At 49.7% G+C, this 70,667-nt stretch overlaps 1 protein-coding gene across 2 annotated transcripts; it reads left to right on the top strand.

Annotated features, from left to right (window-relative positions):
• Positions 1–12,711: 12,711 nt before the first annotated feature.
• On the top strand, positions 12,712–63,711 carry SMOX (spermine oxidase). Of its 2 annotated transcripts, XM_010591546.3 has the most exons (8): positions 12,712–12,833; positions 43,267–43,500; positions 47,665–47,891; positions 52,463–52,636; positions 52,802–53,561; positions 54,666–54,826; positions 57,067–57,156; positions 57,594–63,711. In XM_010591546.3, exons 2-8 carry the CDS (start codon positions 43,293–43,295, stop codon positions 57,729–57,731), a joined length of 1,758 nt encoding a protein of 585 aa, XP_010589848.1. In that variant the 5' UTR covers positions 12,712–12,833; positions 43,267–43,292; the 3' UTR covers positions 57,732–63,711. The 2 variants fall into 2 exon arrangements, with proteins under 2 accessions (XP_010589848.1, XP_003411653.1); XM_003411605.3 differs by lacking the exon at positions 57,067–57,156.
• Positions 63,712–70,667: the final 6,956 nt, after the last annotated feature.

Genomic DNA, 70,667 nt, shown 5'->3' with positions numbered 1-70,667 from the left:
GGGCCGGTGCAGAAAGTGCACGGAGGTAGGTCTAACTATATAGTGGTTCTCAAAGTGTGGTTCACAGACCAGCAGTATCAGCATCACTTGAGAACACGTTAGAAATGCAAATAATTGAGCACCTCCCCAAACCAGTTATTGTTAGTTGCCTTAGATGCCATCGAATTGATTCCGACTCATGGTAATCCCATGTGTGTGGAGTAGAACTGCTCCATAGGGTTTTCAAAGCTGTGACCTTTTGGAAGGAGATTGCCAGGCCTGTCTTCTGAGGCACCTTTTGGTGGGTTCAAACTGTCAACCTTCCGTCTAGTAGTAGAGTGCTTAATTGTATGTGCTACCCAGGGACTTCTTCCTCAAGCCTAAGGAATCTGGGGGTAGGGCCCAGCCATCTGTGTTTTTCACAAGCTCTTAGGTGATTTGGAAAGCTTAAGAACCCCTGAACTAGAGTAAAGGCACCTAGAGTGTGGGGGTGATCTGCAATTTCTAGGTGAGAATAGCTTTGATTCCTGGAGGCAGAAGTTTCTAGTGCATGAGCTCTGGGCGTGTCTTCTCCCTTAACTACTGACCAGATCTATAAGTAAACCTTGGAAATTGCTAAGAAGGAAATGTCATTTAAAGGAACACTGAATCTTTCCAATGAAAGGTTATATCCCAAGGCCAATGTCGTTAGCTGCCGTCGAGTGGGCTCCCAACTCATGGAGACCCCATTCACGACAGAACAAAATGCTGCCTGGCCCCGTGCCATTCCCAGGATTGGTTGTGAATTGGACCATTGGTGATCCATAGGGTTTTCATTGGCTGATTTTTGGAAGTGGATCACTAGGCCTTTCTTCATAGTCTGCCTTAGTCTGGAAGCTCTGCTGAAACCTGTTCAGCATCGTAGCAACATGCAAGCTTCCACCTACAGAAGGGCGGTGGCTGTACTCTGGGAACTGAACCTGAGTCTCCCACATTGAAGGTGACAATTCTACCACGGAACCATCGTTGTCTCCTACTCCCCCCACCCCCCCATGGCAAATACCCTCCTTTAAATGTACTTCTTTTTCTGAGGCTGCATTTGAATATTGAGTTTCAAGTATTTTGATCTTTACTCATGCCATCTGTGTTTTGAAAGGACTCTGGCCTCTCTTTTTCCCTCCCAGGTCATCTCTTCCAGGTTGTCACAGCCTGGGGCCTGCTTCATCTTTCCACATGATATGATCCCCATTTTCAATTCTGTGGGGAAAGGGGGATGAACTGGCCATTCTCCCCTGGATGAGGCCCTTTCCTTCCCCACTGGAATAAAGACACAGATGAGTCAGCCTCTCCAAACCTCCAGAACCTCCATCCTACCGGTGACTCAGAGGATGGTCTGTTTCTTGGGTAAGTGCTCCTTCCAGGAAGTTGGGCCCCCAAGCCTCCCCTACCTGAGTCACCAGCCCTGGGGGTGCTCTTCCCAAGACACAGTTACCATCAAGACCCAGGGAGGCAGGCCAAGGAAGACCAGCTCTAAGTGAATCAGGAAAGAGGAGGGGGTGAGCAGCTAAGATTCAGGAAGCTGAATTTGCTCCTCACTTGCTGGTGGCCTTGGGTGGACCACCCAAGGGCTGCCTAGCTGAAAATGGGAGAAATTGCATATCCTCTGATGTTAGTAGACTTAGGAAGAGCCCAAAAGAAGAGACAAGCCCAGCCCTCTGGGAGTAAATCTGTCTGGAGACACACTTTGGAGATGTTCTGTGCAAAAGGAAAGGGACCTGGGGGTGGGTTATTCTTGAGGCTTTCTAGGACAAGCTGAGGCCTGAGCAGGGCCTGGTAGGAGGGTGGAGGTGGGAGGGGAGGTGTCCATGGGAGGAGGGACAGGGTACGAAGAGAGGCAGGGGTTGGATGTGAGGGCTGTTAGCTGGGTGGCAGGGGCCGGGAGTGCTGAGGGGGAGGCAGGAGATTTTGGCAAGTACAGAGCACCTGGTGGGAGCACCTTTGCAGGCACAGAGCACCTGGTGGGAGCAGAGCAGCTCCCGGAGGTCCTGGGTTTGGTCCAAGTAGAGTTGCCGGCTCTGGTTTTCTTCTGTCTGTTTGGCTGCCTCCCTGTCTCTGTCCATCTCTATTTTTCTCTATTTGTCTCCTCCCCCTTCTCTCTTTCCTCCTCCTCTGTCTCTTCTCTTTCACATCACAGGAAGTTTTGTGTTTTCTTTCCTGTTTAGATGGTGACTGGCATCTGGTTATGGAGACAGCAATTAACCCATCCTGTTTACTCTCTGCTGACACATTGGGCTGTGGTCTGCAAGGCTGTCCACCATCGCCCCCCGCGTGGCATGGGGACTGGGTTGCTGATACACACAGGGAGATGCACACAGCCACAGCCAGGTCAGCCTGACCCACCAGAGCCACAGAGCTCCCAGGCTGTCTGCGCTCCGACATCTGGGATGTTGTGGAACAGTCAGCTGGGCTGAGGTCACCCTCTGCTGCTGACATTGACAGCCCAGTGTACCTGGCATGACTGAACCCAGAGTACACAATGCCCAGCTCCTCGGGGGCCTTGGAAGTGGGAAGGGCGGCACCGAGAGGGGTGATGACAGAGGGCATCTTGCTCACGTTCCCGTTCCTGCATGAGGGAGTTAAGGGCAGCTTCTTCCAAGACACCATTACCACCAAGACCCGGGCAGGCGGCCAAGAAAAACCAAAAACCAAATCAAACCAGTTGTCATGGAGTTGATTCCAACTCACGGTGAGCCCATGTGTGTCAGAGGAGAACTGTGCTCCATTGGATTTTCAATGGCTGATTTTTCAAAAGTAGATCACCAGGCTTTTTTTCCTAGGTACCACTGGGTAGATTCAAACCTCCAACCTTTTGGTTAGCAGCTGAGCGCATGCTTTACTGTTTACAGCACCTGGGGATGGGTCAAGGAAGAACAGCTCTAAATGGACTAGAAAAGAGGATGGATGGGGTTTGAGAGGCTAAGACCAGAGAAGGCGAAGAACTTGCTTGGGTCACCCAGGAATGGGACCTGAAACTCTTCACCATATTCCCCAGCCTCCCTGGCTCCCCTGATTGTATCTCTCTTTCCTTAATTAATGTAATTTGAGACGTGCTCTTTGTTTTTCTTGGTTTCCCAAAACCCAGGGCAGTAGTTACTGTTCAGGGTTGAGCTGGAGATTGACAAAGGTGTCCGGGGGTTGTTGGTGGTGGTACGGGTGGGGGTAGTGCCTGCCTGGCTGGCCATGGCCTGTGGAGGACAGATGCTGGTGGCGATGACATTTAGAGGCATGAAGGGACCTAAGGCAAAGAAGAGGGCTCTCTCTCTGTTTTCAAGGTTGCTTGCCTATGAGCTGACTCTGACTGTTGTTAGTTATCATTGAGCTAATCCCTACTCAAAGTAGAACTCTTCCTTAGGGTTTTCAAGGCTGTGACCTTTCAGAAGCAGATAGCCAGGGCTGTCCTCTGGGTGGGTTCAAACTGCCGACCTTTCAGTTAGTAGTTGAGGCCTTAACCATTCACGCCACCCAGGGATCCAAACTCTGAGCACAGGGGCCGAAACAAAGATTGTCAAACAAAAAAATGAGGAACAAAGAAAGAAAACCCACATAAGCCGAGCCTCTGGGTATATGGCCTTTGATGCTTGAGGAGGTTTGCAGAATTCCTGAGGTCATCTGGAGCTCACCAGGACCTGGCCTCGTGGCCTGATGGTTCACCGAAGTGTTGATCAAGAGCCAGGGAGACCTGGGCTCCGCCCAACCTTGCCTCTCCTGTGTGCTGATCCAGGCACACACATTCGCTACAAAATTATTCCTTGTTTATCTAAGTTCACATTTAACTGGGTGTCCTGTATTTTTGTTTGGTAGCTAAATCTGGTAACTCCACGAATCCCAGCCCCAGCCTGAAGCCATCGGCAGCAAACTTTGAAGTCTGGGATTTCACCTGAAAAATGCACGTGAATTTTAAGAATATGTCTATCCTTGTGTTGATATAAAACAGGTATTAAAGTGTCTTGGTTAAAAAGCAAACTTTTCTCCCAGGTGCTATCCAGCAAGCCCTTCCGGCCTATTTACACCTGGCTGTGGGTTGGTTGGAAACCCTGGTTTTTCTGGGTGGGTTGGTTGGAAACCCTGGTGGTGTAGTGGTTAAGTGCTACAGCTACTAACTAAAGGGTTGGCAGTTCAAATTCTCCAGTGCTATAGCTGTTAACTAAAGGGTTGGCAGTTCAAATCTGCCAGGTGCTCCTTGGAAACTCTACAGGGCAGTTCTACTCTGTCCTATAGGGTCGCTATGAGTTGGAATCCGAGTTTGGAATCCACGGCACTGACTTGCTTGGGGGAGGGGAGGAGGAATCGGGCCACAGACAGGTTCAGTCTTGGGGGTGTTTGCACCAGGTGGGGCGAAGGAGGAAAAGAAGGGCAGGAGAGTAAGCTTTTCAAAAGGCTTCATTTGTTCCACTTAAAGGAGTCCTTTCTATTTTGCCTTTTTGGTGTTTATCTCTTTTTTTCACAAAATGAAAAAAATTGTACTTAAATTAAAAAAAAAAACCTTTTACTTGACAAACTAAAGAGTGGACAGGCAGGCAGAGAGCCAGAATCTCCAAAAAAGTGGGCGAGGGGCAGGAGGGCAGCAAAGAAACCCAAACCCATTGCCATGGAGTCGATTGTGACTCGTGGTGACTCCAGGTGTTTCAGAGCAGAACTGTGCTCCTTAGTGGTGCAGACGATTTGCTTTCGGGTACTAACCTAAAGGTTGGCAGTTCAAACCCACCTAGTAGTGCCGTGGAAGAAAGGCCTGGTGATCTGCTTCTGTAAAGATTACAGCAAGGAAACCCTATGGGACAGTCCTGCTGTGTAACATGTGGGGTTGTCAGGAGTCGGAATCAATTCAATGGCAACAAATTTGGTTTTGGTTTTTTGGGTAATCTTTCAGAAGTAGATTGCCAGGCCCTTCTTCCAAAGTGCCTCTGGGTGGATTTGAAGCACCAAACTTTCAGTTAGTAGTCTAGCGCTTAACCATTTGCATCATTCAGGGACTCCTACGGGAGGGTACAAACCCCATAAAAACAGCACAGGACAGCTTTAGAGTAGTGGCTATACATTAGAATCACCTGGGAAATTTGAACACTAAGGCCACCCAGGCGGCGCCCCAGACCCCTTGCATCGGAGCCTTTGTGGGTGGGACCCAGGTGATTCCAATGTACAGCCAAGGTTGACAGCACCATTGCTTTAGATCTTTGCTATTCAAAGTATGTCCTGCTGGCCAGCACCGTTAGCATCACCTGAGAGCATGTTAGGAATGCAGGATCTCAGGCCCCACTCCAGGGCTGCTTCATCAGAACTCCCGTTTCAGCAAGGTCCTAGCTGATTCACGTGCAGTCTGAGAAGACCTGCATTAGTGGACCGTCAGGAGCCCCAAGGGATGGGACGGGACCAGCAGCAGCTGGCCTCCTTTAATGGGAGCCTGAAGGCCAGGGGTGCTTTCCTCTCCATCCAGAGCCTGTTGCACTTTCACCCCTGGGGCTGTTAAGTTGGAGCCTTCACCCACAGTAATGCAACTTGTATGAGGCACTAGTGGTTCAGTGGTAGAATTCTCACTTTTCATGCCGGAGACCCAGGTTTGATTCCTGGCCAATGCACCTCATGTACAGCCACCACCTGTCTGCCAGTGGAAGCTTGCACATTGTTATGATGCCGAACAGGTTTCAGTGGAGCTTCTAGACTAAGACTAGGAAGAAAGGCCTGGCAATCTATTTCTGAAAATCAGCTGATGAAAACTCTGGATCAAAATGGCCCAATCTGTAACTGATCGTGGGATAGCAGGACTGGGCAGTGCATTGTTCCATCGTGCATATTGTCGCCATGGATCAGGGGCTGACTTGACAGCAGCTAATGACAAAAAGTTATCAAAAGGTCTTCTGTATCAGTCAGCTATTGCCACAACAATGTTGTGTAACAGCCATGAAACCTCAGTGGCATACAGCAACTAGTATTTATTCTCTTGTGTATGTACGTTGGCTGGGATGGCTGTGCTGATCTCATGCATCTGTAGGTTGACTGGGTGTTGGCTGATCTCGGCTTGGATCAGACAGGTGTCTCAGCTTCAAGGTTCTTGCCTGGTCTGCTCCTCATGTATGCATTGTGTAGCTCAGGCTGAGGGGAAGTAGCTATCTAGGGAAGAACTTTTTTTTTTATTGTACTTTAGATGAAGGTTTATAGAACCAGAAAGTTTCTCCTTAAACAGGTAGTAAACATATTGTTTTATGACATTGGTTGACAACCCCACAACACGTCAATACTCTCCCTTCTCAACCTTGGGTTCCCCATTACCAGCTTTCCTGTCCCCTCCTGCCTTCCAGTCCTTGCCCCAGGGCTGGTGTGCCCCTTTAGTGTCGTTTTGTTTTATGGACCAGTCCAAGCTTTGGCTGAAGAGTGAACCTCAGGAGTGACCTCATTACTGAGCTGAAAGAGTGTCCGGGGGCCATACTCTCAGGGTTTCTCCGGTCTCTGTCAGGCCAGCAAGTCTGGTCTTTCTTTTTGAGTTAGAATTTTGTTCTATATTTTTCTCCAGCTCTGTCTGGTACCCTCTGTTGTGATCCCTGTAAGAGCAGTCACTGGTGGTAGCCGGGCACCATCTAGTTGTACTGGACTCAGTCTGGTGGAGGCTGTGGTAGATGTGGTCTATTACTCTTTCGGAGAAATCTTCCAGGGAAGAACTTTTGATAGAGATGGTGAAGGCACAAGAAGGAAGTGGAAACATGTGGCAACTCTGAAAGCTGAGGCTCAGAATGGACAGACTGCCACTTTCACACCATTTCATTGCCAGAGAAGGTCACATGGTCAAGCCCAATATCAGTGGGTGGGAAAATATACTCCACCTCTCTGAGTGCATGTCAAGAATGTTGGTGTAAAATACTACACAGGAGAATGAAGAATTGTGACCAGTCAGTCGACCCACCACATTCTCCAAACCAGGGACTACTCTTCCTTGAATACACATGACACATCCCTTCTAGAACTTTATAAACTGCCTCATGGCAGAGACTACTGACTGCTCACCAAGTATCACTTTTTTACTCTTCCTGGGCTCACAGAGCACATTTCCCAGCCTCCCTGGTAGTTAGGTGTGATCACGTGACCAGCTCTGGACAATCATATGTGAGTAGAAGTAACAAATGTAATTTTTCAGTCTAAAGTTTTCCTCTGCTGCTGGCTTTGGGCAACTGACTGTAAGACCATAAGGTTTGGTGGGGGTACAAGATGGAATGAGCCCAGATCCCTGAATCACTGTGTGGAGGAAAGCCATCTACGAAAAGGGATTACTCCTTTATTATGTGAGTGAGATATAAATTGTTACGTTGAAACCATTACATTCTTGGGTCTCTTTGTTACAGCAGCCAGCATTATTTTAACTAACATACTTCTTAAAACCCATCTTTGTTACTCTACCCTCATAGCATTATTCCCTGTGATGGTGGGTGTGGAAGTGGTTTGTAAATTGTGAAGTATTCCACAGACTTGAAATCTGACTGTGATCAATGCTTTACTTACGTTTCAACACAAAACAGGGTCTATGTCAGCTGCACTGATGTGGCAGAGACAGTTGCTAATAATAACTGACATTTTGGAGCGAACCTGATGGCTTTCACTTCATATCTTTTGTCCTAGTTATCTCGTGCTGCTGTAATAGAAATACCACAAGTGGATAGTTTAACAAACAGAAATTTATTCTCTCACTGTTTAGGAGGCTAGAAGTCTGAATTCAGGGTGCCAGCTCTAGAGGGAAGCTTCTCTCTCTGTTGGCTCTGGCGGAAGGTCCTTGTCTCCTTTCAATACCTGTGGGCCAGGCATTCCTTAGAGATCTCCATGTGTCTTGGCATCAATCTTCCTCTGGGTCTAGGAGGTTCTCAGTGCAGGGACCCTGGGTCCAAAGGACGTGCTCTGCTCCAGGCTCTTCTTTCCTGGTGGTAGTAGGTCCCTTGCTTTCTGCTAGCTTCTCTCTCCTTTTATCTCTTGTAGGATAAAAGGTGATGCAAGCCACACCCCAGGGAAACTCCCCTTACATTGGCTCAAGGCAGTGACCTGAGTGAATATGTTGCATCCTACCCTAATCCTCATTAACGACTTCATCCTGTCTCATTGACATAATGAACAGCTCACTCCCAAATGGGACCACAACCACAGGCATAGAGGCTAGGATTTATAACACATTATAAAATGGAGGGAACCATGATACTGGGAATCATGGCCTAGCCAAGTTGACACATATTTTGGAGGGACACAATTCAGTCCATGATGCCTCTATTCTTTTAAACTCTCACCACAAACTCGAGAGATTTTTTTTTTTCCATTACCCCCATTTTATAGATGAAAAATTGAATCCCCTGGCTATGGATTGAATTGTGTCCCCCTAAAATATGTGTTGAATTCTTGGCCCTTGTATTTGTAGATGTAATCATGTTTGGGTTTCTTTCCTATGTTAATTAGATCATATTCGAGTGGGGTGATTCTAAATCACTTATGAGTTATAAAAAGAACAGATCAGATACAGACACACACACACAGAGGGGAAGACAGATGCCTTGTGAGGATTGTCCATAAGCCAAGGAAATGGGAATGCCTGGGACTACCCACAAGGAAGGAATCAACACAGCTAACACCGTGATTTGAACTTCTAGCCTCTAGAAATGTAAGAAAATAAAATTTCTGTTGTTTAAAGCCTCCCACTTGAAGTGTTTCTGTTACAGCAGCACTAGGTAACTAAGACACTCTTGAACTTGCTTGAGGTCTCACAGTTGTTGGTCAAATGCCCGAGTTCCTTCTCCTTAATATTCTGGAAACTTCTTAGCCCCCATCTGCTTTGCACCAATCAAGCTCCAAAGGCCCCCTTGGTGGAATAGAAAAAGAGGTTATACACACGGCTGCTGCTGGTATTGGTAGTGTGACTTGTAAAGAACATTTCAAGTTCCCAGGCCCTAGCTGAACCTGCTTGCTGCATGAGTCTGTTCTTGAAGAAAAGGGGGAAGCAATCTTGGGTGTTTCTGCTTTGTGGCAGATTTTCCATAAAGATGGTTGCCAATGATTCCTTCCATTCTTATATGCTCATGTGACTCCCATCAAGAGGTGGGGTCAGTTGAATCTGGGCTGTCCTTATGACTTGCTTTAGCCAAAAGAATGGGGCAGAAGCAATAAATTGGCAGTTCTGGGCCTAGATCTTAAGCTGTCTGGCATTTTCCGTTCTCACCCTCTGGGAAGACAAGCAACCAAGTTGTAAGGAATTTGACACTCTTGCTAGAGAGGTCAACATGAAGAAAGAAGCCATTTTAGATGTTCCACCCTCAGCCAAGCCTCCAGCTGGTGTCCATAGTCAATATCACATTCAGCAGAAGAATTGCCAGCTGAGCCCAGCCAACTCCAAGAAATCATTGTTGTAAGCCAATAAGTTTTGGGAGTGGCTTGTTGTGCAGCAATGGACTTCATTTTTTTCCAACAAGTATTTCAGCACCTCTACTACTGTTGCCCCTAAAGCCAGATGGCTCTAGTGCCATCCTTGCCAATCCTTCCTCTCTCCCCATGGATTTTGGGTGTTGCCTGCTTCCTCATGTTGCTCATTTTCACATAAAAATCTTCAAGGTACGTCTGGTTGGCAGGACCTGGGTAATGTCAGCACCTCGGCTACAAAGGAGACTGAGAAAGAGTGTTTCTGGCTTTCGGGTAGGGGTTGCAGGATTCCCCAAACATAGAAGAATGTTTAAAATGTACTAGGCACCTCTGAAACAGAATGGAGGGCCAATTTTTTTTTTTTTTTTGGAGGATGGGGTAGGGATTATTGTATGCCTGGCACATAGCTCTGGGTCCACTCATCTTCTGATAGTAAACAGTATTCTGATTTCCTTCTGGAAATCACCTTTCTCACTCTTCACCCACGTGGCTTGGGTGGGATTAACTCCAGGGATGAGCATGTGACTCAGGCCCAACCGATCAGAACATCATAACCTCAGCTATCGGTTTGGGGATGATATGTGATCCACTGAGAGCCAACACATATCATCCCCTAACCAATCACTGAGGTTATGATGTTCTGATTGGTTGGGCCTGAGTCACATGCCCATCCCTGGAGTCAATCCCACCCAAGCCACGTGGGTGAAGAGTGAGGAAGGTGGTTTCCAGAAGGAAATCAGGATACTGTTTACTATCAGGAGATGAGTGGACCCAGAGCTATGTGCCAGGCACACAATAAGTTCTAAAAAAACCCAAAACAAACAAACAAACAAAAAAACTGGCCCTCCATCTTGTTCCAGAGGTGCCTAGTACATTTTGAACTTCTTCTATGTTTGGGGAATCCTGCAACCCCCCACCCCAAAGCCAGAAATACTCTTTCTCAGTCTCCTCTGCAGCCGAGGTGCTGACATTATCCAGATCCTGCCAACCAGATGCACCTTGAAGATTTTTAAGTAGAAATGAGCAACACAAGGAGGCAGGCAACAACCAAAATTCCTCGGGAGAGAGGAAGGATTGGCAAGGTTGGCGCTAGAGGCATCTGGCTTTAGGGGCAACAGTAGTGGAGGTGCTGGAATACTTGTCAAAAAAAAAAAAAAGAAACTGTCTAGTGCTGCATAATAAACCACTCCCAAAACTTAGCAGCTTAAAACAACGATTTCTTTTTTCTCACAGTTCTTTGAGTTGGCTGGGCTCAGCCTGCAATTCTTCTGTTGAATGTGATGTTGACTAGGGACATCAGCTGGAAGCTTGGCTGAGGCTGGAACACCCAGTATGAGACAACAGAGCCCTGGTGGTGCAGCGACTAAGAGCTATGGCTGCTAACCAAAGGTTGGTAGTTCAAATTCCATTAGCTGCTCCTTGAAAATCCTATGGTGCAGTTCTACTCTGTCCTATAGGGTTGCTATGAGTTGGAATCAACTTGATGGCAACCAGTTTTTTTTTTTTTTTTTTAAGAGCCAGTTAGGTGTGACCTTGGGTTTTTGCTGGGATAGCTGAAAGAAAAGAGGGCTTGGGCTATGAGGATAGAGCTGCTGGCAGCCATCTTGCCACTGCAAATAACAGAGATGAGAGAGATGGGGAGAGGATGACCCAGCCTTGGTATTTTCTGAGCCTCTCCATACTTAAATCAGTCATACCAATGGAGCTTTCTGTTATGTGAGCATGTACATTTCGTGTTTGCTTTCGTGAATAGAGTTTCCCATTATTTGTAACCTGTCAAGTCCATATTAATTTTCTTAATATTCACAAGAACTCTTTGGAGTAGGTACTGCCTATTAAGCCCATTTTACAGATGAAGAAAATGAAGCACTGAAGCACAGAGATTAAGTAACTTCCCCAAGGCTACATGGAGGCAGAATTCAAACCTAGGAAGTCTGCCCCTGAGAGCCAACTCAAAAACATTCTTTTCTCCTTGGTGGCAGGGAGGAATTCACAGAGGAGGGTGTAACATTTAACCTGACACTTAACTCCAGGGGGTCACAGGCATAAGGGGAGAGAGGAGGCTTCCAGAGAGAAAAGCTTGGGCAATGAGAAGAAACCTCGCCTGAAATTCACCGTGTCCCTGCCCTACAGCCCATACCCAAGTGCTGTACTCCTGCGAGGGAGCATCAGACTCCATTTCTGCAGGGACACCGCTGTCCTCCTGACCTCCGAACCCACGTAGACCTATGCTCTGCATTGGGGGCCTGTCCCAAGGTAGACCCTGTGGGGTCTAGGTTGAATCAGGCACCTTCTCCAGCCTGAGAGACAGTTCAGACGGGGCCGGCTCCCACTGAGATCCACACTCTTCGAACTGGGTCCCAGGAGAACCCGAAAATGCTCACAGAGTTACAGAGAATGAAGCTGTCAGAGACACCCCCCCTCCCCGTCCCATTAAAAAAAAACTAGAACAAATCTACACAGGGGAGCAGTGCTTGGAGAATCCCAAATGAAAAGATGAACAAACAAATAATTTCCAAATAATTCTGATTAATAAAAAGAAGTAACGCCTACGCTTGCATTTGCTTGGGTTTTCATTAAATCGAGGATGTAGCCCTGGTTACCAATAAACGACACTTTATTGAAAAAGCGCCGCGTTGAGGCGCAGAAGTGGGCCGTGAAAGGACAGGCTGGGTGCCCCTTGAGTGCCCCTCCAGGCTGTTCAGGGTTGGAGATGGATGCACTGAGGTCTCCCAGGCTTGGAGGTGGTGGTGGCGGGGTGCAGGATGGGTGTTGGGGAGAAAATGAGATTGGAGGAGGCCCCTAGGGACGAGCCCCTTGCCCCGAACTGAGATACGGGGAAGGGCTTGGGGAAGTGAAGACGGCTCAGGGAGAGAGGGGGTGTCCCCTTCCCTTCTAAAAGACACTTCCGAGCCCCTTGGGTAAACCGAGGCCCCGGTCCTGCTTCTTACCGCCGCCTTGCAGACAGCCTCGGCTGTACCTTACGCCCAGCACAGGGCGCGCAGGACTGGGCTAGCTACTATTCTTTTGGGGAATAGGTGGGGAAGTTTGGGGCCCAGCGGGAGTGGCTAGCTTAAGGATGGTGAGCGGGGCCCAGGTGGGGAGTACATGGCCGGGTGTCAGCAGAGGGGACACCGCAGTGCCGGGCTTCTGCGGCTTCCAGCTTCCCCGCCCACAGCGGGGTGGGCCGGGGCGGAGCTTGGCGCGGCTCCGCCCAGAGGCGGAACAGGGGCGGGGCCCGAGCCGACCAGGCGGGGGTGGGCCGGGGACGCGAGGCGGAGCGGGGCCCCACACAGGCCGCGGCGGCTGGCTCGGGCCCCTACGGTCCCAGCGGCGGCTGGAGGAGGAAGCCAGGCGGCTGGAGGAGGAGGGGAGGCGGAGGAGACCGAGGCTGGAGCACCGCTCGCCGTAGACTCACTTCCCCGGCTCAGCAGGGAAAGGTACCGCGCGCCCCTCTCCTGTTCGCGGCCCACCAGCCGTCGCCCCGGCGCTGGCAGGGGCTGCGGCCCCCGCCGGAGTGGTGAGGGGCCCGGAGCGGCCCCTGAGGGCTCTGCTGGCCCCGGGCTCTGGCCGCCAGCGCGGCGCTCGGGCCGGACACTGGGGTGCGCGGCTTTCCCGGAGACTCGCCGAGAGCGGTGGCGCCAAGCCCCCCTCGCTCCCTTGGGGGAAAGCGATGGTCTGGCCCGGGGCAGCGGTGGTCCCGGGCTGGCCGGCGTGAGCGCCCCAGGGTGGAAGGCAGACCGGTCCCCGAGGGGTGCGTGCCGGAGGGGAGCGCCTGGTGCGCCCGGCGTGCGCGCTCCGTGGGCGCAGACAAAGCCGGGCGCGGGTGCCCAGCGACGACTCGGGCAGCCCGGAGGGTGCGCGCTGGGGGAAGAAGAGGAGACTCCGGGGCGAAATCCGGGACGCAAGCAGAAGCTGCGTCGCCTGCGCTCGGGGCTCCAGGCGTCCGAGTGGTCTCCTTGGAGGCCCCGGCAGGGTGGGGAGCAGCTATCTTGGAAAGACCAGCCAGGGGCTCACGGGCTGCCCCGGGCTTGGCGGGAGTCAGACTGGGAAAAGGGTAGGGTGTGTTTGAGTACTGTTTTTGGGGGAGGGGCTGAGGAAAGCCACAGTTCTGGGGTGGGGGATGGGTCTCGCTTAGAGTGGGTGAGGGGCCCACGGACCCCCTTGGTGTTTGCAGCAGGAGGGGCACTGCCTGATGGGATGAGCGCGTGGCTGGCGTGTATGGTGAGACGTGGTTGTTTGCAGAACTTGCCATTGGTGTCACATCCCATGACAGTCCTTGGGGAGGGCAACTTGTCAGTGGTTGGAGCAAGCAGCAAGGCAGCAGGTGCCCCGGGGGTCATTGGGAGTGAGCATGAATGGAGGGGGCAAGTGGGTGTGCATCTGAAAGGTATGCAGTGAAGGCCTCCACCTCTGCCCCCTTCTTATTTTGGGGGAAAGAAGCGCCCAGTTCCTGCCACAGGCGCGTACCTGCACTTGGACTCCAATGTGGGATTCACCGTTCCCCATTCCTCAGTTACCTCTCATCTCTCCAGTGTTACCAGTGGCTTCTTTTCCCCTGGATCATTCCAAACAGTGTAAGAACATCTGCTACCCCACACGTCTATTTTATAGCTCTACTTTTTGACCACTCAGCCCCCTCCAGCCATGGCCTCACTTCTCCACTTCTTTTCATAGCCAGACCGCTCCAGATCCCTCCAGCTCTTCAGCCCACTTGTCCTGGCTTTGGTCCCACACTTCCCTGAAACCAGAACCAATAGCCTCTTTTGGCTTCTCCTGGTTTCCTTCCTCCCTCCCTGGCTGCCCCTTCTTAATCTTCTTTGCCAACAAAGGCTTCACCCAACTAAATGTTGGAGGGCCCCAGGGCTCTGCCCTTGGTCCCCCCAACCCCCCACTTCCTTTCCCTCTACTTAGATAGCCCCCTCCAGCTCTCATTCATTTTTGTGATTTTCAAAATCAAGGATTAATTTACAAACACATTGATTTTAAATGTACATCATTTTCATTCTCATGATTTTTAAACAGGAAATTTTATCTCCAGCTCCAGCCTTTTTATTCCAACCACCCATCTGATGATTTGTGGTGTCCTTGGATGTCTCATAGGTATGAAAAATGTAATATGGAGGAAATAACTGTCTTAGTTTTATCTAGTGCTGCTATAATAGAAATATCACAGGTGGATGGCTTTAACAAATAGAAACTTATGTTCTTAGAGTTTAGGAGGTGAGAAGTCTGAATTCAGGGTGCTGACTCTAGAGGAAGGTTTCTCTCTCTGTCCCTCTGGAGGAAGGTCCTTGTCTCTTTGAGCTTCTGCCCCTGGGTGATTTTCTGTGGCTTGGCATCTCTCTTCCCTCGTCTCTGCTTCTGCCTTGCTTGTTTAATCTTTTTTTTTTTTTTATATCTCAAAAGAGATTAACTCAAGATATATCCTACACTAATCCTGACAGGGAAGCTGGGGTGGCGTAGTTGTTAAGTGCTACAGCTAACCAAAAGGTTGGCAGTTCAAATCCGCCAGGTGCTCCTTGGAAACTCTATGGGGCAGTTCTCCTCTGCCCTATAGGGTTGCTATGAGTCGGAATCCACTGGATGGCAACAAGGTTTTAGTCCTGTCACATTAACATAACAAAGACAACCCATTCCCAAATGGGATTATAACCACAGATATAGAGGTTAGGATTTGCAACACCTATTTTGGGGGATACAGTTCAACCCTTGATGGCATTCTCCAACAAGATCCTTCCCAGGTGTTCTCCTCTCAGTAAATGACCCATAAACCCTCTACCTTTAATAATAGGACATCAGGTGACATCAGTTCCCTCCTTTCCTTCTCTCCCCATGTTCAGTCCAACAGCAAATCCTTTTGGTTCTTTCTGCAAAGTTCTTTATCTCAGGCCTGTTCTCTTATGCCTCTGACTCCAGGGCTGTCACCCCAGGCTAAACCACTTTTGTGTCTCGTCTGAACTGCTGCAGTAGCTGCTAACTCCTCTCCCCATGTCTGCACTTGCCCTCCTCTGATCCAAGTTAAAAGAGCAGCAAGAATGATTTAGAAAAATATACGTTAGATCATCTCACTCCTCTAAAAGCTGATGCCTTGGAATAAAATGAACTTGGAATAAAATCTCATCCCCTGGGTCATGAGACCGTCCATGATCTGTCTGCCGTAGACTTCCCCAGCCTCAGCCTGACCACTGTCCGCTTTGTGTTCTCCCTGACAGCCACACCAAATCACTTCTGCCTCTTAAACATGCTAAGGGTTTTCCTGTCCCAGGGCATATGCTACTGCTGTTCCCTCTGCCTGGGATACTCTTCCGGGCTCCTCATCTGGGTTGAGGCAGTGTCTTATCTTTATAGTTCTCAGCTTAAATATGTTGTTGTTAGATGCCCTGGAATTAGTTCCGACTCATAGCCACGCTATGAACAGAAACACTGCCCCATCTGCCACTGTGTCAATCTAACGCCTTGAGGGTCTTCCTCTTTTTCGATGACTCTTTACAAGCGTGTTGCCCTTCTCCAGGGACTGGTCCCTACTGATAACATGTCCAAAGTATGTGAGACAAAGTCTTGCCATCCTCACTTGTAAGAGAATTTCTGGCTATACTTCTTCCAGGACAGATTTGTTGTTCTTCTGGCAGTTCATGGTATATTCAGTATTCTTCACCAACAGCATAATTCAAAGGCATCAATACTTCTTTGGTCTTCCTTATTCATTGTCTAGCTTTTGCATGCATATGAAAGAAAAAAAAATTTTTTTTTTATGCATATGAGGCGACTGAAAATACCATGGCTTGGGTCAGGCACACCTTAGTCCTCAAAGTGATATCTTTGCTTTTTAACAGTTGAAAGAAGTATTTTGCAGCAGATTTGCCCAGTGCAATATGTTGTTTGATTTCTTGACTGCTGCTTCCGTGGGCATCGATTGTGGATCCAAATAAAATGATATCCTTGACAACTTCAATCTTTCCTCTGTTTATGATGTTACTGCTTATTGGTCCAGTTGTGAGGATTTTCATTTTCTCTATGCTGATGTATAATCCATACTGAAGGCTGTAGTCTTTGATCGTTATCAGTAAATGGTTCAAGGTTGTTTCAGCAAGCAAGCTTGTGTTATGAGCATATCACAGGTTGTTAATGAATCTTCCTCCAATCCTGACACTGTTTTTAATATAGTCCAGCTTCTTGGATTATTTGCTCAGCATACAGATTGAGTAAGTCTGGTGAAAGGATACAACTCTGATGCACACTTTTCCTGACTTTAAACCACACGGTATCCCCTTGCACTGTTCAAATGACTGCCTCTTGGTCTATGTACAGGTTCAGCATGAGCACAATGAAATGTTCTGGAATTCCCATTCTTCGCAATGTTATTCATAATTTGTTATGATCCATACAGTCAAATGCCTTTGCATAGTCAATGAAACACAGGTAAACATCTTTCTGGTATTCTCTGCTTTCAGCCAAGGTCCATCTGACATCAGCAATTATATCCCTCATTCCACTTCCTCTTTTGAATCTGGCCTGAGTTTCTGGCAGTTCCCTGTGGATGTACTGCTGCAACCGTTCCTGAATTACCTTCAGCATAAGTTTACTTGCATGTGATGGTAATGATATTATTTGATAATATCTGCATTCCACTGGACAACGTTTCTTTGGAATAAGCACGAATATGGATCTCTTCCGGTCAATGGCCAGGTAGCTATCTTCCAAATCTCTTGGCATGGACAAGTGAGTGCCTCCAGCGTTGCGTCCGTTTGGTGAAACATCTTAATTGGTATTCTGTCAGTTCCTGGGGGCTTGTTTTTCACCAATGCCTTCAGTGCAGCTTGGACTTCTTCCTTCAGTACCAATGGTTATCGATCATGTGCTACCTCCTGAAATGATTGAATGTTGACCAATTCTATTTGGTACAGTGACTCTATCTATTTATTCCTTCCATCTTCTTTTGATGCTTCCAGCATCTTTCAATTTTTTGCTTATAGAATCCTTTGATATTGCAGCTTGAGGCTTGAATTTTTTCTTCAATTCTTTTAGCTTGAGAAATGCTGAGTGTGTTCTACCCTTTTGTTTTCTAACTCCAAGTCTTTGCACATTTCATTGTATGTAATGCTTTATTTTGTCTTCTCGAAATGCCCTTTGAAATCTTCTGCTCACCTCTTTTACTTCATCATTTCTTCCTTTTGCTTTAGCTACTCTGTGTTCAAGAGGAAGTTTCAGAGCCTTTTCTGATGTCTGCTTTGGTTTTTGTTTTTCTTTTCTGTCTCTTTAATGACCTTTTTGCTTTCTTCATGTGTGGTGTCCTTGATGTCATCCCACAACTTGTTTGGTCTTCGGTCATTAGTGTTCAGTGTGTCAAATACATTATTGAAATTGTCTTTAAGTGCAGGTGGGATATACTCAAGGTCAGACTTCGGATCTCGTGGACCTGTTTTAATTTTCTTCAGTTTCAACTTGAACTTGCATACGAGCAGTTGATGGTCTGTTCCGCAGTCAGTCCCTGGCCTTGTTCTGACTGATGATACTGAGCTTCTCCATCATCCATTTCCAGAGATGTAGTCAATTTGATTCCTGTGTATCTCATCTGGTGAGGTCCATGTGTATAGTCGCCGTTCACGTTGTTGAACAAAGGTATTTCCAATGAATAAGTCATTTGTCTTGCCAAATTCTATCAAATTGTATCTCCTGTGTCGTTTCTTTCACCAAGGCCGTATTTTCCAACTATCGATCTTCATTGTTTCCAACTTTCACATTCCAATCGCCGGTAATTATCAATGCATCTTGATTGCATGTTTGATCAATTTCAGACTGCGAAAGTTGGTAGAAATCTTCAATTTCTTCATCTTTGGCATTAGTGGTTGGTGTATAAATTTGAATAATAGTCATATTAACTGGTCTTGCTTGTAGCATGTGGATATTATCCTATCACTCACAGCATTGTACTTCAGGATAGACCTTGAAATGTTCTTTTTGACAATGAATGTGATGCCACTGAAATGTCAGTAGCATAGTTTCTAGTGTCACAGCAACACACAAATAGTATGATGAACTGATAGACGAGTGGTGGAGCTTAAATATACCTTCCTCAAGTTCCTTCCCCAGCCATCCAGTCTTGGCAGAGGTCTCCACCTCGCCTTAATTTATCGTAGCACCTGGCTTACTTTCTTCGTTAGATTATGCCAGTCCGTAACTCTTTCGTTTGTCTGTTTACTTGACTTTGTCCTGCCTCTTAAGGATGGAAACCTCTGCCCACTGCTCTATCTGGAGCGTCTAGCACTGTGCCTGGCTCAGGAACTCTTGAGCCAGGTGAGAAGGTTGGGGCTGGCTGGGCAGAAAGAGGTGGGTGTTGCAGTCAGCACAGGAGCCCTGAAAACCTGAATTGACCCTGAGGATTTTTATTTTCTTTCCACAAAAGCAGTTGTGCAAGCTGCCGCAAGAATCTGACGGGGCCAGTGGGATGTGAAAGAGGAAAGTGGAGAAGTTGTGGGTGGCTTGACGGCAGGGGAAGCTTGGGGGGCTTGGGGAATGTGGAGTCAGTGTGGGTCACAGTGGGTTGGGGGTAAATAATTCCCTTTGTTCTCTTTGGGGGAAATCTAGGCTGGGTGAATAGAAGGGTGTATATGTGTGTGTGTTGAGGGGTGGAGGATTCCCTAACTCAGGAGATGGTGGTGGCCTGGGCAAGCCAGCCTGGAGATGATTTATTTTAGCCCACTCCCTTGGGTGACTGCTGGGTGCCCAACCCTGGGGTTTGGGAGTTGAAGAGGAGGAGGAAACTGGAGCTGAGGGGTCTCATGGTAGACCCTTGCCCTTTCCACCACGGCTTTCCCTGTTTCCACAGAGGAGGCAGCCAAGAGAGGGAAGGGAGCCGGGCCCTCGGAAGGGGGACCAGCGATGGGCTGAGGTAACGCTATGAGGTGAGAGCTGGAAGGAAGGGCTGTGTGTCCAGACCTGGGGCTGACATGCCTAGGAAATGCTTTGGGCAGGGATGGGTGGGAGCCAGAAGGCCATTCCAGGTTGGGGGAATCAGGGGTTGGGGAAATAAGGCAGAGGGCTAGGGACAGACCCCCTAACCCGTTGCTGTTGAGTCAATTCCGACTCACAGTGACCTTAAAGGACAGAGTAGGACAGAAACCCATAAGGTTTCCAAGGAGCGGCTGGTGGATTCAAACTGCCGACCTTTTGGTTAGCAACCAAACTCTTAACCACTGCACCACCAGGGCCCTAGAGGCAGACCAGGGCCCTGGTATACTCACTCACTTTGTACCAAGTGTTGTTCTAAGGACTTAGCAAATATTTATTCCTTTAATCCTCTTAACAGCTCTATAAAGTAGGTCTGATTCCCATTTTACAGATGGTAAGACTGAGGCACCCAGAGGGTAAGAAATTGCTCAACGTCACACAGCTAAGTAGTGACTGAGCCAGGACTTGAGACCAGGCAGCCTGGCTCCAGAATCTATGCTCTAACCCACTGAATTCTACCGCTTCTCAGGCCTCTCAGATACACACCAGCTGAAGGCTTCTTAACAAACAGATGGCTTTTCCTGTCCCCCAGAGATGCCTGGCCTTGGGACTGGGGAGGTAGGAAAGAAGTCTGTCCTCCACAGGCTTGGAGGGGGAGCCTGGGTTTCTCTGCTTCATGCCCCATTTTTTTTTTTTTTCTCTTTCAGGAGGGGTTCCAGGCCCCAGGCCAAGTAGTTGGGCGTTCTGCACACATGGGAAGTCTCCTGCTTCTAGTGTGAAAACAACTCCCTGTTTGCAATGTCATCAACCCATGTGAGATGGGTTTAGCCTTGCCCTCTTCACCTACTTCTTAAGACCCCAGCCTCCCTGGGAGAGGAGAGAGAGATCAGAGAGGGGCCGAGGCTTGTTTGGGATTCCATCTAGAATGTTGCCAGGTGGTGCTTCAGGCTTGGCCTGGGGAAACCTGGCTTCCCCGAGGGTCTGGGACCTAGATAGGGGTCAGAGTAGGGCTGGGGCCAACGTGGGAGCAGAGCCAGGGAGGGTGGTAAACAGAGAACTGGGATTTAAGAGCAGTGTAGTGCCCTTTGCTGTTGGCCCTGTCCTCACCTCTTTTTGTCTGTCCGTAAAATGTGATGGAGGTGGGGCTGGGACCTTTTCCTTTGCTCCCTAGAGGCTGTGGAGACCAGGGAACTCCTGAGGCTACAAGCTTGAGTGCTTTCTCCTTGCTGAGCCAGGGAAAAGGAGTGAGGATTCCCTGGGGGTGTTAGCCTGAGGAGGTGGGCCAGGAAGGGAGGAGGATGTGGCAGGCTGCCTAGGGAGGGGTTCCTGTTGGGGCCTGAGGATACCTCTGGGCAGCGGACATGGCCTCCCAGGGGCCTGGCCAGCTGGCCCAGGAAGGGTTTGCTGACCACACAGGGCTGGGTCTGTTTCTTCTAAATTCTGAGCCCCAGGTTTTAGGGGAATCTGCCCATCTATCCCAGCAGATCCTTCAGCCCCCAGGAGGAGAGTGAGGCAGGGTGGGTGAGCATTCTCTTCTGCATTTCAGGAAACTGAGGCACAGGAAAAGCACATTGCTGCTGGAAACTCACCAGACCCCATGGCGCTCCCTTCTCTGGCAGGGAAGCATAAAGCCTTAAGTCCTTATCTGCTGAATTGAGGTACAAGGCTGTGGCAAAGCCGGAGGGCGGCAGCCTAGAGCTAAGGGTGGACTTCTTGACAAGTAGACGCTGGGCCTGGTTAGCTGCAGGTGGCACTTGGCATCTCCTTCCTACCCTGATACTAGGAGCCACTGAGAATATAGGGCCCAGTCCCCTTTTCCAGGAAATGAGAATTAGCCACACCAGGTATGCTATAACGAGGTGCAGTTCAGACCAGCTTCCTGGAGGAAGTGGTTCTTGGAGACAGTCCTGAAGTCCTGTGCCTTTGGCTGACAGAGGAGAGGATGGCATTTCTCAAGGTGGAAGGGGAGCCCCAGCCTGCATAAGTGAGTTGAAGCCAGGTTGGAGAGGGTGATAACTGCCAAGCTGCTGAGCCTGGACCTCAGAACTTCTGGACTTCATGAGGCCCCAGGGAGACATCCCAGGTTATAGGTCATGGGTGCAGTGACTTGATTAGAACAGTGCTTTGTAAAAGCACTTCTCAAACTCTTATGTACACACGAATCACCTGTGTAGCTTGTTGAAATGCGGGTTCTGATTCACAGCAGGTCTGGGGTGGGGCCTCCGTGTCTGCATTTCTAACAAGCTCCTGGGTTATGTGATGTTCCTGGTCCAGGGGCCACACTGTGTAGTGAAGATTTAGATCTGCCGTTGCGGGAGCCAGGCAGGTGCAGGAACAGGTGCAGTTCAGGTTGGACCCGGAACAGGTAAAGGGGGCCATCTCGGCTCCTGTGGACTACATTGGGGAAGGTGGTTGGGGGATACCTGTGTGAGGGCTGAGGTGGGGCACAGGTGAGGCTGGGGGCCAGGGCAGAGAGGCATAGAGGCAGATGGGTGTGTGAAGAGGACCAGAGATGCAGGGCTGCTCTGCTGGGAGGTGGCACTGGGTGAGGGGCCTCTGGATCTCAGGCCTCAGCCTCAGAACACGGGCCTGATTTCAAGAGCTTGTGACTGTGAGGCGCTTTCGAGACCATGGGGAGCTGATTTGGGCAACCGTGCCCCAGGGCAGGCTGACATGCAGACAGCATGCAGGGCACGTTATCTCTGCCCACAGCTGAGCCGGACGCTGTGGGGAGCCAATCTGGGGTCAGCACCCTTCCTGCAGCCAGGGCAGGGCCAAGAAGGGTGGGGAAGCAGCTGATTCCAGCCCCACCCATGGCGTCCTCTCTTAAAAGCCCTCAAAGTCTCCTGAGCTGCGGAGCCGTTGCCCCCAGTGTGTGTGGTGGTCCTCACCCCAGCTGGGTGAGCCCTCGTGGCTGCCGTGAATGGTTACTTGCGCCACCGTCAGGGGCTTACCCCACTCAGATCACCTTCCTGGGAGAGGGGAGTCCTGGATGCCTCACTGTGCTGTGCCCCTGGCTGGGCCTCTACAGGCAAGTGTCTGCTTCCCTCTGAGGCATGAGTTTCCTCATCTGTAAAGTGAAGGGGTCAGTCTCCTTTCTGGGGGGCTGGGTGTGGGTCACAGTGTTTGTTGGGTATGACACTACTATAGCTTCCCGAGTGGCATCTTAGACATTGTAGTTCTGGTTTAATGTGAAAGCTCGCATGCCGGGGATGGAGTAGAATGAACAGTCTGCATAGACAAAGGAAATGTCCAGCTTGCTTTGGGGGTCTCCTGAGGTTCCTGATGCAAGAGCCATTGCTCTCTGAACTGTGCATGGGCTCAGAGGAGATCTGAGGGTACCAGTCAGATGGAGGGGGTAGCAGTCGGCTCACCCAAAGGAGGATGGGAAGGGCATACACTGCCCCAGACAGCGCTAAGAGGGGCTGGCATGCTCTCAGACTGAGCTCCCCAAGTGCCTCACCAAAAACCAAACCCCTTGCCTTTGAGTCAATTCTGACTCATAGTGACCCTATAGGACAGAGTAGAGCTGCCCATAGGGTTTCCAAGGCTGTAATCTTTGGGGAAGCAGACTGCCACATCTTTCTACCATGGAGGGGCTGGCGAGTTCGAACTGTCAGCCTTTCAGATAGCAGGCAAGCGCCTAACCACTGGGCCACTAAGGCTTCTAAATACCTCACAGACTTCCTAAAAGACACGGCCAGGCTGAGCCAGTCACATCCTGCTTTGATCTTTGCCATTGGGCCAGGTTGTACTGAGGGGGACAGGAGGGGGTGGCATTTCTCAACGATGATGCTGAGAAACCTGATTCCCACCAGCAACTGTGGGTGGTTGAAGATTTCAGAGGACAAATAAGGGTAGAAACTGGAAATTCACTCCATCACCCTGTGGGAGATTCAGAGCGCATGTGAGAGAATTAAAGGCTCTGACAAGTCCTGTAGAAAAGGAACCGTTCAATGTTTCCCAAACAGTTTTGACCATGGAGATCTTTTTCGGAAGACTTCCTAATAATATCCCACTGACCAGGAAAACACACTTTGGGAAGGGCTGATGTGGAAGGGTGCAACTTAACAGGAGACCATAAACATGGGGGATGTGTGGGGCCAGAAGTGCAGGGAGGGATGGCAGGATGGATGGCTTCCTGGGGGAGGTGGATTGGTGGGACGGGCTGTATTCGAATAATCAGTGGAAGAAAAGGGCACTGTAGAGGGAGGAACGGTCTGGAGGGGATCTGGGCCCAGAGGCAGCCCTGGGTTTTTGAGTTCACTGGGTGGGCGAGAAAGGGACCTGAAGGGCTTGTCTGATGTTCAGGACCCAACAGTTGCTGGGCCTGGGTCTTTGGGATCCTGGGAGGGCCTCTGACCCTACACCTCCCTGCAATCGTCTTGCTCTAAAAGTTCTCACTCAGCCTTTCATCAAAGAGGCAGGGTTGTGATCTCTGGGCAAGAAGCTAAACCTCACTGTGCCTCAGTGTTCTCATGTGTACAATGGGCAGAATATTACCTCCCTCTTAGGACCGCTGTGATGCTTGAATACCTGTTGGCTGCTCTTACTAGTGTGATAACATGGCTGGAGGTGGTGTCTCCAGGAGGAGCCTGGGTGAGGGAACAGTTATCCTGGGTGAGGGAAGCACAAAAGCCAGCAGAGAACAGCATGAGGCTTGGGGTGGGGTCCTAGTTAGACCAGAGCCATGCACAGAGGAGGAGCACTGAGGGCCAGGGTAACCAGGCTGGCTTCCTGGGGGAAGTTTGGACAGAAGGAAGAAATTACGGACGACTCTGGCCCTGTGGTCCTAGCCTGGGTGTGGGAGTCAGAGGATATGGTTGGCTGGGCATAGGTAGTGAGAAGGGGACAGGTAGCCTGAAGGTGGGGAGGAGGAGGCAGTCACCTGCCTTCATTCATTAGGCCATGGGGAGCCATGGAAGGCTTTTGAGTAAGGCAGTGATGTGATCAGAGCAGTGCTTTAGTGGAAAACGTGGCAGGGGTGTGCAGCAGCGGCAGACTGGGGGGGTCAGGACCCTCCCCCCATCATGCATTGGGCTTCCTCACAGAACAGCTGTGGCCCTTCATGGCTCACGACGTGGGGAGGGATCAGGTTGCTTACATGACCCTTATCCCCCAATTCTCAGATCTGAGTCATTTCTCCCAAACATGAAGAATCTCACCCATGTAGCCTTCCTGGAAGCAGTGCTGGTGTCGCAAGCAAGTGCAGGGGGTAGGAGGGGGCGAGCATCAGGGCCCCTGCTCCCTTTCCCTCCCCTTCCCTTCCTGTGGCTGGCAGGACAGTCACTGAGGCTACCCTGCCGTGCCCCTTTCCGCACCTCATTTCCTCTGAAGTGTGAGGACTCTTTGTTCTGACCAGGACCTTGGCTGGGGGCAGGGGGCGTGGCATTTCAAAGAGTGACCCAGGAGATGGGGCTGATGTGGGTGACACAGGCCTTCAGGGAGGCCCTGACAGACGAAGCTCAGTGAGTTTTCTTACCCAGCCCTAGCTAAACTCTTGTGTCCTCCTTTGCCTGTTTCTTCTTCAAACAGGAGGGAGCCCAGGCCTTTCCTTGCACTCTCTAAATCAGGGGCTGGGAAGATGGGGATAAAGAAAAGCATTTGGGTTCAGCCAGAGCAGGGCGGCCTGGCTCGGGGGGGGGGGGGGAGCGGGGGGGTGGTGCAGCTCTACAGCCTCCCCTCAGTCCAGATTCCTTTATCCTCTGACTCCTTGCAGGGAGGATGGTAAGGTGTGATGTAAGACCAGGGGAAAAAAACATTTGGAAATGCCTTGTAATTTATTATAAGACAGAACAAAGAACCTAAATGCCCTCTGCCAACTTCGTGCCAGGCTCTGGCAGACACATAGTTCCTTTCCTCCCCCCATGACCCCATGAAGCAGGAGCTGTGACCCCATTTCACAGATGGAGACACTGGCAAAGCCAGCAAATGGCATGACTGGGTCTCAGACCAGGAGCACCACGTCCAAAGCCCTTTCCTCTCCTCACGTTACCCCATTCCCCTCAGAGTTTGTCCCCAAACCTTTAGCCATGCTTGCCCACCTACAACCAGACCTCCCAAACCAGCTCAGCTCAGCTCCCCACACTCCCGATCCCAGGCAGGCTGACAAGAGGTGGACCCCAACTCAGCTCAACATTAGGATGACATGCAAGGAGGAGATACCCAGGACCCCAAATGAGCAAACCTTCTTAGAAATTCTGCAACGATGCCTTTAGATGTTAAACACACACATCTCTTTTATTCTCCTTTATTTTGAGATATTAATTTGAAAAGTCATACGCAATTAATGCGCAAGTTTTAAGTTACTCTGAAAAGGTTTGGGATTTAAAAAGTAACTCAAGGGAAGACAAGGAACTTGGCTCCTTTGTTGGATTTAAAAAAAGGTAAGCACTAAGTCTTAGTATCTTACTAAGGGAATTTTTATAGCACGTGTGTGTCAGATGGCAGGTTATGGACCTTCTCTGAACCTCAGTTTCCTTCTCTGTATGATGGGAGTACTGGGATGAAGTGAAATACTGCACACAAAGCACTTGGCACTGCACTCTGCACCTAAAAAAAAAAACAGCTCAGCAAAAAAAAAAAAAAAGCGATGGCAATGATAGAATTACAAGAAGGAACCTTTCTTGATTTCAAAAGCTGGTGAGTTATTAAGTCTCTTTTTGAACTCAACAATAAGGCTTGAAGAATATGTTTATTGTCCAAACTCAGTTTCTTAACTCCGTAGGTGTTTTATGGATTAAATCACTGGTTTCGAGCTCAGGGCTCATGTGCGTGTTTTGAAATGAACAAAGCTGGCTTTTCAGACCTAGTTCCAGTTCTTGCCTGGGGGGCGGGGGTCCTACCTCAAGGTTGAGCTTGATGGAGAGCTCTTGATTGGGTGACCGTGTGCATTTGTTAGGAGACCGTGGTTAAACCACCCTCAGTCCCAGGGGGAGAAAACCTCAGCCCAGTCAGTGACTGGAGGGAATTATGAGTTAGCTGCTCCTTGAATTCCCTTTTGTGCTGGCAGAAGCAATTAGACCACTGTCTCTGCCTCCATAAATAGTGGAGGAAACCAAGGGTGAAGGGCTGTGGCCTGGCATAGTGTAGTGCCCAGCAAGCCCACAGCTCACCCCACGAAGCACCTGGCCAGGAGGCAGGTGGCCTCCTGGGTGGCAGCCCCAGGTTTTGGCCGTGCAGCTGGGGTGAGCCACCAGGCTTTGGGACGACTCCTGCCAGCTCCAAGTGCCCGGCACAATGTGTGCAGTGTCCGTAAGTAGGGAGGGGCAAGACAGGAGCAGTGCCAGCAAGGGCAGTCTTCGGGCCTGCCGACCCGGGAGGCGGAGTGGGGCCTGAGAATTGGGGAAGAGGTAGACAAAGAGAGATGAGCTTAGTGTTGCTTGGTCCTGCTCAGCCCTTCACTCTGTCCGTGTGGCCTCCAAATATCTGTGAACCTCCTGAGCCTGTTTCCCAACCTGTAAATGGGCACCAGGTGTTTGTGAGAATTCAGTGATGCAATGATGCAAAGTAAGCAGTGCAGGACCTGGCACAGGAAGGGCTCAATACGTTTAGGTTTGTTATGGAGTTTATCTGATGGTTGTGGCGCAGTTTGCACCCAGCTACTGCCCTAAAGATTGGTGGTTTGAACCCACACAGTGGTGCCGCAGAAGAAACGCCTGGCTATCTGCTTCTGTAAAGATCACAGCCAAGAAAACCCTATACAGCAGTTCTACTCTGTCACACACGGGGTTGCCGTGAGTTGGAACTGACTTCACGGCAATGGGTCTTAACTGGTGGCTTTTTTTTTTTTTGATGTTTTCCTTTTGTCATTTTGTGATCATGCAGGCCACCTTCACTCTGTAATAAACTGTGTTGTGTGGGGGCCATAGGACCGAAAACTTTGCTGGGAAAGAGTTTAAAGTGGTGGAGACGCTGCTCCCACCCCAAAAAACGCTGCTCCCACCCCAAAAGACGCTGCAGCCTGGACCCCTGCAAGCCCTGGATGGCTCTGGAGACTTCCCTGAGGGCCGTGGTGTCCCTTTGTGGGCAGGGAGCACAGGTTCCAGGCTGGGCTGAGTGGTGACCCAGAGGCTCAGGAGGCAGGATAAGGTGAGGGCTCCCAGGAGACCCCCTCCTCCCTGGGGCTGGAAGCACAGTCGGCTTTGTGCAGAGACACGAGGGGCCACCAAGGGGGAACTGTGCCCAGTGGAGCTTCTCACAAGCCTCAGTTCTTGAAAGTACTTTTGGAAGAGTCAGTGGAAAGTGCCGAGTGGGCCGTTCTCCTTCACCCCAGAACTTTGAGGCTGCAGCTCATAGCAGGGAGAAGGAGAAGCCCCTGGTGGTGGGGGACACCCCCTCATCTGCCAGCTCACACCTTCCAGGCCTCTGCTGAATGGTGGGTCTCTGTGCATGGTGGTCAGGCCAGGCCATGCTAGCAGGTGGTGCCTGATGAGGTGAGGCAGGGTGGGGGCTGTGTGTGTGTGTGTATGTGTGTGTGTGTGTGTGTGTGTGTGTGTGTGTGTGTGTGTGTATAGCACCTTGCTGGGTCCCCCAGCAATGGCAGGTGGCCTAGGAAGGCTTTCCCAACTCTGGTGATAGCCCTGAGGAAAGAACTGGCCTCTGGAATCAGACCCTGCAGGGGCAGCTCCCACTGCTGGCCCTGGATCAAATTATTGGGCTTCTGTTTCTCCTCTTTCCTACCTCACAAGCTTGCGATGGAGGGCAGAGGGGCCAGCCAGTTGACACAGTTAGAACTTGTCAGGGTTTGTCCCAGCGATGTCATGATGGCCACCCAAGGCATCCTGACCCTGCCCTTGCCCTCACCCCCACATCAAGTCATTCAGCAAGTCCCAGGAGGTCACTACAGTTCTTCTCTGGTCCCTCCTGCCTCTGTCACTTCCTCTGTTCCAATGCCACCTCCCCAGAGAGCCCTTTAGGACCTCCCTATGTGGAAAGCCCTCTCACCCTGCTTTTCTTTGTGGCTCTTATCACCCCTGGGTGTTACGTCCTTGAGAGCAAGGCTTTTGGGGTAGTGTCAGTAAACATTTTTGAATGAACGAATGAAACACCCGTCCCTCCCCCCTCCCCCCCAGGGTGACCTCTTGGCTCCACTTAGGCCTCATTTTCTCTGTTATATCTCCTCTGTGTTTATCTTCGGTTTCCTCACTACCTGCCGAACCCTAGGCTGGAATGCGCCCCCACTCCATGTTCTCTGCTTTACCATGCAGTTCGGATACCTCCTCCCACCCCCAAGATGCCCTGTGCCCCCGGCCTTCTCACGGCTCTGCATCTGGCAGGACATGCTGGGTCTGCAATACCTGCACTGTTTGCAGAGTGACTGTGACTGTCCTGCCACCCCTCTGCCATTCTGCAGAGGGATGGGATGCCGACCGTGGGGTCTGTCTCTCTAGAGAGCCAGGTCATGCTGCCAGCTCTTCTGGGCGTCCCGCTGTGGGCACTTAACGTGTGGGCTGACTTGCCAGCTCTGGTGAAGCTTGGGCGCATCCTCCACGCCTGGAGGGTGTGCTCAGGTGGGGCTGGGGAAGGCCCTGTGTGGGCGCGGGAGGATGTGGCAGTGACTCCCAGGCTCGTCTGCTCCGTGGTGGCAGCCACAGCTGTAGAGGGAGGGCAGGTGAGCGAGGCCATGTGGGGCTGGGCTTCCTGGCCTTTCCAGGGGCTCGAATAGTGGGTTCAGAGAGAGCCAGCAAAGTGCTAGCATTTTTCCACGAGTCGAGGGTTAATCTTGTAAAAGGAGCCTCTGAGCCTTTGCACGTGCTGTTTCCTCTGCCAGGAGTTTTTTTTCCTGTCTCTAGTGGAAATCTTTGCCAGCTCTTCTCCCCACCCGCATTAGGTGTCCCTCCACTCTCCTCCCACCCCATGCACGATCACAACCCTTATCACTGCCTGTTTTACCCGTAGTTAACTGGCCATGAGTTTAATCCATTGCTGTGTCTCATGGGTCTAGTGCATTGCCAAGCAGGCCTGCATCTTAGGGAAGACAAATACAGGCTCCCAAGGATGTCTGACTAGGAGTTAGGGCCCATTAGGGAAGGAGCAGTGCCATGGGAATTCCCATTGTATAGATAAGGAAATAGGCTTGCCCAGGGGCACCCAGAGCTAGACCCCACCCCAAGCCCTGGGTCCTTTCTTCTAAGGGCTCAGTCTGGTGGCAGAGATTGGGCCCTGAGCAGGCCTTGGGGATGCAGATAGAAAGGGAGGGGACGTGGATGTGAGCACCGTGGTGCACCACTGAAGGCTGGCAAGGGGCATGTCAGTCTTAAGGGGTATGATAGGCATACAGGAATGTGGAGGGCTTTGGGTAGTGGGCAGTGGTGAGGGAAGGGGCATAGAGGGAGAACCCCTCCCTTCTAGCCTAAGCCCAGGGTGGGGGAACCTTGGGCACTGCCTGGCCTCAGTGCTCTCTCTGCCTCCTTCTTCCTGGCACAGACAGAGTCTGGGTATCTCTGGGCTCTTCTGGAGCCTGCTTTAGAGCACTGGTTCTCAGCCTTGGCTATGCGTTAGCATCATGTTTTTAGCTGCCGTTGAGTCGGCCCCTGACTCATGGTGACCCCAGCACAATGGACCAAAATGCTGCCCATCCCCATGAGCAGTGGTGGATCAGACCGTTATAATCTATGGGGTTTTCACTGGCTGATTTCTCTAAAGCAGATTGCCCAGTCTTCTGAGGAACCTCTAGGTGGTCTTGAGCCACCAACCTTTTGGTTGACAGCCAAACGTGTAGACCGTTTGTACAACAGGGATTCTAAAACAACAATAAACATGTATTATCCTCACAGCTTCTGTGGATCAGGTATTTGGGAGCAGTTTGGATAATTCTGGGAAACCCTGGTGGTATAGTGGTTAAGAGCTATAGCTGCTAACCAAACAGGTTGGTGCTTCGAATCCATTAGGCGCTCCTTGGAAACTCTGGGCAGTTCTACTCTGTCCTGTAGGGTTACTATGAGTTGGAATTAACTCAATGGCAATGGGTTTATTTATTTATTTTTTTGGATAATTCTGGCTTGGGGGTCTCTCATGAGATTGTAGTCAAGATGTTGCCTGGGGCTGCAGTCATCTGAAGGCTTGGTTGGGGCTGATGGATCCACTTCCAGGGTGGTACTCACATGCCGGGCAAGATGGTTTGGCTGTTAGTGGGGAGGCCTTAGTTCCTTGCCACGTGGGCCTCTCCACTGGGTTGCTTGAGTGTCTTCATGACATGGCGACTGGCTCTACCCAGAGTAAGCATTCCTAGAGAGCAGGACGGAAGCAACAGTGCCTATTATGACTTAGTCTTGGAAGTCACACTCTATTATTGCTACAATATCCTGTTGGTTGTATGGGCCAGCCCTATTCAGCTTGGGAGAGAACTATCCTAGGACATGAATGATAGAGGCAAGGATCATTGAGGGCCATCTTGGAGGCTGGTAACCACACAGACGGGTCTCTTCCTGCTCTTGTAGCATCACAGCCCTTGCCTGGTAGGTCTTCTGTTCTTCCCTTGTCACTAGACCCTAACAGTGTCACCACTGTGGGTTGGGATGGTTTTCCCTGAAGTCTGGGGGTCCTGCTCTGGGGCTGTCCTTCAGGAGGGTCTGTGACTTCTCTGTTGGCTGGGCTTTTCCCTTCCCCACTTATATCTGGTCTCCTGACCCACCCTCCCTGTGCTGGTCTCAACTAGTGTGCAGATTTGGGCCTGCAGGAAAATATAAGAATCACTTTCGCTACCTGGAGCCCTGGTGGCGCAGTAGTTAAGAGCTTGACTGCTAACCAAAAGGTCAGCAGTTTGAATCCATTAGCCGCTCCTTGGAAACCCTGTGGGGCAGATCTACTCTGTCTTATAGGGTCACTAGGAGTTGTTTGTTTTTTTAGTTTATTGTTGCTACATGCCTGGCTCTGGGCTAAGCATTCCACGTGTATTATCATACCCAACCCTGTGAGGCAGTACTCTTTTTATCTGCATTTTACTGATAAGGAAACTGATGCTTAGCTCGTTCATCTAGTAAGTGGTAAGGATTAAAACCACTGGTATTCAAAAACAAGTATCTGACCCCAGGGCTTGTGTGAAAACATGGTGCTATACACTGTCTCCAAAGGAGGGAACTGTTTATCAAGCTGGGTAATCAAGAGAAATGTAAGTGCATTTTTGTGATTGCACATGCGTGTGTGTGTGTGTGTGTGTGTGTGTGAGTGTGAGAGAGAGAGAGAGAGGTCTCTCTGGGATTACCTGAGGGCCACGATGATTTGGGCACCTCAGAACAGGTTTGATACCTTGGTTTTAAGGCTGGTCTTCCCTCTATGGATCCATCTCAGTTAGGAGACTTTCCTCCCAGGGGTGTGGGTGGATGTGAACACCATCTCTTATTGGCCCTCTCCTGCCAGTGGCTTGGTCTGCTGTCACCAAGGGGAGTCTTGCAACAAGGTGGTCACCAGAGCAGTGACCAGCTCTGTGATTTGTCTTACACCTCTCTTTTTTTTTTCTCTCTGGTTGATGATTTCCTAGAGGGGGATTCACAGTTGGGGTGTCAGGTCTTGCTCAGAGGGAGGGAATGCAGGCCATGGGGTGTCACCTTGAGAGCTGCTAGAGGGAACCACGGTGAAACTTGTGCCTTTAGGACTCTGCCTGGGTCTCTGGAGGCTGGCAAACAAGGTTGGGGGTCAGGTTCTATCACTGAAGCTAAGGGCTACTGTCCCCATTTTACAGATGAGGAGACTGAGGCTCAAGTGCTAATGGACTTTCCCAAGACTACACTGCTTAGGGACAGAGGATATTGTCTTGGCAATTTTGTCTTCTCCAGGAACACCCAGGAGTGGCATAGTCATCAGACCCCTGGACCTTTCTTTGGGCGGAGAGGGCATGGGGCACGCCTACCTCTGGAAGATCTTGGGGTCTGCCCAGCTTACAGAGAGGTGATGGCCTGTTTGACCAGAAAGGATGTCTGTGCGCACACACACACCAAGATGGGAAACCGTGGAGGAGCCTGGGGCTAGAGATAGAAGCTGATCTGGTGGGTCTGGCTCCAGTTTTGAAGGGTTTGTTAGAGATGTTCAGAAGCAGTCGTGGCCATCACCTGACCCACTGTTGGAACGTGATCCACAAGCTCGTATTTCCTGAAGTTGGGATTTATAGGGTAGGGTTTGGATAAGGGTGTTGGGATGGGGTTGCAGTCAAGTCCCAAGCTCTGCCCTGTTTCTCCACCTGAATTTCTCTCTCTCTCTGCTCCTATCCCCATCTCAGCCCCTCCTGCTCAGCTATTGTGAAGGAGGCCCTTAGGGGAGGTGACATCTGGGGACACAGTCATCCAGGACCCCAGCAGAGCTTATGCTTATCAGAAAGACCCTACCCTTTCTCTGGCTTCTTTTCATGCTTTCTTCCCCTCCTCTACCTCCAGTTTGGCGTCTAGCCCGGGTCTGGGGCAGGTTGTCCCCTAGGTCTGTCCCTGCTATAATGGCTTTTCACATCCATGAGGGCTGGGGTCCTCAAGCAATCTGGGTGGTCTGTACATCTGTCCTGCCTTTTAGGACATCAGGGGAGGTAAGGGGCCCAGAGTGCTCACCTCTCCAGATATGCCTCCCTGTCCTGCCCACCAGTGCCTCTGGGGGCTGTGTCTGTGGCTCACCCCTCTTCCCCCCAATCTGCTGGGTCAAGGGCTGCCTCTTTCTTTGCAGTGCTGGCCCACCAAGGGCCTGGCTCTCCCCGTTTTTTTCTGAAATAGGCTTACGAAGCCTTTTAAAATTGTACTTTTAGGGACTTTACGTGTTGTGGGGAAGAGAGGGGGTAACGAAGACATTGTTGAAGTCTCCTAGGTACCAGGAAGGAAGGTGGGGCCCCTCAGAGCCTCTTCCGCACCTTGGCCCGTGAAGGCCAGAGAGTGTTTCTGGAGGGGAGGGTCTGCGAATGAGGCACCACACCTTTTCTCTTTCATGAGCTGAGGGTTAGCCGAGAGTCACCGCTCTGACACCCCCTAGGATGGACAGCTGAGTCAGGGTTGGGGGGCTCAGGCTGAGTCAGTATTGGGGGTCAGGCTGAGACAGGGTTGAGGGTCAGTCAAGCACAGGCTGTGGGGCAGTCTGATGTCCAGGTCAAGGTCCAGTGTTGGGGTCAAGGCTGAGCTGTGGTCTGATTTTGGATCAAGACTGAGTCCTTCTCCAAGAGAAACCCAGCTCTGGGCCCAAGAGAAGCAGCTCTGAGTGCTGCACTGATCTCTGGGGATCTTCCTCCCTCCTCCTCCTCTCCTTCCCCTCCCAGGTGGCCCTTGCTGGTGGGCATACCTTTTACCTGTGCTGTCTCATTTAATCCTGCTAGCAATCCTGCCAAGTAGCTGTGCCTATCTCCATTTTGGAGATGAGAAAGCTTGAAGACCAAAGGGGGCATTTAAGTATCAGATGGGGCTTAGATGAGTGCACCCAGGAAGCTGGGTTCAGATGCTGTGTCCTTGGGGTGAGTTCAGATGGTGCGGGGCCAAGTCAGGCCAGAGGTGGGAAGACACGAGTCTAGGGTCACCTGGCAAGGGAGAGGCTGAGCTGGGTCCTGAACCCTTGTCTGGGCTCCTGGGCCGGCGTTCTCCCCTTCTCCTGTCTCCTGGGGCTCATTAGCTCCCCTGCCCTGTCCTGCACATTCACACCTCCTTGTACCCCCTCTGTGGCTGGCCTGGCCAGGCTCAGCAACCCTGCCTCCTTCGCTTCCTGGCTGGCCTGGGCGAGGAGGGCTGGGAGGGTCAGGCTGGGTGGAGTTTGGGCCCAGCCCCTCCCTGGGGTTGAGGGGTGGGAGGAGCCTCGCCTGCAGATACAGAGCCCCTTTGTCTGGTCGGCTGTGTGAAGCAGCTGGTCTGGGATTTCTGGGCATTTTTTACATTTGAAGAATAATTGCATTGTCTGGGGGTCTGCAAGAATCCAAATCCCTCTCCAGACCTGCCAGGCAGTCCAAAGAGGTTCCCCTGGACCAGCCCCAGCTTCCCTCCTCCTTGCTCCCCTCCATGGTAGAAGCCTGAGCCAGAGAGGGGCCCTTCCAGGGACACTGAGGGGTGGGGGGCACTAGGAGTATCCATCAAGAGGAGAGGTTTATAAATCCTCAAGGTTGCTTGAGGAGGGTACAGGGGTGAGCTGTCTCCTGGTAGCTGAGGGCACCCAGAGCCTGGGACAGGGCTCCTCCTTGTCCAGGAGGGGAGCAGCCTGGTGGTTGGAAGGATTGGGCCTATTTAGAGTGCTTCACCTGGTGGAGTCCCGGGCCCCAAGGGGTGGGGTGAGGTGAGCCAGGTTGGCTAATAGTCTTGGGGCCTTCTCTTCCCCTCTGGGAAATGGGGTCATTTATCTGGGGGTGACCTTGGGAAAACGATAGGGAGGCAGACACATTTGGGAGTAGCTTGTATTCAGAGAGGAGCCAGAGATGGGGGATTTTTGTCTTCTGTGAGGGCAGTCTTTAGTCTAGAAGAGTATGGGGTTCTGTGGAGCCTGGCTCGTTGCGGCATTGTTTGCATGTTTGGCTGCTAATCAGAAGGTTGGAGGTTCAAGTCCACGCAGAGGCATCTCAGAAGAAAGACCCAGTGGTCTACTTCTGAAAAGCCATCTACTGAAGACCCTCTGGAGCCCAGTTCTACTGTGACACACATGGCATCGCCATGAGTTGGAATTGACTTGAAGGCGAATGGAGCCGCTATTGGGAAGGGAAAAAGCCTACTGATTGCTGGGTGAGGTTTACATGGACTCCTCTGCTGGGAGAAGGACTCCCACACTGAGCTGGGCTGTTGACCCTCCTTGTGGTTCACTCACTAGCCTTGGGGAGGCCCACTTTGTGGGGGTCACCAGTCTATCACTAGTCTAGCCTGGGACCTCGGCCCTGTGATAATAGGCAACAGGATTTCCTGGGTGAGATGCCCATGCTTGAGGGCAGGCTGGGGGGAGGGGAGAGAAGAGCAGTGCAAGGACTCACACTGCAAGGGTGTCTTGCTGCAGGAAACAATGGAGCAGGCCCTGCTGGTGGTCTGAGCTGTAGTCAGACAGCACAGGGCCAGGGTATACAGAACCCAGAACTAGGTGCACTCTGACGGGAGGAGAGACATTTCCTACAGGCCCTCAGACCCAAGAGTTGGGTGAAGTTGGGCTCTGTGTATGCTTGGGGAAGAGAGTAGTTATAAGAATTAAAGCCGGAGAAGTCAGCAGGGTCCAGAGGACTATCGTGCTGGGGACTTTCCCATGCCTGGCATATAGGCGCTCAATGTGTTGTTGGCTTTTATTCCCTGGTCCATGAGAGAACTGGTCATGCTTGTCTTTGAGAGGGTGGGAGCAGGGGATTGAGACTGGGGCAAGCCGAGGAGTACTCCAGGGTGAGTTCAGGTGGAGGGACAGGTGGGCTCCTGAGGAAGTAGGGGGTTGGAGGTGACAGTGATTCAGACTGTGGGGTTGAAATGGCTTGATTGCATGCGTAAAGAGAGGTCTTCCACGGAGGATACCTTTGAGCCTTGAGACTGCTTGGTGCTCAGTGGTTTTATTCACGATGAGGAAAGCACAGGAGCTATGTGGTGTCCCTGGTTCAGTTCTGGGCAAGTCCAGGAGGGGGCCGGCAGGGTCAGATCTTGGAACACCAGGACTCAAACATGTCTCCAGTATTTGTTGTTTAGGAAGGTACTTGTTGGACGAGAAATTTCTGAGGACAAAGAAATGAAATTGGTGGTGGTGGGGCCGAGTGCTGAGGAGGTGGCAGTCAACACCAAGCTTGGCTGTTAGTGCCCACCCCCAGCCCGCATCCACCCACCTTGGGTAGTGCCCTGTGGGACAAGGCCTGTCTTCCCTCTTCCTCTCTTCTTCCCCTGCTGTGCTTCTCTGCCCAGTTTGGGTTCTTGGGCAGGTTCAGTCAGGGGAGCTTTGGCTCTAGGCAGCAGGGGGAGCTGGCAGCCTGCAGGCCAGAGAAGTGGGGGGCAGTGGCCAGTGGGGCATCTTGAATCTGGGGGTGGGGGGCACTCATGCTGCTGGCCTAATTTCTTGAAGCTATCAGGCGTGGCCTGCTTGGGGACATGGAGGGCGTGAACAAGTGGGCACTGGCACAGGCCCTGGGCAAGAGGCCCCAGACCCCCCCACTCCCATTTGCCGTGAAAGCAGGAGCAAGAAGGCAAGTGTGTCCACTGCCCTGCGCCGCCCTCCTGCCCTCCTCCTCCTCCTCCCTTGCCTGGCTGAGCCAGCACTTTTTTTCTCTCCTTTATCTGCTCGAAAAGTACAGGGTGTTCTGTCTCTCCCGTGCATACAGATCAAGGAGCGGATGTTATTTATTTATTTCTCTGCCGAATGCGTGAGAAGGACAGGCAGGCACTGAGGAGAGTCGAGCCATTTTTCTTCCTCGATAGGCATTTTCTCATAAAAAAATTTAAATAATCCAGAAGGTAAAGGAAAAGGTGACACAAACCAACAGAAAACAAGTTGCTGTCCCTGCCTCTACCCCACCCCCACTCCTTTCTGCCCAGGCTGGAGATAACAGCGTCAGCCAGCCCAGGTCAGCATCGAGGTGACTAACCTGCACACAGTAGGTGTTCCTGGAGGTGGTCCTTTCTCCCTTCTTTCAGTTTGGACCCAGCCCCGTGTTGGCTCCATGGGCTGATATGGGGGCCGCGGGGCAGATTCCTCAGCTCCCTGCCTTCTGTGGGCTGTGGGGGTTTCTCTAGCTTCTTGAGGACACCAGAGGTTGACAGGGCCCATCTGGGACGCAGCCAGTGCAGGGACAGACTGGGATTACTGCAGCCCCTCTGAGGGTCAGGGGGCAGGTGTGCGATGCAACCGCCACTTACCTGCTTCTACCCTGGCACCCCATGTGTGCATGTCTGTTTGTGTTCAAGGTCTTTGAGAGGGTCATGTTGGGAGCTGGGGGTCCTTTCTGTGTTTGTCTTAAAGGCAGACTGCCTGCCTGCGTTTCCCACAGTCCATTCCTGAACCCTGTTCCAAAGACAAGTTACTCATAATTTAGCTACAGAACTTTACAAATTATTTTCACCCATGAGATTTCTGAAAACAGTCTTGTGACATCCACATAGGCCCCTATTTGACTGTCACCTTAGTGTAGTGAGGACAAGCTGGAAGAAACAGGGCCCAGGAAGCCAGGAGGTTCACGTCTTGGGCTGGGAACACTCACTGCTGGCGTTCAAGCATTGTTTCCCCTAAACCAGCCTCCCAGGCAGCCCCTGGTTTTCAGAGGTAGGGCCCCAGGGAGCCTGGGTGGTGAGGTTCTGTGGGAAAAATGTGTCTCCCAGTTTAATACCAATTATATCCTGGGCCCTGGGGAGCTTTTAGAGAAGGGGTTCCACCAGTGAGGTTTGAGGACCACTGCAGTGGTCCTGCTCCTTTATCATATAAAAGAGGTTGTATATTTTTTTTATTTATTGTGCTTTAAGTGAAAGTTTACAAATCAAGTCAGTCTCTCATACAAAAACTTATACACACCTTGCTATGTACCCCTAGCTGCTCTCTCTTTAATGAGACAGCACACTCCTCCTCTCCACCCTGTGTTCCTCAAGTCCATTCAGCCAGCTCCTGTCCCCCTCTGCCTTCTCATCTTGCCTCCAGACAGGAGCTACCCACATAGTTTCATGTGTCTAGTTGAGCCAAGAAGCTCATTCCTCACCAGTATCATTTTCTGTCTTACAGTCCAGTCCAATCCCTGCTGAAGAATTGGCTTCAGGAATGTTTCCAATCTTGGGGTATCAGAAGGTTCAGGACCATGACCTCCGGGGTCCCTCTAGTCTCAGTCAGACCACTAAGTCTGGTTTTTTAATGAGAATTTGAGGTCTGCGTCCCACTGTTCTGCTCCATCAGGGATTCTGTTGTGTTCCCTGTCAGGGCAGTCCTCGGTGGTAGCCCAGGCACCATCAAGTTCTTCTGGTCTCAGGTTGATGTAGTCTCTGATTTATGTGGCCTTTTCTGTCTCTTGGGTTCATATTTACCTTATGTCTTTGGTGTTCTTCATTCTCCTTTGCTCAAGGTGGGTTGAGACCAACTGATGCATCTTAGATGGCTGCTTGCTAGCACTGAAGAGCCCAGACACCACTCACCAAAGTGGGATGCAGAGCGTTTTCTTAATACGTTTTGTTATGCCAATTGATCTAGATGTCCCCTGAAACCATGGTCCCCAGACCCCGTCCCTGCTACTCTGGCCTTCGAAGTGTTCAGTTGTATTCAGGAAACTTCTTTGCTTTCGGTTTTAGTCCAGTTGTGCTGACCTCTCCTGTATTATGTGTTGTCTTTCCCTTCACCTAAAATAGTTCCGGTCTACTATCTAATTACTGACTACTCCTCTCCCTCCCTCTCTACCCTTGTAACCATCAAAGAATATTTTTTTCTGTGTTTAAACTTTCTTGAGTTTGTATAATAGTGGTCTCATATAATATTTGTCCTTTTGCAACTAATTTCACTCAGCATAATGTCTTCCAGCTCCTCCATGTTATGAGATGTTTCATGGATTCATCGTTGTTCTTGATCATTACGTAGTATTCCACTATGTGAATATAGCATAATTTATCCATTCATCTGTTGGTGGACACTTTGTTTGCTTCCGTTATTGCTATTGTAAACAGTGCTGCAGTGAACATTGGTGTGCATATATCTGTTCGTGTGAAGGCTCTTACTTCTCTAGGATATATTCCAAGGAGTGGGATTGCTGGATCCTATGGTAGTTTAAAAGAGGTTGTTTTGGGGTGTCCTCTGGCTGAGGCTCAAATCCATGGAAGCAGCCTGCAGGCATAGGAACCTGGGAAACTGGGGCGTAGGGGCGGGGCAAGCAGCAGTGCCACTTTGCGGGGTGTCAGGGAGTGGTGGCGTCAGCACAGCTGGCGAGGGGCCGCCAGAGCACTCAGTGTGTTTACAAACCTGACGCAGCACCCGCTCGTCCGCGTCTTGTCCTGGTCTCCAGCTGGCAGACATCTGGAGGCATCAGCGTCGGCATCACTGACCCTTCCTCCTCTGTGCGCCTTTGCAGGCAGCCACATCCTCACCTCTAAATTTAGTCCACAGGAAGAAGAACCTGGGGGAGGGATGCAGGAGGCAGCAGGAGGAAAGGGCTTGAGCCAGCTTGGACCACCCCCTCCCCTGGTCTTCCAGGAGGCAGGATGGAGCATCTGTTGGAGGAAAAGGAGAAGGGAAGAGGGACAGAAGGAGGAGGGAGGAGGAAAAGGCCTGAGCCCTCTCCCAGCACAGCCTCATTCTCTGAGAAGGCCAGGACAGCCTCACTTTGAAGGGGGGCAGGGAGTCAGTCTGAGGGGGCAGACCCTGCCTCTTGAAGGGGAGAACTTACCTCTGAAAGGGGGGAGACCCTGCCTTTGAAGGGGCTCCAGCCCTCAGTCACCACCTTCTTGCCTTGTAGGGAACTGGTTCAGCTCTGAGTCAGGTGGCCTGGTCTCCATGGGTTTGGAGGTGTCTAGGGGCCCTAGGGGCACACATTCCTGTCCACATCAGAGCCACAGGCTAGCCCAGGTGTTGCAGGGGCAATGGGTGGGGAGGTGCAGCGGTTTTTCAGCCAAGTAATTTTCAATTAAGACCCCTTTGGTAAACATATGATGAAAACATGTTAGAGTGCGCTCTTCAAGCTAGGATGGAAGCCTCCATGGACAGATCCTGAGATGTGTGGAGACGAAAGTAGGAAGTCAGAATGTGGCAGCCCTTTTTTTAAAAAAAGAAAGGCAGGAATGAATATCTTAGTTTTCACTGAAGCATAACATACATACAGTGAATTGCACAAACCTTAAATATAAAAGCAAATCTTTATCTGTATGTTGTTTTAGGTGCTGTTGAGTCGATTCTGACTCCTTGCGGCCCTGTGTACAACAGGACAATACACTGCCCAGTCCTGCACTCTCCTCACAATGATTGCTGTGTTTGAGCTCATTGTTGCAGCCACTGTGTCAGTCCCTCTTGTTGAAGGTTTTCCCCTTTTTCGCTGACCCTCTACCTTACCAAGCATGATGTCTTTCTCCAGGGACTGGTCCCTCCTGATAACATGTCCAAAGTTTGTGAGATGAAGTCTCAACCATCCTCACTTCCAAGGAGCACTCAGGCAGTGCTTCTTCCAAGACAGATTCATTTATTCTTCTGGCAGCCCACGGTATATTCAATATTCTTCAACACCGTATTTCAAATGGATCAATTCTTCTTAGGTGTTCCTTACTCATTGTCCAGCTTTCGCATGCATATGAGGTGACTGAAAAGACCATGACTTGGGTCAGGCGCAACTTCAGTTTTCAAAGTGACATCTCTGCTTTTTAACACTTCAAAGAAGTCTTCTGTAGCAGATTTGCCCAGTACAATATGTCGTTTGATTTCTTGACTGCTGCTTCTGTGGGCTTTGATTGTGGATCCGAGTAAAATGAAATCCTTGACAACTTCAGTATTTTCTCCATTTATCGTGCTGTTGCTTATTGGTCCAGTTGTAAGAATTTTTGTTTCTTTATGTTGAGGTGCAATCCATGCTGAAGGCTGTGGTCTTTGATCGCCATCAATAAGTGCTTCAAGTCCTCTTCACTTTCAGCAAGTGAGGTCACGCCATCTACATATCACAGGTTGTTAATGAGTCTTCCTTTAATCCTGATGCCCCATTCTTCATATAGCCCAGCTTCTTGGATTATTTGCTTAGCGTACAGATTGAGTAAGTATGGTGAAAGGATACAACCCTTATACACACCTTTCTTGACTTTAAACCATGCAGTATCGTCTTGTTCTGTTTGAACAACTGTCTCCTAGTCTACGTTCAGGTTCCTCATGAGCACAATGAAATGTTCTGAAATTCCCATTCTTCACAATGTTATCCATAATTTGTTATGCTCCACACTGTCAAATGCCTTTGCATAGTCAATAAAACACAGGTAAACATCTTTCTGGTATTCTCTGCTTTCAACCAGGATCCATCTGACATCAGCAATGATATCCCTTGTTCCACATTCTCTTCTGAATCTGTCTTGAATTTCTGGCAGTTTCCTGTTAATGTACTGCTGATACCATTTTTGAATGATCTTCAGCACAATTTTACCTGTGTAACCATCCCTCAGATCAAGACCTAGAACATCCCCCGCACCCCAGAAAGTTCCCTCCTGACCATTTTCAGTCTCCTTTTCCCCCTCCAGAGATAACCTCTCTTCTGACTCCTATCATCACAGAATTGTTTTGCCTGTTCTTGAATTTCATATAAATGGAGTCATACAGAATGGGCTCTTGTCTCTGGCTTCTTTTGCTCAATGTAATATCTTTAAGATACATCTACATTGTTGAGAGTATTAATAGTTCAGTTCTTTTTTTTTTTTTTGCTGAAGAGTATTGTATAAATATGCTACATATAGCCCTCCTTATTTATCGATTCTTGTGTTGCTGGACATTTGGGTTTCTGGGTTTGGGGCTATTATGAGTAAAGCTGCTATGAATATTCTTTAAGATGTCTATGTGGTGGAATATACCCTACCTCCTTCCCTTGAGTATATTCATAGGAGTGGGTTTGCCATGTCATGGGCAGGGCTATGGGTGACAGCTTTTTACATGCCGCCTGTCCACTGCCCTGCAGCCACCCTCCACCCATATTGGCTCCCCTCTTGTTAGATACTAGACGCTAGGAGATTTTGCAACTTCTGCCACTGAAACCTCAGCAAAGGCCACTGGAATCCAAGCTGCGCGAGTCTGGAAAGGAACAGGGACAGGATCAGAGCTGAGTGACCCCTGTCCCCCCAGATGATCCCCAGACACCTCCAAACCCTCATGGTCACTCTGGGAAGAAAAGGATAGGCTTTGGCCTCCCGGCCATCAGCTCCCTAGCCTGGCGTCTCTAAGCAAGCTGGCTTAATGTAACTGTTAATTTGATGTCTGGCCTCTGGTGCCATGGGTCCTCACAGTCCACTGTTTCCTTGGCTCTTTGCTGCTTTGTGGTGACTGAGGGGCTAGGTGGTCAGAGAAAGCAACCAGAGACCTACCCGGAATAGCAGAGGCCTGTCTGGCACCAGCCTCGTGGCACTTTTTGAGGGGAGGGCGGAACTATGTCCTGCCCACCAAATTGCCACCTCATTGAGGTTGTGAAAGTCCGACAGAAAGCCAGAGGAGAAGAGAAGGGTCAAGAGAGAGAGAGCACCAGGGAAGAACCAGGCAGGGGAGGGAGTGGCAGAGGGTCCAGTGCTATGTGTGTGAGAATTCTGGGGTTGATGTGGGTGCCTTGGGGTTGGTGTGGGCACCCTGGGATCGATGTGAGCATCCTGGGATCGGCGTGGGTACCTTGGGGTCGGTGTGGGCACCCTGGGGTTGACGTGGGCATCCCAGGGTTGGTGTGTACTCCCTGAGGTTGACATGGGCATCCTGTGGTCAGCATGGGCACCCCAGGGTCATTGTGGGCATCTTGGGGTTGATGCAGGCATCCCAGGGTCAGCGTGGGCACCCTGGGGTCGGTATGTACTCCCTGAGGTTGACATGGGCATCCTGTGGTCATCATGGGTATCCCAGGGTTGTTTGTGAGCATCTTGGGGTTGGTGTGAGCCAGACCACAGCTGCTGTGCCATCCGAGCTGGTCCAGGGTCAGCAGCACCAGGGTCATTTTCTCCTGACTTTGGTCTTTTCAGCTGTCCCCTCACTGGTCAGCTCTTTCCTTCATCATGGGGCCTATAGTCAGGGAAGAGACAGTGCCTAGCAGGTCTCAGGTGGGATTGATTGATTTCAGGGGCTCAGGATAGGCTGCCAGCTCTCTTGCTTGCTGGTGGGTGCCCAAAATACATCCCTCCTACCTTTCTTTTTTCCTTCTCCCTCTTCCTTTTATTTTCATCTCTCCTTCCTCCCTACATCCTTTGGAGATGGCTCTTGTCCAGGTTCTTAAGGGGAGTGGGAGCGAGGTCCCTTATTGAGGGCTGAGTGTGAAGGGAGCCCGTGGGCATCCTTAGGGGCAGGTGGGAGGTGAAAGTGGGGTAGGTGAGCTGGCCCTCAGCATGCAGTGCCCTCCCCCTCCAGGTTCCTAGGAGGCGAGTACGGACGGTATGCAAAGTTGTGAATCCAGTGGCGACAGTGCGGATGACCCTCTCAGTCGTGGCCTGCGGAGCAGGGGACAGCCTCGTGTGGTGGTGATCGGTGCCGGCTTGGCTGGCCTGGCTGCAACCAAAGCGCTTCTGGAGCAGGGCTTCACGGATGTCACAGTGCTTGAGGCGTCCAGCCGTGTTGGAGGCCGTGTGCAGAGCGTGAAACTCGGTAAGTGCCACCTACCCCACCCCAGTCACATCCTGTCTCCAGCCCCCTGGCCCTTGGTGAACTTGAAATCTCATTCTTCTCGTCCCTTCCCTGGGGTAAATGCTTCATCATGTACTCTGCTTGGGCATTTTGAAGACACTTCTTTTGCCCCTCAGAGCATCCGTGTGAGGTGAGCAGAGTGGGGTCTTGGCCTCTCTTTTTGGAGAATGCTGGCTTGGTGCATGCCCTGGGGTTCCCAGTGTTTAGGAGGGAGGGGGCATTCAGAACCAAGCTCTCTTGGCACCAGGTGGGCCTGTTTCTATTTCACGAGAACGGGAAACCTGCAAATTCCTGTTAGTCATTAACTTTTGAGTGAGAATTAGTATATCACAACTGAGTGCTAGCCATTGGGCATAGGAGCTCAGCTCAGTGGAGGTGGAAGGGGACTTGGGCCTCCTTGTATGTGATGTGTAGGCCTTGGGAATGCCTGGGGAGACGATGCACAATAATGAAGACTGTGCAGAAAGCGCCCAGGTAGGGACTGAGGGTGGGCAGATTTTGCCTGGGGCCCTAGGGGATGAGGTAGTTACCTGAAATGCCAGTGGAGGTCAGGGCTTCCCAGGTAGGGGACATCTGACTGTTGAGAGGCCAAGCAGCTAGGGGACCATGTCATGATACAGTGGACAGTGTACTGACCTGCTGTGTGTGGGCTGCATTGACCCTCCAGAGGACGTTATGACAGTGTCTGTTCCCACAGCAGGCAGTAGGGCTGACCAGATAACTGTGTGCCCACTTAATGGGTGAGGAAGCTGTCTCAGGAAGGTAGGTGTCAGGCTTAGGACAAGCAGAGCTTGCAGACATGTGGGGACCCGTTCTCTTCTAGCAGAAACTCTGATCATACTCAGGTGTGTGGGATGTTGCATTCATCTTCCCCTAGCACAGACAGGAGCGTGGCTGGCATTGAGGGTGAAAGCACCGTCCAAGGCATGCGGAAACTTTTGGTGGCCTGTGGGGAAGCCCCAGAACTCTCTGCTCGACCCCTGAGGGGCTGGCTGGGAGCCTCAGGGAAGGGGGCCTCTGTGCGCAGTTATGATGACACTGTCAGGGCCTGACATAGAACCAGAGGACAGCTAGCCTAGCTCAGTGGTGACTGGCAGCTGAGACGTCCCATGCAGTAGGATGATGACACAGGCAGTGAGGCAGAGGAGGTAGGGCTGCAGGAGGTAGAGGGTTCTGCAGGGCGGCTTCCTGGGAGGGGGCCTTGGGTGGGCCTCTGGTGAGGGTGGGAGTTGGTGGGTAGTGAGAAGGAGAAGAGGTCATATGCCTGAGAGGAGGTATGTGGGGAAGACGAGGCAGCACACTGCCAGGAGAGGTGAGAACACATCAGGGCAGGGGTGTGGGCACCTGTATTGGGGGTGTGGATGCACAGAGCTGAAACCCAGGCTGCAAGTGGGACCTTTGTGGTGTGAAATGGCAACTCTGAAGCTGTCAGAGGTGAGACGGGGCGGGGGAGGGCGGGGAAGGAGTAGGGGGGCAAGGGTGAGAGGCTCCAAGCGGCTGGTGTGGAGATGGTGTCCAGGTCCCTCAGGATGCAGGAGTGTGGCAAGGATGACAGAGCTGGAGAGGCCTGTGGGAGAGGCAGGAGACATCCTCAGACGGGGGCTGGCTCTGGGCCTCCTACCTCCTTGCAGAGCCTGGCGGCTAGGGGTGGGGGTACTGACTGTCTTCTGACCTCAAGTGCTCACCTCAGCCCTGTTTTTGCTGAGGGACTGGAGCCAGGAACGGTGCTCCATACCTGGACATCAGCCGCAGCTCTGTCTAGTGGTGGTGTGACTTAGAACTCCCTGTCATGCCCTGGGGAGGGGCCGGTCTCTCCGTGGGGGGCTGGTCCCCTTCTCCTGTTGGGAGCTCAAACCAGGTGTATGGGTCAGGGTTCTCCGGAGAAACGGAACGACTAGGGTACATATGTGTGTGTACCTTATATATATATATAAAATATATATATATATAAAAGAGAGAGGGAGAAGGGGATAGATATTGCTTAATTAATTTTAAGGAATTGTCTCCCATGATTGTATATTGTGGGGCTGTAAGCGTGGGCAGGGTGGAAACTCAAGATTTCTATGTTACATTTTGAGGCAGAATTCCTTCTTCCTCGGGAAACCTCAGTTTTTGCTCTTATAGTGTTGAGTTGATAGGATGAGGCCCACCTACGTTATGGAGGATAATCTCCTTTACTTAAAGTCAGCTGTAAATGTTAACCACATTTACAAAATACCTTCACAGCAACATCTAGACTAGTGTTTGATGAAACAATTGGGCACCTAGCCCAGGTGACACCTAATATTAGCCATCACACCAGGGGAACCTCAGGCCTCAGGCTTTAAAGGAAGGTTGGCAATTAAAAAAAAAAAAAAATTAAACACCCTCAATACCCACCAGGAACCCACTGGAGGCAGGACACTGGGTTTTCAGCTTTTGGTGCCCTTGAGCCTACCCCCTTTTGCTGGACAAGGGGACTTACACATTCCCGTCTCTTCGTTTAGAGGCACCTGGAAATTCTGTTTCGCTGGCTGTGGCTGGGGGTTGATTGTGTTTTCTTTTGCTCTGTGTGTGGCACATACATGCAATCAGAGCTGTTTTTATCAACTGGCAGTTTGATTAGAAGCAGCCCAGGAAAGGGGAGCCACAAAAAGAGAAATGCCTAGTTCCTGGGGTAGGTGATATTGCTGTGTGTATTGTGTATCAGATAGCTATTGCTACATGACAAACCATCTCTGAAACATAGTAGATTAAAACAACACTAATTTATTTGCTTGCAATTCTGTGCATCAGAAATTGGGGCAAGGCTTAGCTAGGCAGGTCTTTTGCCACTTTTACTTAGGCTCACCCATGCAGCTGGTATCATCTGGTGACTTGACTGGGGCTGGTTTGTCTAGGATGGCCTTACCCACATGTCTAGTGCTTGGCACTGGCTGTTGGATGGGCACATCTCTCCAGCAGGATAAACCTGAATTTCTTTTCCATGGTGGCCACATTCTAAGAGTGTGAGAGTGGAAACCATAGGCCACTTGAGGCCTAGACTCTAAAGTCGTACGATGTCACTTTTGCTGATTTCTGTTAATCAAAGCAAGTCACAAGGCCAGCCCGAGTTCATGGCGTGGGGTAATAGACTCCACCTCTTGCAAAGTCATGTTGCAAAGGGCTATGTCTATAGCCATATGAGGGATTATTGTGACTATCTTGGCAAAAACGTAACACACATGATATCTTGAATCAGGCCTCCAAAAAACCCCCAAAATACCAAAAAAAAAAACAAAGAAAAAAGATTCCTATCTATTCTCCTTTCATTATTTCAGCTTCCCTGTGAGCTAGGCACAGTCCCTGTATCAGACTGGGGCCCAGGCACAAAGGCAGCTTGCCCTCAGAGTATCTGGTACCTTGGCTGAGGTTGGGGTACTAGAACCAGCCCCAAGGCCCGTCCCAACTCAGTCCCGTGAATTACCCCCTGCCCTAGTCAGACTCTCAGGGTACCACCACCTGTGCCAAAGGGTTAGGCAGTTTAATTTGCCTCTGAGTTTTAGACAGCCTTAGGGAAGAATCTTGTAAACTGAATGTTTCTCCTCTTTCCTCTGCCCTGGACTGAGCTGGAAGGGGGCTACTTTTGGTCTGGGAAAGCATTAGAAGCTGGGGCCATTTGGGGATGCTGAGGAATTGAAGTAAGGCCAGATGAGGACCTTGGGTCCAGAAGGCAGGGCCTCCGGGGTGTTCCAGGTAGCTTCAGTTCCCTCACTGGGACCACTGCACCCTCAGGTCCCCCCAGTGCTTCCCCTGAGGGGAGAGGCACCAATAACGAAGGAGGGCCTAGTGTCTGGGTGTTATTTAGAAAAAAGAGGGAGTGGAAAAGAAATGCCTTCATATTCCTATGAGGTGACTCTGAGGCAAATCACAGATAATTCAGAGTGGCAGTTATCTCAGGTCTAAGTAGAATCCACTGTGTTTCACATGTGGCTTCCACCGGGGACTTTTCACTGAAGATTTTGGTTGGCTTCCAGAGGGGGACCATAACCCCCTTTCTGCCCTGTAGGGGGCGGAAAGATCCTCCTGGAGGAAGGAGGGTAAGGCAGTATTCAGGCCTGCTCTGAAGTCCTTGTCCCTCTAAGGGCCTGTTGTTGTCACTGTCAGGACACGCCACCTTTGAGCTGGGAGCCACCTGGATCCATGGCTCCCATGGGAATCCCATCTATCATCTAGCAGAAGCCAATGGTCTCCTGGAAGAGACTACTGATGGGGAGCGAAGCGTGGGCCGCATCAGCCTCTATTCCAAGAATGGCGTGGCCTGCTACCTCACCAACCGCGGCCGCAGGATCCCCAAGGACGTGGTTGAGGAATTCAGCGATTTATACAACGAGGTGAAGTGTGAGCTGGGCAGCTGGGCACGAGGGTGTTGGGTACCAGGGGTGCCCCGGCAGTACTGGGGGAGTTGGGTGATCCTACTGGAGTCTTCTGTGATCCTGGTTATGTCTTGCTGTCTAGGCCCTGCATTTTGAAAAGCAGGTCAATTTGAGGAAAAAATGAAGATGATGGATAGTGAAGTACTAGGCAAGAGATTATTGATACATGTGATTAAATATTTCTCCAAAAAGGCCTTAAACTTCTTTTGTGTGTATATGTGTGTGTGTTTGGATACCTTTATAAATAACAATTTTTCAAACTTTATTTTCTAATTATTTATTCCTGGTATATAGAAATATAAGTGGCATTTTAGCTACCTTGCTAAATTATTTTAATTTTAGTAATGTATTAATGAATTTATATTCTAATAATATTTTAGAAATTTATGTATATAATCCTATACAAAAAATGAGAATTTTGTCTTTTTCCTTTCTAACCCTCAGACCAGCATTGTCCAGCAGAACTTTCTGCAGTGATGGAGATGTTCTAGACCTGTACTATCCAATATGGTAGTATCAGCCACATGTATCTTTTAAGCCCTTGGGATGTAGCTAGTGAGACTGAGGAGCTGAATATTTAATTTTAATTAATTTAAATTAAAATTGTTATGGGTTTCTGGTGGCTACTGTGTTAGACAGTGCAGCCTTAGACCATTTATTTTTCTTGCCTTATTGCATTGGCTAGTATCTACAGTACAGTGTTGGATAGAACTGGTAAGGGCACACATCCTCGTCTTATTCAGGTTTTTAAAATTCTTAAAAATACTTTAATGTCTTTCAGTGGTGCTGTGAACTTCACTGAACAAGCAAGGTAACATGCGTAGGCCCTGCCTTCTGATAGCTTTTCATTTATAGTGTAATGACCCTTTACTCTAGGTCAGTAAATTGGCCAACAGACACTTATTGTGCATTTTCTACATGTCTTGGGGCTGAGAAAGGAGAAATGACACTTGCTTTGGGGTAGCCCCTACGCTACAGAGGACAAGCTCTGAACTCAGGGCATCTGTCACATATACCGACACTTCCATAGTGTCTCTTGTGTGTGCATCCATAAGATACATTGTACACACAGTCCTAAGGTGCTATGTGTTCTCACTCACACAGGGTCATGCATATGCAAGGAGACTGAATTATTTTATTTATTTATTTAAATAATTTTTATTGAGCTTTAAGTGAACGTTTACAAATCAAGTCAGTCTGTCACGTATAAGCTTATATACACCTTACTCCATTATTTTTTTTAAAATAATTTTTATTGTGCTTTAAGTGAAAGTTTACAAATAAAATCAGAGACTGAATTATTAATGAGCAGACATGAACTAGTATTTGTCAAAGTTGGCCTTCTTGTGGGATGCCACACCCTGACTCCCAGGTTATTTCAAGCATGTTTGCCTCTTGAGAACAACTGTTACTGTCCGTGACTTATTCTAGTAAATGTCCTTAAAAATAAATCATCATCAACTCTTGCTGGTGGTTTTGATTTTGGAAAGTCAAGAATGTGAGTCATGGCCAAGTGAGGTGAATAGGGTTGATCATCAGACTGGGTGGTGATGCATTGGGTCAGAAGGAGGAGGCGTAACCATGAGGTCAAGTGACAGATTTCTTTGTTTGGCTCTTAAACAGTGCAGGAGGCCATACTAAAGTTCCTTGCCTGAGGGGGGCTTCATACCAAATATGGAGGCTCCAAAGCTGATGACTTTGAAGGACAGCACTCATTTGATTGTGTTATATTTGTTAACAAAGAAATGAGTTTGTTCAGTAGTGTCTTACGAGTTCGGTCTCTAGAGCAAGTCTGTCGTTAGTTGCTACTGAGTCAGCTCCAACTCCTGGTGACCTTATGTGTCTAACAGAATAAATCGTTGCCCAGTCTTGTGTCATCGTGATGATCGCTGGTATGTTTGAGTTAACTGTCGTGGTGATTGTGTCAGTCCCTCTCATTAAGGGTTTTTCTCATTTTTTGCTGACCTTTTGCTTTACCAAACATGATGTCCTTTTCTAGCAATTGGTCTTTCCTGGTGATATGTCCAAAGTAAGCAAGCCAGAGTCTCGCTATCCTCACTTCTAAGGAGTATTTTTTTCTAAGGCTGCCTTGATTCAAATCCCAGTTCTGCCATTTATTAGCTGTGTAAGTGAGCAAGTTATTGTGCCCCTCTGAGCCTCACCTTTCTCATCCTTAAAATGGACGCAGTTATACCTACTTCCTAGGGTTGCGACGATGTAAATGAGATCCTGATGGAAGGTGCTGGATGAGAGTTGGGGTGATTACTGTGAGCTGTTACAGACCTATCCCATTTCCCTTTGGTCACATTGGGAAGATGTCAGTTAACACAGGACAGAAGACTGTACGTATATGACAAACTCATGTTCAGTTAAGGCTTAATAGTGGTTGACACAAAGACAGAATCACATTGATGGACTGAATTTGTTACTCCTCAGCTGAGCATTTTGGCCTGCAGTCAACATAAGCCAAGGACTGGCTACCATGTTGCTTATCACCCAAGCGAAAAAAACCAGGAAGGAGGAGGCAAGTTGAAGGTCCAGTTCTTTGGCAGTGGTTCTGGATGAGGAATTTGCTGAGAACTCCAGTTAAGGCCAAATGCCTAGCATCTTGTGACTGTAGGGAGGGAAAATGAACAATTTAACTCATTTTCTCCTTTCTACATCAGAGACATGTTTAATTCATGTTTCTGCCTCACGTGGAGGTCTTTCCCTTAAGTGGAATTGAGTGGGGTAGGGGTGGATATGAAAATTAGTGGGCTGTACCGCCTTCTTCCACTCTATGGCCCATGGCCTGTGCCAGGGCCGAGTTACAGAACAGACATTGTTCTGTGTATCTGTGCTGACCGAATTCAAACTTCCTTTAGGAAGGGAAAAACCAAACAAACCTGTTGCCGTAGAGTCGATTGCGACTCATAGTGATCCTATAGGACAGAGTAAAACTGCCCCATAGAGTTTCCAAGGAGCACCTGGTGGATTAATACTGCTGACCTTTTGGTTAGCAGCCATAGCTCTTAACCACTACGCCACTAGGGTTTCCTTAGGAAGGGCAACACACCATTATTTTGCAGTAGCCACGTACGTTTGGCCAAGGAGCGACGTTTGCCCTGTCCCGGGGGAATAGCAGTGGGAGTGGGATCAGGCTGCCTTCTTGCTGACAACCTTTCAAAAATGACACCCAGGGCCTTGGATAAATCCCAGAGTCCTTGACACAACTCTCTGGTCCTCTGTGCCCCGGCCCCTGCCTGCCCTCCCAAAGTCCTCTCTTGCAGTTTTCTCTCTCCTTGCTGCCTGCTGCAGCAAGACTAAACCACTTCCGGGTCCCTGGATGTGTCTTACATTCGCCCTCTGTCTCTCTCTCTTCTAGGTCTTTGAGTATGCCATTCCCTCTGCCTGAAACCCTCTTCCTGTCACTCCCACTGCCACCCTCCCGATCTCCTGACTGTCCAGGGTTGTCTGGGTTGGACCACAGCCCTGGTTCTTTCCTTTGACAGCACACTGTGTACAAACAGCCCAGTTATGGAATGTCTCCCCAACTCGAGTGAGGACAGGGGCTGGGGCCTGTCGGTCTTGCTCACCATCAGAGCCGTGCCTGGCACAGAGCAGGTGTCTAGTAGGTGATTGTTGGATCAAAGATGGGCCCCAGACCTTGCCTTTGGGGATCCCACGCCTGCCCCAGTTCTAGATTACTCTCGCCAGGGATTATGCATTGGGCTGGGAGAGGACATGATAAGACCCTGTTACAGGGACCGCTAGTCGTTTTTTGTTGATGAAGTGGGAGTTGGAGTTGCTGCTGAAATACGCCTGTGAATTGATTTTCCGTCTCTCAGCACCCCAGGGCCTCCTGAGCTCATTCCTTCTGTGTTTCTCGGTGTCTGCCCTTACATCCTCCTGAGGCCCACAGTAATGCGGTGCTTTCCATAGACCAGCAGGTCGGAGGCATCTCTGGGAGATCAGATATTGGGACCCCTTCTGCTTGCACTGGTCTGGCCACAACTCTGGGGAGAGAGCAAGTGGACGTGCCAGACAGGAGGGGCAGGGGACGGGTTTGCACGTTTGAGTCTTGGAAAAGGGAAGCTTGTGTGGACCTGTGTGTCCTCCAGCGGGATGTGCACTTGGCCATGGGAGCCGCGGGGCAGGGAGGGATTTCCTTTCCCACGCACTGGATGGGCATCCAGCCTTTCACTCTGTTCTGAGCCACAGGGCCCAGCCCACCTCCCTCAAAGGCCCAGGTGGCCTTTGAGGGTGGTGTCTGGAAGCGCGGAGCAGCCGACTTTCAGAGACTTCCAGTCCAGCAAGGGTTTCGGGGCACAGCCCACCTGGGAGGGAGTGACATTTTTTTTTAATTGTGGTAAATATATACATAACAAAACATTTGGCATTCCAATATTTTTCCATGTGTACAACTCAGTGACACTGTTTTTATTATGCTGTTCAACCAAGGTGGTTACTGTTGGGGCCCTTCAGTGGGACATGGAGCCTGGATGGGGGCAGAGCAGGTGGGTTTTCAGCGTCCTGGGTCTCTCTGGCAGGTCTATAACTTGACCCAGGAGTTCTTCCGGCATGGTAAACCAGTCAATGCTGAGAGTCAGAACAGTGTGGGGGTGTTCACCCGGGAGGAGGTGTGCAACCGTATCAGGGATGACCCTGATGACCCGGAGGCCACCAAGCGCCTGAAGCTCGCCATGATCCAGCAGTACCTGAAGGTATCTTTGCTGTCTAGGCGCTTGGTGGAGCGCAGCTGCCAGAATAAGGAAAATTGATTGTGCGGGAGTCTGGGTCTGAGGTGGGGGTTGCGCTGCTCTGAGGTTCTGCCCCTCCCCCTGCCTGGCCCTGGCGCACATCTGGCCTCTCTCTGGGTCTCCCCACAGGTGGAAAGCTGTGAGAGCAGCTCGCACAGCATGGATGAGGTGTCCCTGAGCGCCTTTGGGGAGTGGACGGAGATCCCCGGCGCCCACCACATCATCCCCTCGGGCTTCATGCGGGTTGTGGAGCTGCTGGCCGAGGGCATCCCAGCCCACGTCATCCAGCTGGGGAAACCTGTCCGTTGTGTTCACTGGGACCAGGCCTCGGCCCGCCCCCGGGGCCCTGAGATTGAGCCCCGAAGGGAAGGTGACCACAATCGCTACCCTGGGGAGGGTGACCAGGGGGGAGAGGAGCCCCGGGAGGACAGGCGGGGTGAGGACGAGCAGTGGCCGGTGCTGGTGGAGTGCGAAGACTGTGAGGTGGTCCCGGCAGACCACGTGATTGTGACCGTGTCGCTGGGTGTGCTCAAGAGGCAGTATGCCAGCTTCTTCCGGCCAGGTCTGCCTGCAGAGAAGGTGGCTGCCATTCATCGCCTGGGCATCAGCACCACTGACAAGATCTTTCTTGAATTTGAGGAGCCCTTCTGGGGCCCCGAGTGCAATAGCCTACAGTTTGTGTGGGAGGATGAGGCAGAGAGCCGCACCCTCACCTACCCGCCCGAGCTCTGGTACCGCAAGATCTGCGGCTTCGATGTCCTTTACCCGCCTGAGCGCTACGGCCACGTGCTGAGCGGCTGGATCTGTGGGGAGGAGGCCCTCGTCATGGAGAAGTGTGATGACGAGGCGGTGGCTGAGATCTGCACGGAGATGCTCCGTCAGTTCACAGGTGCGTGCCCGCGCCTCCATGTCTTGCTTCCTGCTTCCACTAGCCTCTTCCTCAACTGCGTCCTCTGATAAAAACCAGTTGTCACCAAGGTGATTCCAACTCATGGTGACCCCATTGTGTCAGGGTAGAACTATACTCTGTAGGGATTTCAGTGGCTAATTTTTAGGAAGTAGATCACCAGGCTTTTCTTCCAAGGTGCCTCTAGGTGGACTCGAACTCCCAAGCTTTTGGTTAAAAGCTGAGTGTGTTAACCATTCGTACCACCCAGGGACCCCCGTCCTCTGCTAAAAACTATCTGCTGCTGAGTCCATTCCCGCTCATGGCAGCCTCATGTGTGTCAGAGTAGAACTGTGTTCCATGGAGTTTTCAGGGGCTGGTTTTTCAGAAGTAGATTTCCAGGCCTTTCTTCTGAGGTACCTCTGGGTGGGTTCGAACCACCAACTTTTCTGTTAGTAGCTGAGTGCTTAACCATTTGTGCTGCTTAGGGACTCTGAATTTCCTGATAGCTCTCCCCACTCTCCAGACTGTCTGCAGACTGGGAGGGCGTGGTGGTCACTGAAGAACAACCACCTGGGGCCCCGAAATTACTGGCTCTGCTTTCTGTTTGGAGCTTGATGCACTCAAAAAGACAGGTGCTGTGTTTATTCTCTTTCTAAGGCCTGGTGGTAAAAAACTCAGACATCATTGCCAATTGCGCATTTCCTACCCAAACTTTTGTCTTGCTGAGGGTTGGATTTACGTTTTTCTGTCTAATCCTTTTAGTTGAACATTTCCCATCCACTGTTCCACCAGGGCCTCACAGGAACCTCTGAAGCCAGAAAGGGGAACATTATTACCTGTAATGGTTTTAAAATGGGGGAAAATGAAGTCCCAGAGAGATGTGGTGTCTGCTGGAGGGCACAAGGAGGCGTGAGGGGGGAGAGGTGTGTGTGCAGCTTGAACCCCTGCCTCTCTGTGCACTCTCCTCCATCCTCCGTGTCCCCCCATAGCAGCCTGGCCCCCCGGAGCCCTGGGGCTGGGGTGGGAGTTGTTCATTCAGTGATATCTTCTCTGTGCAGCCATCTCTTACTGTCCCTTCCCTTGGCTCTTCTCACTTCCCAACAGGGAACCCCAACATTCCTAAACCTCGGCGAATCCTGCGCTCAGCTTGGGGGAGCAACCCCCACTTCCGAGGCTCCTATTCATATACGCAGGTGGGCTCAAGTGGGGCAGACGTGGAGAAGCTGGCCAAACCCCTGCCGTACACGGAGAGCTCCAAGGCGGCGGTGAGTGTGAGTGTGTGTGTGGGGGTGTGCAAGGTGAGTACGAGTGTGTAAGGGGGTGGGCGTGGGTATCTCACAGGGGTGTCTGGTGCAGGGTGAGGAAGGGAAGAGTTCATGGAGGAGTGGTAAAGGCAGACGAGGGTGGAAGGGCTCCTCTAGTGGAAGAGAAGACCAGAAGATGGCACTGACATCTGGAAGAAAAGATGGAGTCAAATTGAGACTTTACGGAACCATTCGATGCTGTGTTGTCCAGTGTGGTAGTCATTAATTTTAAATTAATTGAATTAACAAAAATTTAACTGGTAAGTTAAAAACTTAGTTCTTCTATAGCACTAGCCACATTTCAAGTTCAATAGCCACGTGTGGCTAGTGGCTACCATATTAGAGTGTAGAGCTATAGAACATTTTCATCATCGTAGAAAGTTCTCTTGGATGGCACTGACTCAATGGAAGTAAGTTTCTCAATAGGTTTTAGAAAATAAAATTGAGAATACTGACCCTCCCCCAAATTATTATTATTTTTTTGGTGTTATACTCCCTGAAGGAGCCCTGGTGGCACAGGGGTTGAAGCTTGGCTGCTAACCAAAAGGTCAGCAGTTCGAATCTATCAGCCGCTCCTTGGAAACCCTATGGGGCAGTTCTACTCTGTCCTATAAGGTCATGATGAGTCCGAATTGACAATGGGTTTTGGTTTTTTATATACTCTGAGAGAGAAAATAGTAAATCTAAGAGAAATAGTTGCATATATTTTTCCCTTCATAAAATGGGTTTCTTGTTTCTCCTCGAAGCATACAGTAGAAATTAATAATAATAATAAAATAACCAGTTGCTGTTGAGTTGATTCTGACTCAGGGAGACCCCATGTGTACGAGTAGAACTGTGCTCCACAGGGTTTTCAATAACTGACTTTTTCAGAGATAGATTGCCAGTCTTTCCTACAAGTCACCTCTGGATGGACTTGAACGTTCAGCCTTTTGCTTAGCAGCTGAGCATGTTAGCAGCTTGCACCACCCTGAAACCTCTACGTACAATAAATTTTTGGAATGGTATTTAAAACAATTCTTTGGTGTAATTGGTGAAGAAGATTTCAGTCAACCAGCACATGTTGTGCCAGCCCGGCTATGTGCTCAGGGGGAAAAAGGAGAGGGCCAGCATTTAAAGAGAAAGAGGTCCCTAGAAAGGATCCTCCCTGCTGCCGCAGCATCCTCCCCAAAGAACAAATCTTACCTTGTTACCTGTACCAGATAGGACTAGTGCATATAACCGAAAAATAAAACAAGCACAAAATAGCTGTGACTTAAACAAGATGGAAATTTACTTTGCTCATGCAGAAGGAAACCTGGAGACAGGGATCAGGACCCAGTATTATTAGCATGTAGCTCCCATCTTCAAGGGTACCTTTGGTCCAACACGGCTGCTGAGGCTACAGCCTTTATGTCTGCATTTTAGGCTAGAAGGAGGAGGAGAAGCAGACAAGCAAAAAGGAGAAATCTTGGAACTGAGTTCGGTATCTTTAGCAACAAGTGTACTTACAGCTCATTGGCCAGAACTTAGTCACATGACTATACCTAGTTGCTAGAGAGGCTGGGATAGGTCATTTATTCTGGATGGCAATGGACCCAGTTAAAGATCAAGGCTTCCTTACTGAGGAGGAAGAGGCAAATGGATGGAGGTTGGAGTCAATTTAACAACCTTGGTGGGCTCCTTGTTTGTGAGATGAAGCCTCACTACTCAAAGTGGGTGGCCCATGGACCAGCAGCACCAGCATCACCCGGGAGCTTGTTAGAAATGCAAAATCTCAGGCCCACCTCATACCTGCTGAATTAAAAACTGCTTTGTATCAGGATCCCCAGGTGATGGGTTTGCACATCCAGTTTTAGATGGCCTGGGATACAGCCCAGGCTTGGAATGCAAGAACGTGCACTTCGTCCAAACCCCACCAAGACAGCCTACTCCCTTTAAGTTGGGCTCTAACTGTACCAAAATGCTCTCAACCCCCTAAACCAGGCCTGCTCTGGTGCATTGTTGCCCCTACTTTTCCCTCTGCCTGAAATGACCTTTGCCTGTTCATTCACTTGGCATCCTCCGAGAACCACTCCAAATGTCCTGTCCTCTGGGAAGCTTTGTGCAACCCCCCTCGCAGTAGGCCTCTTTTCTGGGCTCTCAGCACCTCACCCCAGCACCCACCCCAGCACGCATGACACTGTTTAGTAATTGGGTTTCGTGTCTGGCTTCCCCACCAGCATGGCAGCTCCTCAAAGCAGCAGCCCGGTCACCTTTTATCTTCCAAGTGCCCAGAACAGTCCCGGGACCCTAATAGGGGCTCCATAAAGGTTTGTTAAATTACCACCTCACTTTATTGAGTGTGTTTGTTGTTCCAGGTTCTAAGTGCTTTAGACTCATTATGTCACTTAATCCTTACAGCTGCCCTCAGAAGTAGGTGGTATAAACCCATTTTGCAGATGAGAAAATCGAGGCTTAGGGAGGTTAAAGCACTTGTCTGGGTTCTCTAGTAAGAGGCACAATGAGCCTTCGAGAGTACAGAGTCAGCACTCAGAACAGCCTCATGGCGGAAAGATCAGAGGCCTGGATGTTTGGGAAGAAGCAGGGGAAGGGGGCCAGATGGCACGGGCAGCGCCTTATCCTCTGGAAGCAGCGGCACCTGCATCTCAGGTGCCTGCTCTCTGCTCTTGGACTTGTAGTATGGATTGGGGCTCTGGGAAGACAGTAGCTGCTGCTGTTCTGCCCTCATTCCTCTTTCCCTCACCAGCCCATGCAGGTGCTGTTCTCAGGGGAGGCCACCCATCGCAAGTACTACTCCACCACCCATGGTGCTCTACTCTCTGGCCAGCGGGAGGCTGCCCGCCTCATCGAGATGTACCGAGACCTCTTCCAGCAGGGGACCTGAGGGCCTTCCTCATTGCCGAGCGTGTTCCTTCAAGAACCACTAACTCGTGACTGCCAGCCCTTGCCCCCTGCTGCCATGTGCTCCTAATCTTCTAACCCTCTGTAGAATGGAGTTTTCTCTTTTGTAGAGATAGATGCCCTGACTGGCTTCAGACCTGGCCCTGTAGCTTTCCTTCTGGTCCTGACCAGGGTGGGGCTCATTGACTTACCTCTTCCTCTGACCCCTGACCTCCCTGTGCAGCCCTGCCTCTCCTGACTCATTATTGTAAGTGCCTTCAATACTTTGCATTTTGAGATAATAAAAAGAGGCCTACCTTTCCTGTGCTCCTCAGCTTCTCTCTTCTGTTGTCCTCAGCCCCTGTGTTTTCTTCTTTTTTTAATCATACCCCTGTCTTAGTTATCTAGTGCTGCTGCTGTAACAGAAATGCCACAAGTGGATGGCTTTAACAAACAGAAGCTTATTCTCTCAGAGTCTAGTAGGCTAGAAGTCCAAATTCAAGACATCAGCTCCAAGGGAAGGCTTTGTCTGTTGGCTCTGGAGGAAGGTCCTTGTCATCAGTCTTCCCCCGGACTAGGAGCCTCTCTACGCAGGAACCCCAGGTCCAAAGGACGTGCTGTGCACCCGGCACTGCATTCTTGGTGGTATGAGGTATCCCTGTCTCTCTGTTCACTTCTCTCTTTTATATATCAAAAGAGACTGTCTCAAGACACGATCCAATCTTGTAGATCGAGTCTTGCCTCATTAACTAACTGCTGCCTATCCCACCTTATGGAGGTAGGATTTATAACACATAGGAAAATCACATCAGATGACAAAATGGTGGACAGTCACATAATACTGGGAATCACGGCCTAGCTAAGATGACACACATTTTTGGGGGACATAATTCAATCCACCCTTTGGCCCCCCAAAATTCATGTCTTTGCCACATGTAAAACACATTCACCCCATCATATCATAGCAAAAGTCCAAAATCCAAAAACCCTCTTCATCTGTGAAATCTAGAATACAAGTTATCTGCTTCCAAAGTCCAATGGTGAAACAGGCACAAGCTAGACATTTCCATTAGAAGTGGGAGAAATTGGAAAAAAAGTATAACAGGCACCAAGCAATTGGCAGAACACAATTATATTAGCCCCCAAGGCTTTGAAAACAATCCTCTGTTCTCTGAGACAATTTACACAATGGCCCTGCCCTCCAGACTCTAGGTATTGGGCACACTGTCCAGATTATGAGTGGCGGTCCCTGGCCCTGGGGTTCAGCTTGGCTTTCCAGGCCCACTGGAACACCAGCTTTCGCTCCCTCAGCTTTAGGCACACCATTCTCCTAGTCCATCTGAGTGGTGACTGCACCCTTAGAAACACCAGAGGCTATGGATCTACCCTTTGAAGCCCCATAGGTCTTGGCCATACCATTTGAGACTGAGGCAGCTTGACTTCTTGTGTTCCTTTTCTCTTCAGCTTCTGCTTCCTGGTTCCTTGGCTTCTCGGCCTCTCGGGCCTCTGCTGGGGCAAGTATTCCAAAGATCTGTAGCTCCACTGATAAGTGCCGGGAGGCACCCCACTCTACCAGTAAACTTTGGCCAGAAGGTACTCAGCTGTCTTGCTTCGTGGGTTGGCAAGCCTAGCTCCATCGATAAGTGCCTGGAGGCACCCCACTCTGCCAGGAAGCCTCCTGCACAAAGGCACTCAGCTCTCTCACTCTGGGGGTCAGCTCTAGCACTCTTTGGTGCTGGTCTCTTGGTTCTGCTGCTGCTGGTTCTCTGCTGCTGCTGGTTCTCTGCTGCTGCTTCTCGCCATCTGTGCCATCTCTGGTGTTAACGGTTCTCCTCACTGCCCTCCAAGTCCTCTATCCATTCACAGCTTTAAAACCGTTTACACATTTTAAGTATCTGTTAGAGCAGCATACTACTCTCTCAGTACAAAATACTGTCTTAGTTACCTGGTGCTGCTATAACAGAAATCCCACAAGTGGATGGCTTTAACAAACAGAGGTTTATTCTCTCACTGTCTAGTAGGCTAGAAGTCCAAATTCAGGGTGTCAGCTCCAGGGGAAGGCTTTTTCTGTCGGCTCTGGAGGAAGCCTCTTGTCAGCAATCTTCCCATGGACTAGGAGCCTCTCCACGCAGGAACCAAAGGATGCACTCTGCTCCCAGCACTGCATTCTTGGTGGTATGAGGTCCCTGTCTCTCTGCACCCTTCTCTCTTTTGTATCTCAAAAGAGATTTTCTCAAGACAATCCAGTCTTGTAGGTTGAGTCCTGCCTCATTAAAATAACTGCTGCCTATCCCACCTCATTAACATCATAGAGGTAGGATTTATAACATATGAAAATCACATCAGATGACAAAATGGTGAACAATCACACAATACTGGGAATCATGGCCTAGCCAGTTTGATACACATATTTTTGGGGGATACAATTCAATCAATGACACCTCCTTTGAGTGAGAAGATGGTTGGGGAGCCATGGCCTGTCTGGGCCCCCAGAAGGAAAGTGCCTGCATTTCCTGGAAGGGGTGTCCCTGTACCTCAGTGTGGTTGGGGCTATTTGCCTGTCTGTGTGGAGGCCCCTCAAGGATAAGGGCCCCTCTTCCTGCCAGACCCCAGCTCCTTCAGGCAGACCTGGTTCATCCGCTGGTCTTTGCCTGACTTGTCAGAGCCTGACTGGAAGATGAGGCCACTTGGAGTGGAGTGGAGTGAGTTCCATGGGAGGGGAGACCCTGCTTAGATGTGTTAATTATTATATCAGCATCACCTGCCCACAGGGCTTTGTGCCTGGCCCATGCTGCCATCATTTGGAAAGGTAGATAGTCTGGCCATTGTTTTGGCAGAGAGATATTCCCGATTGTCTCCCACTTGCTATATTCCAAGGACCTGCCAGTTATTGGGGGCTAGTCTGTTCTCTTTTTTGCTCAGTAAAAAAAAACATATCTATACACACACCTCCATACGCTCACCTTCATACACATACACCTACATACACTTACATATACTTACCCACATACAAATATACACACACAGACCTGCACACACACCCCCTACCTCTACACACATACTTACATATATTCACACTTACATACACCCACTCCCACATAGATACACATACAAACATGCATATACATACCTATACACAGGTATATACACACATACACACCTGTACACATACAATTACATGTACAGAACCTTAAAGAACATGTAGTCATTTCCTTACTCCAGGTTTCTTGTGGTAGAGTTCCAAATCTATAGAAGTGAGGGGATGGGGTGGTGGAGAGAGGTGGGCTTACTGGTCTAACGATATATGATGGTTAAGGTTGTGTATCGACTTGGCTGGGCCATGATTCTCAGTGGTTTGGTAATTATGGTATAGTTTGGCAGCTATGTAATGATGTAATCACTTCCATAATGAGATCTGATATAATGTAAACACCTCCATGATGAGATCTGCTATGAGCAGCCAATCACTTGAAAGGGAGTTTCCTTGGGGGTATGACCTGCATCCAATATACGTAGACTTTCTGGCAAAGCTCCCTGGCTTTTGCTTTGCTCTGGATCCTGCATTTGGTTCGTCATCATCTGGCCTCCGGTTCTTGGGATTTGAGCCGGCAACATGTCATCTTACCTGCCAATCTTGGATTCATGAGCCTCTGCAGCCCGTGAGCCAGCTGCCTGTCGTCTGACCTGCCAATCTTGGGTTCATCAGCCCCTGTGACTATGTGAATCAGGAGAAGCCTCCAGCCTGATGCCTGACCCAGGGACTTGGGACTTGCCAGCCTCTACAACTGCGTGAGCCATTTCCTTGAGATAAATCTTTCTCTTTATATATATGTGCTTCACAGGTTTTGCATCTCTAGAGAATCCAGACACCACATATGAGTTCAGGTCAGGCCCTCTTCTCATTTAGGGCATTGCCCTTGATGTGACCTTATGCCACCCCCAGGTTGTTGTGGAGTATGTCCAACTCACAGATAGGCCTACACACGCCACCCTACCTGTACCCCTCTATGTTCTGGCCTATATTCACACCTAACAAGCATCTTGCTTTGCCAGGGTTGATGCACAGAAATCTTCATGGAGTTTACACTGGATTCGTAGTCACTTGCTGGCATAACTTTAAATGTAAACATATAAAATTTTATGTAAACATAATAAAATTTTTTTTGAATAGAGGATCTATCCCTGTGGTTCAAGCCCCAAAGCTACAAAAGGACACACTGTGACTTGTCTCCTCCCGCACCTGCCCCAGTTGCCACTGCTCTCCCCGCAACCCCACGTTGTTACTGTCTCGAGTGTCCTCTCAGAGATCTAAGCGAGCATAAACCTGTATCCTTCTCCCTCCTTTTTATGCAGAAGGTGACAAAGCATACAGCCGGTGCTTGTTTCCGGTAACAATGTACCTTGGCGATCTCCGCACAACAGCATTTAAACAGACCATGTAAATTGGGTGACACTCTTACTTTGGTTAGAGTGTGTCTCCTTCTTGACCGAATTACTCCACAGGGAGCCCCTTCTAGAGTTCGGCCTAGCATGCACTGAGCCAGCATGGACCCTCCCCAGTTCCTGGGTTTTCCTATCACCTGCCGTGGGCAGGACAGAAGCAGCCCATCGTGTAAAGATGGGGGTAGAAAACAATAATAAATAGATTCTCAGAATCACAGGTGTAGGACTTTTAGGACTCCATGCGGTGAAAGGGTAGGGGAATGTTTATTTGGTGACTGCATGTTGGGAACTCAGGTGTGAGTAAGAGGAGGCGGAGAATGTTTGCCTAGTGCTCACGGCCCGCAGGGCAGAACGTCAGTCATAAACGATGGCACAGTGTCTCCTCATTTGACGTGCATGCCCATGCAGGCTGACAGGGGCCATGTGTCCCTGGGAGAAATGAAACCTCAGGGAAGTTCAGTAACTTGCCTGAAGGCCTTCAGTACGTGGTGATGCTGAGACTTGAACTGAAGTCTGCCTGTGTGAGCTCATTTTATGGGTGAGGAGAGGCTGGTGCCATCAAAACAGAGCCCATTGCTCAGGGAGAAACTGGAACAGCCACCCTGGAAGACTGTGGCTCTTGTTAGCTGCCGTCAAGTCAGCCCAGACTCATGGTGGGCCCGTGCACAACAGAACAACTGTTGTGCTCCGTAGGCTTTTCACTGGCTGCTTTTTCAAAGTAGATCACCAGGCCCTTCTCCCTAGTCCTTCTTAGTCTGGCAGCTCTGCTGAAATCTGTTCAGCGTCATAGCAACACACAAGCCTCGGCCGAGGATGAGTGGTGGTTGCGCATGAGGTGTATTGTCTGGGAATCGAACCTGGGTCTCCTGCATAGAAGAAAAGAAATCTACTACACAATACTGTGGCAGAGTCTACTTAAGCTGCCCATGTGCCTGCCAGCATTTCCACTCCTGGGCGTGTACCTGAGAGAAATGAGTCCATGTGCCCACCAAAAATATGTATAGGACTGTTCACAGCAACATAGCTCGTAATAGCTAGAAGTTGGGAACAGCCCGGATGCCCAGCAGGAGTAGAATGGATAAGCTGCAGTTATGTTCATCAGTGGAATACTAGATAGCAGTAAAATAAAGTGAACTGATATTTGCAACAACATGGGTGAATCTCAAAAACACTATGTTGAGTGAAAGAAGCCGGGCACTAAAGCCAGAGACCACATACTATATGATTCCCTTTGTAGAAAGTTCAAGAACCTGTAAAATTACCGTCTGGTGTTAGAAGTGAGGGAGTGGGGTAGTGACTGGGAGGGGGCATGAGGTAACTTTCTGGGGTCATGGAAATGTTCCATATCTTGACCTGGGTGGTGGTTGAATGGGTGTATACATTGTTAAAAATGCATCCGATTGTACTGTGCACTTTACTGTATATATAACTCAATAAAAAAAGTTCAAAAAAGTTTGAAGACTCCCTTTCCCTCCCCTCCAGCCCAAAACACAGAGTAGATCTGGTTGCATAAAAACCAAACCATCTGCCAGCGAGTTGACTCTGACTCATGGTGACTCTGTGTATGTCAGAGTATAATTGTACTCCATAGGATTTTCAATGGCTGATTTTTTGGAAATAGATCACCAAGTCCTTTCTTCCGAGGCACCTTTGGATGGGCTCGAACCCCCAACTCTGAGTTAGCAGCTGAGCGCATTAACTGTTGCTACCACCCAGGGGCTCCTGGTTGTGTTTGCCCAGTGGATTTTCTCCTAGCAGCAGAGATGATGCCTTCCTGAGAGGAGGAAAAGGAGGAACGCCCTACCCTCGCCCAGCTGCCTGGTGATAAGGGTTGGCCTCACGTTTACATAGGAAGTTACCGTTTACCAGTCCTCTTGTCTGTGTCCTGTCATCCTCTCTGTATCTGCAGCCACGGGAGGGAGGCAGGGATTGTCTACAGCAGAGGAAACTGAGGTTCCCAGAAGGGCTTGTGTGAAGACACGCAAGGCCGCACAGCTTGGAGAGGATGTGATCTCGTGGGGGAGAGAGTGGCCTTGGGAGGATGTTAAGGGGAACCACAGGGACACACTCACAGGCGGGGACAGGTGTGGGGGAGTTTGCCAAAGCAGTCAGTCCTTGAGCCTCCTGCTTCCATGCCAAGTATTTGGGTGATTTACAGCTTCAAGAACAGATTCGAAGCAGATGAACAAGGACGAGCAGGAGCCCTTCAGAAGTGAGGAGAAACTAGTACAGGCATGAACACAGGGTGACTGCCTTGCTGTGACTGTTTCTTTCCCTTTTCTTAAATTCTATAAATGGTTTTATACGAAGCCTGAGACAACCTTGTACACTAACAAAACTCAATATGGTAAACACTTATCTTTGGTAATGCTCTATTATCCCGAAAAAACAAAAGCTACTGGTGAAAAACAGGCAAAGGAGAGGATGGCTTTCTCTGGAACGAAAAATTCCTGCCTTAATGCAGAATTGTTTAAAAACTGAAGAATGAATATTGAACTGAAATGTTAAAATAAATAGAGGGACTTTATTCCTGGGGGGATAGAGATCCTTGGAGGGGGACACCAGGACACACCATGTGTTCACCTGGATCTTAACACTCAATCTATGGCTTGGCTCTGCTGTGCCTGTTTCTGAAGCAGCCTTGGCATTGACCAAAACCCAGAAGGCTCTACCAGGGCTGGCAGATGTGGCGTGCTTGGGCCAACACCCATGCCGACGGCTGGAGAGGAAGGCACTTTCCTGGCACCGGCTTCTACGTAGAATGAGTTGTGTGATTTCTGGTGCTGCAGGCATCAGGGACTCCCTCCCTGGTCATGGTGTTCAGTTGTGACTTTGTGGAAGCCTCACAATGTTTCCTTCAGAGGCCTGGGGACTTGGCAGAAACTGGCTTTCCACCTTTGCTGCCATGTGACAGGTGAGCACGGTGTTATCTCCCAGAACATGAGAGCTGCCCGGAGAACCAGGCTCTCCCACAAACAAATGTACGAGTGAGGCGCCTCTGGTCTGAGTCACCCTGGTCCTGTTGGAATGAGCTCAAGGGAAACCCCAAGGTGCAGAGATGGGCTGCTGACTGAGTTCTTCAGAACCTCCTGTCTTAATTGATGGCTGGCCAGACATAATGGTAAAGTCACATGAGGCTGGTTCCTTATAATGACTGGGCTGGGCTTGTTTTTGAGGCCACTCTTGATTGGTGAAGGGCAATCAAACCAGCAACAAACAGGAAGAGTTGTCCTCCTACAGACAGCCAGAACATTTAATCTCATTTATAAGACAGGAAGAGGGGTCACAGCCCCATTTCATCCTATTTAACTGGACATTGATGGATACAAAGCCCTTCTCACTTCCCACAATTCTAGTATGTTTGTTTAACATGGATTTTGCAAGAGTGTTCAAAATCTGGAACTTTATCAAGAGATGCTAAGTATCAGGCATATTTTATTTATGTGAAAAATGTGCATATGATTTTGATCTGTTGGATTTCACTGCAGACCCCATCACTCTTTTTTGTCCTAGATCTGCCACCTTGTCCCCTCCCACATGTGGGGCACATGGGGTCACACAATCATCTGTCCATCCCTAGTTCAAGGCCATGGGGCCACCTAATGCTTTATAGCTCTTCTTATTTGTGAGCTACTTCAGTGCCCTTTCCAGCTACATGAGACAATGGTTCCGCTTCTTGGCTTAAATTGGTTTGGATTTCTGTTACTTGCAATCAGTCGCAACTACTTAAAGTTGATACCGGGAGTGGGGTTGTACAATCAATCAATCATTTCGCTGAGTCTCTTTCTGATACTTTCAACGCTCTTGCCTCCTGTTCTGTTGAATCCAATAATAATCTCAATCATGGATCAATCCAGTTGTCTGATGTCTCCACAGCTATGTCTGGGCCACCAACAGTACTGCTAGAGAAAAACAGGGAGCCATGCCCTGCTGGCCAAAACAAAGCAAAAGAAAACAAAGCAACACTGCCTACAAGATCTTTCCATGGACTTAACATTTCTAAGCAGAACTCTTGATCCACCCCGTCTCAAATATCACCAACCCCTGTTGTCAGTTGCTGTTAAGTTGCCTTCAACTCATTGTGACCCCATGTAATTGCACAAATTGTTGCCAGGTCCCACACCATCTTCATGATCATTGGTATGTTTTAAGCCCATGGTTGCAGTCATTGAGTCAGTCCATCTCATTGAAGGTTTCCCTCACTGTCACTGACCCTCCACTTTTACAAACATGAAGATCTTTTCCAATGATTGGTCCCTTCTGATGGCATGTCCAAAATAAGTTGAAATCTCAGACAGTGACTCTGGATAATTTTCAGAAGCAGATAACTAGCCTTTTCTTCCTAGTCTGTCTTAGTCTGGAAACTCCGCTGAAACCTGTCCACCATGGGTGACCCTGCTGGTATTATGAAATAGTGGTGCCATAGTTTCCAGCATCATAGCAACATGCAAGCCACCACAGCGTGACAAATCGATGGGTGGTGGCACTAACCCTAGTCTTCTCCAGTTGAGTAAGTGTTGCCACTGTCTGTCTCAGGGCAAACACCCGAGTCATCACTGACTCCTCTTTTTCTTTCACGCTTCACATATCATCAGATTTGCCATCATCAAGTCTTGTGGATTCTACCTACAAAACACATCCCAAATCTAACTGGTGTGAGCAACATCAAACCATCAACAAACAGGAAGAGTTGTCCTCCTACTAAGGTGCTTCCCACCTCCTCCACTGCTCCTCTCACCTCTGCCCTGGGTGACTACATTAGCTTCCTAAGTGAGTCGCTTCTTCCACACTTGCCCCTTGCAGTCTGTTCTCCACACAGCAGCAAGTGTGATCTTTTGAAAATAGGAATCTAGTCGCATCCCTCCCCTAGTCTCCCATGACCCATCACACTAAGGATGAAAGGTGATTTCCAATATCCTACGTGATGTGGCCCTGGTTCCTGTCTCCTACAACTCTCCCTTTCTTTTGGCCTGGGCTGTCCCCTTTCTCTGGGATGCTTTCCTCACAGGTATTTCCAAGTCTCTTTCCCTCCTACTTTCAGAGCTCTGCTCAGATGCCATTTCTCCAGGAAGACTTGCCTGAGCACAGAGCACCAGTTTCCACAGCACTCTCGTGGCTCGCCCTGTTTCTTCACAGCACTTCCCCTGATGATATGTCCCCCCTCCTCCAAGAGCAGCTGGAACCAGCTTACCCCGTTTTTGAAAACATTAAGAAGGACAACAAAATTAAACAATCCTTAATAAAGTTCCTATAGAAAACTCAGTCACAGGATAATACTCAGTTCTCTTTCCCATGTCATTGACGATCCCGAGCTCCCATATTCTCTGGAGAGTAAGCAGTAGTTTTGCTGAACATTGTCAGTACTCAGAGCGCCTGTGTACACGTGCAAACCAGTAGATCCTACTGCACGTACTAACATTCTTTGCTATCTAGCACCCTAAATGTACCTGACGTTATTTGCATGTTTATTTGTTTACTATCTATCCAACCCCTCCACACCCAAATGTAAGCTCTATGTTCATTGCTGTGTGTCCAGTGCCCACACAGGGCTGGCACAGTAAAAATCCTAAAAAACCAAACCTGTTGCTGTTGAGTAGATTCCGACTCATAGTAACCCTATAGGACAGAGTAGAACTGCCCCGTAGGATTTCCAAGGAGCAGCTGGTGGATTCAAACTGCTGACATTTTGGTTAGCAGCTGAACTCTTAACCACTTTGCTACCAGGGCTCCGCTATCAATAAAGATTTTTAGAATGAATGAACAAGCGAAAGGATAAGCCAAGCTGAGTGGTGCCAACCCAGAGACCCAAACTGACCGCCAGCCACCCAGCAGTCCTCCTGGGTTTCCCTGGTCAGTTTCTATCCTCCCGTCCTGTTAAACTTCTCACCCCCCTGCCTCTTCATTGTCAACGGGCAACAACGTGGTCTCCTGCTTCACAGAGAAAATAGAAGCCACTCAGTAGCGGCTTCCAGACCAATCCACAAACTCACCTGCACTGGCGCCCATCCTTTTAGACCTCTCTCGGATCATGAAGACGAGGGCCCTGCCTCTCCCGGGGTGACCCTCCACATGGGCTCCAGGCCCAAACTCAGGGACCTCGCTGTGTCCATTCCACTCCCCCCATCTTGGATCTCTCTAGTCTGTCCTTCTCATCCATATTGAAATACGCTCATGTTTTTCCGTGACTCCAGCCTCCGCTTACTATCACCCTCCCTTGCCCCTTGCCTCCTCTTCACAGCCAAGCTTCACAGTAGCGTTGTCTACATTTGCTGGTTCCACAACCTCACTCTCCCTGCCCTAGCAGTTGTTGTTGTGAGTCTCAGGCTGCGGAGCAAGGTTCAGGCAGACTGAGTTGGCTTCCCTCTCCCGGTAACTAAGAGAGGCGAGGTGCAGCCCGCGGCCTCCTCGCCCGCAAAGATCCTTCTACTCTACAAGCATGAGCAACCTCGTGGACTGAGCCACGTCCTCTGCCGCCATCTGCTGGCTTTATGGGAACACAGCACCCTTGCTGCACGGTGAACCTCTCCTGGATTTTGAGGTTTTTTGTTTTTAATTAAACCACAAGAAGTGCTTTTAATTAATATCTAATAAACGAAGGGAAACCCTGGTGGCGTAGTGGTTAAATGCTACGGCTGATAACCAAAGGGTCGGCAGTTGGAATCCACCAGGCGCTCCTTGGAAACTCTGTGGGGCAGCTCTACTCTGTCCTATAAGGTCGCTATGAGTTGGAATCGACTCGATGGCACTGGGTTTGGTTTTAGTGGTAATAAATGAAGAAAGCAATATTATAAAATTCTAAAGCATCATTGAATTTTTGTAACACTAAAAAAGAGGTCCTGTAACCCTGAAGATCAAATATTTTACTTCTTTTGTTCATACATCACGTTTTTATTGATTTCCTTTTGTGTGCCAGGTTCTCTGCTAAGAAAACCAATCGATACCTCATTTAAAAAAGTCTGCTGTTTGCTAAGTAAGGAAGGAAGGAAATAAATAAAAAAAAAATACAATGGTTACATGTGTGGATGTAAAATGTGGATGGGAGGAGCAAGTCTTAGGTGTGAATACATCTACTGTGTCCCATTACATCTGGCTTCCTTGTGAGAACAAAAGATCACATTTATTTTTAAAAATTTAATAAGCTTATATATTGGAAGTATAATTGTACACAAAGATACACACACCCTGAGTGCAGAGCTTCATGAATTCTGAACATACCCACGTGGGTTGGTTTTTAGTGCAAACCTTGGTGGCCTAGGGGTTAAGTGCTAGGGCTGCTAACCAAAGGGTCGGCAGTTCAAATCTACCAGGCGCTCCTTGGAAACTCTATGGGGCAGTTCTACTCTGTCCTATAGGGTTGTTATGAGTTTGAATCCACTTCGGGGCACTGGGTTTGGTTTTTTTTTGGTTTTGCTAGTGTAACTGAAATATCACAAGTGGGTGGTTTTGAACATAGAACTTTATCTTCTCACAGTTTAGGAGGCTAGATGTCAGGACACCTGCTCTAGAGGAAGGCTCTTTCCTGTCCTCTCTCAGGGAAAAGTATCTCCTCAGCTTCTCTAGCCCTGGTGTTATTTGGTTCCTTGGCAGTCTCCATGTGTCCTCTATTTTCTCCAATTTGTGCTTGCTTGTCTCTGTTCCTACGCTGCTTTTTTTTACGTAACTCAAAGTGATGTTTCAGAAACACCCTGTGCTGATAAGGCCTCGTTACTATAACAAAGAAAACCCTATTCCCAGTGGGATTACATCCACAGGTATAGCGGTTAGGATTCTAACACATATTTCGGGGACATAATTCAATCCATAACACCATGTAACTAGCACCCAGAACAAGAACCAAAAGTGTCCCTCGTACCTGTTCCAGTCCTTACCTCCCCCGACCAAGGGTCACTGCTTTCTTGACTTCTAATGCCTTAGATTAGTTCATGCCTGTTTTTGTATTTTAGGTAAACATACCCTGTTATATTAGATTTCTTTAGCTCACAGTTACATCTGTGAGATTCATCCATGTTATTTTGTGTAGCAGCCATTTGTTTACTCTCATTGCTGGATAATATTCCATTGCGTGGTATGTCATGACTTGTGTATCTGTTCTCCTGGTGATGGACACTGGAATTGTTTCAAGTTTTGGTCGTTTAAGACAGTGCTGCTATGAACATCCGAGGGCATGTCTTCTGGTGAGCGTTTGTATGCATTTCTATTGGGTGTATACCTAGGAGTGGAACTGACAAGCCGTCAGGGCATGAGTAGGTTTCGCTTTAGTAGTTTTCCAACTACAACCATTTTACATTCTCACTAGCAGCGTTTGAGAGTTCCAGTTGCTCCACATTCTTGCCAACACTTGGTATCGTCAGTCTTATTTTATTTTAGCCATTCTGGTGTTTAGGTAACTGTATTAGTTTCCTGTTGCTGATCTAACAAATTACCACAAACTTAGTAACTTAAAACAACACACATTTATTTTCAGTTATGCAGGTCAAAAGTCTGAAATGGGTTTCAC

The sequence above is a fragment of the Loxodonta africana genome, chromosome 24 (assembly GCF_030014295.1).
Source record: "Loxodonta africana isolate mLoxAfr1 chromosome 24, mLoxAfr1.hap2, whole genome shotgun sequence".
In the NCBI taxonomy this organism is placed as follows: domain Eukaryota; kingdom Metazoa; phylum Chordata; class Mammalia; order Proboscidea; family Elephantidae; genus Loxodonta; species Loxodonta africana.
The sequence above is the reverse complement of the archived record's forward strand: the minus strand, read 5'-3'. Positions and strand labels throughout refer to the sequence as shown.

Coding starts and splice junctions, on each gene's coding strand:
- SMOX (XM_010591546.3), top strand. CDS start 43,293: ATGCAAAGTTGTGAATCCAGTGGCGACAGTGCGGATGACCCTCTCAGT. Junction 47,892..52,462: donor TCAGCGATTTATACAACGAG/GTGAAGTGTGAG, acceptor TCTCTCTGGCAG/GTCTATAACTTGACCCAGGA. Junction 53,562..54,665: donor GATGCTCCGTCAGTTCACAG/GTGCGTGCCCGC, acceptor ACTTCCCAACAG/GGAACCCCAACATTCCTAAA.